The sequence below is a fragment of the Lates calcarifer genome, linkage group LG1, assembly GCF_001640805.2.
Source record: "Lates calcarifer isolate ASB-BC8 linkage group LG1, TLL_Latcal_v3, whole genome shotgun sequence".
Classification (NCBI taxonomy): domain Eukaryota; kingdom Metazoa; phylum Chordata; class Actinopteri; family Centropomidae; genus Lates; species Lates calcarifer.
In genome coordinates, this window is record NC_066833.1 from 20,747,799 (window position 1) to 20,804,180 (window position 56,382).

The 56,382-nt window shown below is 41.0% G+C and overlaps 1 protein-coding gene across 4 annotated transcripts; it reads left to right on the top strand.

The window, feature by feature from the left end:
- The first annotated feature begins 807 nt into the window (after positions 1-807).
- arhgef7a (Rho guanine nucleotide exchange factor (GEF) 7a) lies at positions 808-24,995 on the top strand. Of its 4 annotated transcripts, XM_051072143.1 has the most exons (23): positions 808-1,107; positions 1,214-1,461; positions 4,679-4,762; positions 9,855-9,939; positions 10,069-10,202; positions 11,644-11,845; positions 13,462-13,550; positions 14,124-14,218; positions 14,401-14,496; positions 14,761-14,883; positions 15,968-16,106; positions 16,189-16,248; positions 16,357-16,503; positions 16,942-17,028; positions 17,167-17,245; positions 17,326-17,465; positions 18,058-18,279; positions 18,369-18,462; positions 18,880-18,969; positions 19,431-19,610; positions 23,020-23,119; positions 23,811-23,865; positions 24,084-24,995. In XM_051072143.1, exons 2-23 carry the CDS (start codon positions 1,297-1,299, stop codon positions 24,204-24,206), a joined length of 2,589 nt encoding a protein of 862 aa, XP_050928100.1. In that variant the 5' UTR covers positions 808-1,107; positions 1,214-1,296; the 3' UTR covers positions 24,207-24,995. The 4 variants fall into 4 exon arrangements, with proteins under 4 accessions (XP_050928100.1, XP_018557809.1, XP_018557808.1 ...); XM_018702291.2 differs by lacking the exon at positions 19,431-19,610 and having other exon boundaries at positions 816-1,107; XM_018702292.2 differs by lacking the exon at positions 19,431-19,610 and having other exon boundaries at positions 815-1,461.
- Positions 24,996-56,382: the final 31,387 nt, after the last annotated feature.

Here is a 56,382-nt window from a genome sequence, read left to right on the forward strand (position 1 = left end):
ATGTGGGTTCCTATCAGGTGCTCCAATTTCCTCCCAGAGTCAACACACACACACACACACACACACACACACACACACACACACACACACACACACACAAACAAACATACAGGTCAGCTCAGGTTGAACTGAATAGTAACTCTAAACTGCTTTTCAGTGAGAATCTGTTCAGCTGTCCAGAGCATTTTCTCTGGCCTTCACCTTGGCAACAGTATATCTGCAGGTACAGGCAGAATAATAAAGAGTGGATGAAATGATACAGTACTTTAAAGGACAATGCTCCTCTTGGGCAGTGGTTTCCGACCTTTTTGTACTTGTGACCCCTTTAAACAAAGCAATGTGTTTGTGACTCAGCTTCAGTAAATGGCTGTGGACAAACTTTCCCTTCTCAGGTTGTTTCATTTTTCATGGATCTTGATGCCTGAGGATGTGGAAATATCAAGTATTTCACAACTGGAAAAAAGAAAGAAAAAAGCAGTCTAGAATAAACATAACAGAATCATATTTTCCTGTTTTTTTTCTTCTTTCATCCCTCAGATTTATCAGGTTGGGAACTTCTCCTGTTGGGTTGTAAATGGTAGCCATAGATGTTTGAGCATCACTGAGGTCAAATCCGGCCTGTCTCTGAGTCATCCATTTGTTCAACTATGTCTTTTAAAACGTAGACAAATTTGAATGTGTTCTAGAATCATTATTGAAGGCTGCAGCTCTGTCTGCTCAGCTGTTCCCCATTTGAATCGAGATCCGTCCAAAACACTGCAGCCCTCTGCAGATAACAACAGATAGCCTGTGGCGTGGTTATAATAAACGAATAAAAAAAAAGAAAAAGAGCAGGATATGCAAAACCGCGCGGAGAAAGCCTATTCATGTCATGCTGAAGTGTCCTAACAACTGGTTGGACTGGCTTGTCCCTCTGGTGTGATGTCATCCAATGGATGAGTGGCTGGCGGCTGCGATGCGCATGTATGCAGTCCGCTGCCTGAACGCATCACAGCGAACCGCACTTGACAGCTTGCCAGGTTAGAGGGAAAAAAAACACACCGTTCAAGGGAGGAAACCAGACCTGCTGAACATCCACCAGCCAGCCGTCATCCGCATCCACCCGAGGTAGAGGTTTTCCCGCAGCCTCTCTCTCTCTCTCTCTCTCACCGACATCTCATGCATCTTTTTTTGTTTTTTTGGATTGATCATGTCTCTGTTCTCTAACGCACAGATGACAGCGTAACCGGGGCAGTAAAGCTGTAAAGATACCCAAACACAGCCGCTTTGTGTGAATAGGATCTGTTGTGACTGGACATGAATTCGGCGGAACAGACGGTTACATGGTTGATCACGCTCGGGGTGCTGGAATCGCCGAAGAAGACCATCTCGGATCCTGAAGCATTTCTGCAGACCTCCCTGAAAGATGGGGTGGTCTTATGTAGACTGCTGGAGCGGCTCAGCCCGGGGTCCACGGAGAAAGTAAGAGCAATATACACCCCACCACCACCACCACCACCGCCACCGCCGCTCTCCTCTGCATAAACCAACCGCCCGCCCCCGTCAGCGTGTCTGTGTGCTGCCCAGATCCGTGAAACCGACGCGGTTTGTTGTCTGGCTTCTCTTTCTGCCCACTGGTCCATGAGGCGATTTCTTTTGTAGGTCACGGCAGCCCGGGTTATTGTCTGCGAAAACAACGCTATATGGCTGCACATACGTGTGTCAGCGTGTAAAGAAAGGGGGGGAAAATAATAATAACAGAAGGGCCGTTGTTTCCACTGCGTATTGATCTGCTCTACACTAGGCAGCATCACAGCAAAATGAAAATCGATTGATCAAATTTATCAGGAGCGATTAGATCCACTGTGGTATTATTAATGAAGGCCTCGTTTAATGTGTGTCAATGCAGCTCAACAGATCTGCCCTCTCGTTTGAAGCCTCTGTTTTAAATTCCTCTTTAATCCAGGGCGATGTGGCTTGTATGTCAATGTGTTCTGATACACACAGTGCGCACAGCAGGATTTGATCAGCGAGGGTGTGTGGTGTGTGTGTGTGTGTGGAGGGGGGGGTGACTGGCTATCAGTACACAGACCATAGAAGAGTGGGCCGCCATTGACTGCAAAGGCGCACAGACAGACAGAGATGGACCCTCTCCCCATTTAAAGAAACAGCGCAGTGTTTGTGTCTGTCATCCTATAGCCCCAGCCAGTTGATACACTTCAGGCCTGCGTAAAAGCGAGGCAGTGTTTTCCTTAAAAGAGAATGTTCTGCTCGGGGCTGCGGCTCCATATATGCGTGAGAAATTTGCCTGTTAAATGACAAACAGGTTCCTCCACACCCCCACCTCACGCTGTTAATTGCGATGATATAATAGAGCTGTGTTTCGCCCCATTTTGTACACATGAGTATTTCATGAGGGTTGTGCGTCTGCAATAATGCATCTTCAGGCATGTTTTTAAAAAGGGAAAACAGCTGGAGCATTGTTCACTCGTGCTGATGGATGAAATCCAAATCACCGTGTGGCACAGTCAGCCAGTGTATTGCTGATCTAGATTCTGTTAAACCTGCTGCTGCCATCTCATTTCAGGGAGGATTTAATATCTTTTATTTGTAAATAACTGCAGAGAAGATTTAAAAAAAAAAAAAAATAAAACTGTCATGAGCCCTCCAACACTGTTTTCATATGATCAAGCTGTTGCAGTGATAAAATAAACACTAATCTGATATAGCTGCATGAATGCAAACATATTTAGGAGATTATCATTCTAATCTTATTTTTGAAATTATAAAGCCAACATTTTAGGCTAATACAGACTGATATTTGAAGTTCAAAAAACAATATAATGGCTAAATATCAAAACTGAACACAAAACAATGTGACCAACGTATGAGCTGAGCAGGACATTTATATTTGAGAAACAAACTTGTCAGTGCTCTCTGATGGACAAACTCTGTAATGGAGACTAATGGAGTTTCTTTATTACCTCAGATTTTGTCTGAACTGAGCTCCTGCTCTGACATTTCCTGTTATTAATCAACCAACGTATTCACTGATACAGATACGTCTACTATAAGCTAACACCAACCAATATCGGCTTGGCCGGGCTGATTTATTATTCTATTACTTCCACTTTTTCTACCAGTACTACTAATTACAGTCTACTTTATCCCTGCGTCATGCTTTCCATTTTCTCCAGTATTTCCACTTTTCCCTGTTGTTTATATAATAATGAGTGAGGTGTAAATCCTGGACAGTATCTGATGCATCATCGGCCAGCCACATCCAGTCACTATCTGGCCCAGATGTGACCCATGCCATCTCCGAGATGTGGCCCTCGTGCAGCTCAGTTTTGGCTGAGTTCCCGTTGCCACATTCAGGCTGAGTAATTGCTGTCAGTGCAGGCAGCACTGGATGTGTGTATATGGGCCAGAAAACAGTGGGAAATGTGGGGCACAACTGGGCCAGACATCAGTTGCCATCAAGATAGCTGCCAGTGACATTACCTTATAGACTAAAGATAGAAACCGGAGGCAGTATCATGATTATTTCCAATTAACTATAAAAGTCCTCTTTGCTTCCTTCACATGCATCTCTTCTTTGCTCCTCAGTTGCCTCTACCATCCTCAGGCTTTGATGTGAAGATGATGGAGGCAACTTGTATAGCCTCTGTACTACCTGTGTTATTCAGTTTTATCCAGTCTAAAGAATATCTTCTTTTATTGATGACACACTCACGTATAATGTGAGTAAGATGAAAGAACAGAAAATGTGAGAAAAATACAGTATGAGAATAATGGAAAATATAAAGGAAACAGATTTTTGCAAACACAAGGCTAAAAAAGCGAGAGAAGGAAAAATAAAAACAGGCTTGCAGTTAAAGGTGGTATGTGTCAACTGATGAGTAACAAGAAATGTCAGTAAGGAAATGCCAAAGAGTAAAGTAACAGAGGCGCTCTTACACAGTTTGTCCACTAGAGAGCACTAATATGCTTGTTTTTCAACGTTAATTATCATAAGCTAATGGTTAAAAAATTCTTATTAAAAATGTTTATGTAAAGTTTTAATGTTAGAAATGAATATCAGCCAACAGATGATTATCAGATTTCAGACTAACATATCGTATGTATCTTTATACACTCAGTGACCACTTTATTAGGCACATGTGTACTGTCTAATGCAATCCAGTGCAACTGTTCTGCCATATAATCTGCTTTTATGATGCTATTAATGCTCAGTTTTTGTCAACGAATTAATTAAATATACGTGTATGTTTTAACACTGAGGTTTTGGTCAAAGATAGTGTTGTACAGGACGACATGCTGAGAGTAATTCCTGATATTTTGCTTCCCACCCAGTCTACCATCCCCATGATGGTAGATTGTGGTGTTTTCTTGCTATTTCTCTTCTTACCTAGGTTATTTTAAACCAGTGCATCCATAGGCTGCAACAGCATCAGTGGGGATCCCTATTTGACAACGTCATTTCCCTCGACCCAATACTCCAGCCTCTTCCACTTCCCCGCTGCGGGATTTGTGTTCAGCCTCCCCAGTGCAAACACACAGACTGTAGAATGCGTTTCGATGAAGTGGACAGATTTTTAGGGCTAATAAACTCACAGATAACCGTAGTGTGAAAGGCAAAAGACACCCGTAGCGGAACCAGGAGGTGTATTTCTAACGAGCCTTTTCGTCTTTCCAGATTTACCAAGAACCGAAAAACGACGGCGAGTGCCTGAGCAACATAAAGGAGTTTCTCAAGGGCTGCACATCGTTCCGCGTCGAGGTGAGTGCCTTTTCACTTCTGTGCTCATCTATCTGCTGTTTGTTTTACCCCCTCTTATTGCATTTAACACCATAGGGAGGTGCTGTGTGAAATGTGGAGTTGATATGTTTAAGAGGAGACTTTGGTTCAATAAACAATGGGTGGACGGACGGAGCCCCCTGACAGTGGGAGAAAGAGTGAACCATATCGGCCGAGAACAATCACCCATCGCCCGGCTGAGAGAGCTTTGCTTCTCCGTCCAGTGTGCGACACATTTGCAACGTTTTGGCAGCCTCAACTGACACTAACTGATAAAACTACTCCATTGTAGCCCGTTAACATTACCCAACTTAAATGTAGAGGCGCCATGACAGTGTTTATGCCTTCTAATTAATGCAAAGCTTTGTCCTCGGGTTCACGCGTGGCTCATTGTCACCGCCAGTTCACACTAGCTAATTCAGAAACATGTTTCCCTAAAAAAAAAAAAAGAAAAAAAAAAAAGACAAAGTGCCACTGCAGCTATAGACAGTATAGGGCCATAGTTATGTAACTAGTTCTTGTTCTGACGTGGTAGTTACAGCCTTACTTACATGTTAAGTCTAAACATGTCCACATATTAAGACCCATGCAGGTCTGTATAGAAATATTTGAGAACATTATTTTAGCTAATGAGAATACCTCCATAATCGTTTGCAAATTGAGGACAGTGTGCTGCTGTGTGTTGGCCAGTGCATAGAGGGGTCATTGAACCATCCTAGTCTGACAATGAAACTCAGTGTTCCTCAGCATTGCCTCTCTCTCCTCTGAGTCTCCAGCCTCTGAACAAGATGTGGAGATGGGGTGAGACAGAGCGCTGTCATACAGAGTGCATGAAACAGGCCATTTAGGAGTTTACAGACAGCTGAAATGCCAGTGAAGCAAAAGACACCCATCATGATTTTTTTTTTTTTTACTTTGCAAAAGACCTCTGTTTGTTTTGGCTCGCTGTAGGGACAGGTTCTGGCGATGATATTGAGCAATAATCTTCAGTTTCTTTTAGTAACAAAAAATCAAATTCCCCTTCGTAACCACTCCTTTATGTCTTGCTTGTTTGGATCTTTGCTGGAGGATGTGCTGTACTCAGTACTGCCACCAGTTTCCTGTGTTTTTAAAGACTATGTTTGGTCCTTGGGTGCGAGAGTCTGTTCAAATGTATGCTACTTTTTTTCTGAGTGAACTGCACAGCTCAGGATTATTGTAGTTTGGGACATGGCAGGCTTCCCACTCACCATCTGTAGAGCAAAGATGGATCTTCTCCAGAGCCCAGAGCACTGCTGGCTCTGACCCCAGGTAGCTGCGGCTGCAGATTAGAGCAGCGGCTGCTTACATGTGAAAGACAGACAGATAGGCGCTGTGCTTTTGCAGTCCTGACCTACCTCATTTTAGTGGAGTTAAGCCGGACATTTGGCTGACTGTCAACGTGCTGGTTCTGCTGTGTTTGCGTGTCTTGATGGTATATTTCAACTGGATTGATCCCATTTTACATCTAATTTGGATCCATCCTCCAGATTAGACACTCCAGACCGTGTCTGACACTCAGGCAGCTGCTGGTACTGACCCTTACCCTCTAATGCGTTTGACCACAGGAAGTGATCATTGGAGTTCCCATGACCCCACTGGTCCCTCTGGAACAGTAACCTTACTCTCTGTCTCCCCTGTCAATAATTACAGAACCATCTGTCTCCTGTAATGGGAGATTTGAACTGCATTACCATCAAAAACAAAAACAAGAAAAGGTTGTTGTATTGTACAGCTGCCGCAGTATACGTGTAAGGCTGTTTAAGGTATTTGTACAGAGACATATTTTTCGGTGTTGGCTTAAGGCTGCAACCAAGAGGAATTTTCTATCATCAATTGCTGCCATTATTTTTCTACTCCTCATTTAATTTATTGAATGTCCATTAAAATAGAGAAAAATGCCCATGAGAATTCATCTGAGCTCAAGGTGGGAGCTTCAGATGTCTTGTTTTGTTCAACCAACAGTCCAAAACTGTAAGATATTTTATTAGACATAATGTAAATCACAGAAAGTGAGCAAATTCTAATGTCTTAAAAACTGGAACCAGAGAATATGTGCTACTTTTGTTTTATTAAGCAAACGCAACAATTAATTGGTTATCAGAATCCACTCAATTTGCTGATTTCCCTTGGACGCCATTAGAGTGAATCGTTGAACTGTTAGTCGAGCAAGACATTTGATGACACCATTTTGGGCTCTAGGAAACTGTGATGGACACTTTTCACCATGTTTAGGTGCTTTATAGACCAAACAATTAACCGATTAGTCGAAACAATAATGGAAAGATAAAGCGATAATGAAAATAATGGTTAGGTGCAGCCCTGCTTACATCTGCGTAGATGAACCAGTGCCACAGACCTTTTGAAGACATTATCCCCAAATTTTAGGGCACTCAAAGTAAGTAAGATAACTAAATTAAAGGTATAGCTCATATTTTATTACAGCCAATGACTGGCTAAAGCCTGTGTCTCACAGACATCAGCAGCAGATCTGATCTGCAGCCATCTTCACCAGAGCTAGATGTATAAATTGGCCAGGCCAATACATCAAATCAAATTTAAAAACTCTCCTCGTCAGGTTAGTAACTTCTCCATTGCCTTGGGTGCTTTTTGTCTTCCATCTGGTCTTCAAGAACTGAGACACATTATCAGTTGGACTGAGGTCAGGTAACTGACTTGGCCTGTGAAGAATATCCCACTGTTAAAACATAAAGGAAACTGCTTGGCTGCCTTGTCTGTATGTTTAGGACCACACTGACCATGAGTCCAATATTCTCCACTTAATATGTATAAGAACGTCGCTAAACCTGAAAGCCTAACTATAACCCCATTGTATTTATTGTATTGCCGCCCAGTATCACAGTTAAAATACATACTATATGTATTCTGAACTCCCTCACAGTTGCACTACACTGGACACTCAACTGTCAGTGGATTCACAGAAGCATTAATATTTAAACATGATTTAGTTTATTTAAGTAATCTCTTACTGTTAACTATGAAATGTGACCATATTCCATTCACTGTAGTGCACATGTAGTAGTTGGTTTTAATACCCTGTGCAGGTAAACACTCATTTCCTAAATCATGTGAAGTGTAGGAGCAATTTGCTCTGCTGTTGTAGCTTGCTGAGTCACAGAGGGGTGTTGCACTATTGTCTCAGCCTGCTCTGAGGGATCATTACCTGACAGTGATGTTGAGGCCTAGCATACATGCCCAAGCTTGTCATGTTTGTCATTATCTCCCTGCATGAATGTTTTATGTGCACCGTTTACTGTGTTTTACTGTTAAGAGATGTGCAACTTTTTTAACTAATGGGGAACCTGTTAAAGAGACTTATTTTGCAGTCATGGGAAGGAGAAGTTAAGTACAAATACTGAATGTGGATTTGTAGTTTCAATCCCAATGAAAGTCGATAGGAGTGAGGTAGAGCTTTCACATGAATGCTCACCAAGGACAGCAAGTCTTTTAGCTTGTACACACACAAGCATGTACACACATATACTCTCTTTTGCAAACGCACACTCTTGCATTCACAGTCATTCACATAGTCCCTGAAGGCATATCTGCAATCAGAGCGGAAGATGAAAGAGACTCATATCTCACAGTCACTCGCCCTCACTATAACTGAAGCGGGAGTAGCTAATCATTTGAGGCCGTTGCACAGGAAGAGAGAGGATGACTACAGTCATCAACACAGATACAATCGCTGCCATTCATACTAACCAAGAGGCTAGTGAGAGTCACGCTGAAAGTGATACAAATAGCGCTTACGCTTCGACTGCAGCTTAAGGATAAGGCTGCTATTATTCTGTGTTTTTCTTATTTTCAGTCTTCCCTACCCTGTCTTGTGACACCCTATTCATGTCATCGTACTTCCAAGTTTCTGATTGGTCACATATATACAACATATATTAGTGGGGCTTTCCTTAAAGATTCGACATATCTAACTTGACACTTAATAATACAGAAGTGCCTGAAACCAAGCAAGCACGGTTACATAAGCCAAATTAAACCCAAATGTGATTGATATGGTGTTTTATTGTCAGTGCACAGTAAATTTTAACCCTCACTTAAGCAACTGCAATCACTCAACATTCGTTGTCTGATCGTCTACAATACTGTAAAAACTGGCGTTGCATATGTTTTGTGCAATATTTTTTGGAACGTAACACCAAATGCGAACATAACTTTTGTTGATTTGCAAGTAAAATACATAGGACACCTTTAAATGTGGCATTATCTGACCAAAGAATAGAAGAATTCAAGAACATACAAGCAAGATTAACAGCAGTGGGATGATGTACCTCATGCAACAGAGAGACTCACTGATGTGTTTTAATGATTTTTATGTACAAAAATGGATGCACTGTATATGGCAGAGCGAAAAAAGCTGTATCAATAGTGACCAACTGACTCAAGTCAAGTATCAGAGAATTAATTAATTTACGATTGTAAATTGAGTGTCTTTGGATGTTGTCTTTCACTCATTTTCTTAGTGTTAAAATAAAATCTGTGTCTGTTGTTGTTGTAGGGATCATGACATCTGATCATGGTCTTTTGCATTTACACCTGCACTTGCATGTTAGCCCTAAAACACAAGGTTTTGGCTATGCAGGCAGTAATTGCTAGTAAGATGAATTGTTGGTTTTTCTTGAGCTTTGATGACAACAAGTAGAACTGTGGATATTGGCAATCTCATCCCTTGAAGTAGGCAGAGGAGCTCAGTCTCTGTCAGTATCTTTTGTAATACCCATAATTCAACCTGTGTTCTAGAATGATATAAATAGTGCCTGCAGCTGCTGCAGATGTGTGTCGGCTGAGTTTGTGTGTTTCACCAGCTTCTTCTGTCAAAGATAACAAGAGTTATTGATTGGCTCCTCAGTGCTTGCAGTGTGGCCAAGTGATGACATGGTCCTGCTGCACTGGAATTAGTGATTAGCTTTGAAAGGGAAATGCACTTGCTGATGAGACTCTGGCACCCATGCTCACCCTCTCTTCCTCTCTCCCTTTCTCCCTTTCTCCCTCTCTCCCTCTCTCACTCTCTCACCCACAGCCATTCGAGGCCAGTGACCTGCTACTGGGACTTAACTTCTCAAAGGTGCTGAGCAGTCTGGTTGCTCTGAATAAAGTGACTGCAGGTGAGTCAAAATATTTCATGATGTGTGTGGGGGGTGTTTTTATGAAAGACGTGAAGGTAGTCACAGCTGTGTGGGCGTTGTTTGCAAATACCAGGTCTGATGTATTTATATTTTGCCCTTTCTGTCCAGATATCGGCGTGGGCAGTGATTCAGTGTGTGCCCGACACTCTTCAGCCCACCGCATCAAGTCGTTTGAGTCACTGTCTTCTCAGGCTTCACTGGGCCGATCCTCCAAGCTGCTGCAGAACCAGTTTCGCAGTCTGGTGAGGTCAACAATCATTGCCTCTCACTAACAGCACAGTTTAGGAACACAATAGATCTGAGTCACTAAAAACCTTTAATGTGTTTTTGCTATTTTGTCGCAACAATCAAGTATAAGTGAATAATCAGTAATAACACAAGTAATTAATTAAATGCTGCAAATCAGTGAGTGTGGTTGCTGTGGTTATGTTTCTAAGTTGATACAAGGCATCATTATATAATCATGGATAGAGAGTTAAAGTCCCTGAATACAAACAAATGTGGTGTTTTCAGTTCTTTCTACTGGTTAGACCTCTGCTCAGGTTCAAGGTAGTTAGAGCTACGCAGCGAAACATGTTTTTCACCAGACTTTGTGTAAAAGCTCGGTCACACCCAATCTTGCTCCTCATCAATATTTATAAGAGAGAAGACGTATTCACATCAGTTTGTTCTGGCTGAATATATGTATCAGTCAGACACAAAGTTAAACAAAACAATATAGAAACTCTATAGATTGTCATTCATTCGTTATCTATACCGCTTATCCGTTAAGGGTCATGGGAGGGCTGGAGCCTATCCCATCTGTCATTGGGTGAGAGGTGGGGTACACCGTGTATGGATCGCCAGTCCGTCGCAGGGCCAGATAATACTGTCATATTTAAGATATTTCTTCATCAGAACAGAGTGGTGCCTTGTTTGCTGTCCTGAGAAGAGGCATGAGATGTCCTTAGTTAAGGTCAACAGGAACAGTTTTTCTTTGTTTTTTAAATAAAATTTAAGCTTCTTAACCGCTATTATCAGAGTGCCTGCTTTAGGCTTGCCTTTTCATGGAAGCTTTGTACAGACACTGGTGCAGCAACCTAAGCAGCACTGTCTTACTGTTTATACCTTTAACAGATTAGTAATTTAACAAATGGAAATGAAACTGAAAATCTCCTGAGGGTTCCTTAAATGTAAATAATTAGGAACAATGTAAGTTTCAAGGTGACACAGCAGGTGGAGTCTCCTTGTTCCTCTAAAATTAAATCCATAGTTTGTAATTAGTTAGTCCCGTCTGCTCTGTCACAACTTAGCCAAGCCAACAATCAGTCACAATTGAGTCAAATCATAGCAGGACTCTTTTAGCCATACATGGGAAATTGTACTAGATAATAAAGCTAGGTTTTGATCAGTCATGGAAATGTTTGGAGGAAAACAGCAAAACCACTGACACAGTGGATTTATACCTTAAAAGTTTGGATTGCAACATAGTGAAAGTCTCGGAGCAAGGGAAATAATGAATATGTTGAAGTATAATGAGCAATAAATGTGTCACAATATCTGTTTTCACAAAGTGGGTGAAGCCTAATGTGTTTCATAACAAAACTCTGTTCTCATCAGTCTTTGATCTCCTGGTCTCACAGTATCTGTGTCTGCTCACTGCTTGCGTTTCTTTTTGGTAACGTCCTTCCCTCATTTTGTCAGGACATGTCAGAAAACAGTGGACAGCAGCTGCTGGTGAGGGCACGTTTCAACTTCCAGCAGACCAATGAGGATGAGCTCACCTTCTCTAAGGGTGATATCATCAGTGTGACTCGTCAGGAGGAGGGCGGCTGGTGGGAGGGGATGCTCAATGGCAAGACTGGGTGGTTTCCTAGCAACTATGTCCGCGAAGTCAAAGGCTCTGGTAGGTACCTGGAACCTTAAATATGATGGGTGATATGATGCTTCATCAAGAATTTCAGCAACTTAATGTGATTAGAACATCCTGTTATGATACCGGTAACTTACTTTGTAGACACACTCCCACACCAAGATATTAATACAGCAGTTTGATAATTGTTTACATTTACGTGCTACAATTGTTCCAACCTCCAAACTTGTCTGTTGCATCCTTCGAACCACATAATTCTGAAAAGGTCTCCTGCTCCTGCATTCATCTGCAAACGAACACAGAGCAGCTTGACGGATTATATAATATTCTAAACAGACGTTTTCACATCTCTCAGACAAAAACTGCCAAATTGTAGACAACATCATGGTTGCCATTGTCGTTGCCATTCCATCTGGCCTTCATACAGTAACGCCAGCCCCACATCTGTTGCCTCTCGAGGCCTGCTGTGGTTTGTTGTTTTTTTGCTTGTAAAACCGGTTGAGATGCCATGTGGCAAGAGGCAGCAACTCAAAATCTGATCCTCTATTTACTTTACCAGTTTAGTTCTAATTTAAGTGAGTGTGGGGACCAATGATCAAAATATTTGTAAAGAATTGTCATATAGATATGATTTCATTGGCATTTGTTCACCTCGGTTCTGATTGTTATCATCCTGCAAGACGATGTTGCAAGGCAGCGAAAAAAATCTTAACACAAAGACATGTTTTTGAGTTATTCTCCCTGAGTAATTAGTATTGTGAGTGCAGACCCTAATAAACAGGAAATATAAACATCATTTATATGACTAATGAGCACTTACTGTAGCTTTAGAGCAGTATAAAGCTGATTTGAGCTTTAGATGTGCAATAAAACAGCGACTAAAAACTACATTTGTTACAGGGAGTTTGTTGTTACTTAAGTACCATTTCTTTTCTGTCAATTCTATTTTTGATTTCTGTATTTGGAAGTAGAAGAATTAGTTTGAAAACACTGTAGTGTTTCAGTTGTGTGAATGACCTCTAAAACGCATGACACTGATACCATTTGTTCCTCTAAAATAAGATCCATAATGTGCAGGCGGCCCTGTCACAACTTAGCCAAGCCAACAATCAATCACAATTTAGTCAAATCATAACAAGAGGGAAATTGTACTAGAGAATGAGGCTGGATTTTGATCAGTTATGGAAATGTTTGGAGGAAAACCACACAAACCGCAGACACAGTGGAATTATACCTTAAGAGTTTGGATTGCAACATAGTGATGCCTCAGATGGATGGAAATAATGAATATGCTGAAGTGTAATGAGTAATTAATGTGTCACAATATTTGTTTTCACATAATGGATGAAGCCTAACGTGTTTCATAACAAAACTCTGTTCTAATCTGTTCCAATCTTTCATTTCATGATCTCCTGATCTTTATTGCTTAGATTTGTTCAACTGATTTAATACCAAATCAGCACCCACACACAGATAATTTGGGAATTGCAAGTCATGATACATTTGTAAGATTATTCGTTGCTGTGGGATCATTTACATATAAATATATGAGGCCAGGGCAGATGATGTTTAGTCTTTAAGGCATAAATTACTCAGTGTTCATTGAAATTGTTTGTTTTCTAATTCATTTGTTTCTTTTCTGGTCACAGACAAACAAGTGTCTCCCAAGTCTGGTACTCTTAAGAGCCCACCTAAAGGCTTTGACACCTCTGCAATCAGCAAGACATACTATAACCTGGTAAGAACGCAGCTCAGTCTTATTTCACCCTTTCTTTGCTTTCTCACTTCTCTGTATCTCTGTCTCTCCTATCTCCACTAATATCATGTGGAGAAGGTTTACATCTCTTTTTCTTTGAGGACTTTTATTAGTTCCTGTTCTTTATAATGTCTGTCTGTATCTATTCTCTTTTTCCATCCAGTATTTGTAAATTCTCTTGCCTGCCAGTAATTGCACAGAGCACTGGGATAAAATCTGTTTGGCCTCTTCAACCACAGCTCTCTCTGAGCAGCCCACTGACATACTTTCTCTGCTCTCTTGTCTAAAATGCTCTGTGACTATCCTCAAAAATGTTCCTGCAGCTGAGGGCAGGTGTCATTCACAAAGCTGTAATCACAGTTGTATGATAAGCACAGTGAAACTATTATTATTTTTTTTATTTCACATGCACTCTCATGGCGCAGGATGCATCTTGAAGTATTTCAATGTTCTTAGAGCAGACAGCTGTGTTTGTTTGGTACTTATATATTGTTTGGTGTATATATATATATATATATATATATGATATGCTGTTTTCCCGTCTTTCTGTTGCAGGTGTTGCAAAACATTTTAGAAACAGAGACAGAATATTCCAAGGACCTTCAGAGCCTCCTGACGAACTACCTGCGACCTCTTCAGAGCATTGACAAGTACGACTTATTTACATGTAACACTTGATGAAGCCAGATCCAGGTTATTTTAGCATGATTATCGCAAAACAGGAACCTGGATCAATCAGATTTTCTGCTTGGTTGAGTGCCTGACTTTCTCTTACATGTCTCTGAAAATGTAGTCACCATTTTTCTTTTCCCATAATCAATTTTCCCTCTAGGCTGAGCAGCTCGGATGTGGCTTTGATTCTGGGAAACCTCGAGGAGATCAGCACCTTCCAGCAGATGCTCGTCCAATCACTGGAGGAGTGCACCAAGTTAGTCTCTCCCTGCACACACAGCCCCACTGCAGCAGCATCTCACTGTTTCATAATAAGCAGGGAGACATCTAGTGTTGGGCTGACTGTACTACAGGGACAGTGGATTAAACCACAGTCTGGAATAATCATGATTATATATTTGTGATTTTGTAATGCGTTTAGTCCGTTGCACACATTCCACGTACCTCTGCTCCTGTCTATTTTCTTTTCAGTGTAGGATATATTTTTAGCAGTTTGTGATCTGTTTTGTTTTTCCTTTAGACTCCCAGAAAGCCAGCAAAGGGTGGGTGGCTTCTTCCTCAACCTCATGCCACAGATGAAAGCTCTTTATGTCGGTTACTGCTCCAACCACCCCTGTGCGGTTAATGTGCTCACCCAGTACGGGTACGTTTACACATCAGCTACATTCGGTGTGATTTTATTGTGCTTTAAACCTGTCTTCATGCAGCGCAACTGGTTGTGCTGTCAAATTTTGTTTAGTCTCTTTGTTGTACAGTTGTAGTGACCTGCTGTTTGCTGGTTATGGCAGCTGTCCTGGCTTGTCCCTGTGGACACAAGCTCTGTACTCTGCAGTTTACCTTCCATTATCACCGCAACTGTTGAGGCAGTGTTTTTTTTTCTATAGAATATAGATATATAGAATAATATGAATTCAAGTGATTTAAAGAGAATGAAAGTAAAAAAAATTCCTATGAATGTTTCTGAGAAAATTAGAAAGGCATATATCTCTGTGCATACAGAGACTCAGGCAGTTTAGAGGGGGAGAGCTTAACTCAGGTTATTTTCTGTAGCTACAATTTAAGAAAATATCTTTATAAGAGCTTTTCCTTCTATTTTCTTTATCTTTGTCTGAAGAGTACAGTATTTGCTGTCATAGCTTTTGAGAAATATTTGATATCATGATATTATAATGCTACTTAAGCTGCCTCTGCAATTGAAACAATTAGCTATTTAACTGAATTTGAGTCAATTAACAGAAAATTAACTGGAATGAATATCTTTAGATTTCAGACTGTCGGTTGAACAAAAGATGACATTTGACAGGTAATTTTCACTTGTGGGACATTTTATAATTCAATTAAGCATTTCATCAAAACAAATAATCTGCAGATTCATTGCGCAAAAAAAAAAAGTTGTTAGTTGCAGCCCAGGCCACATCTATGACCGTGTTTACTTACTTACTTATCAGTGATGTTGTCAACCCCAAGTATACTTTAATTCTAGCACGAGATCTAACGATCTGAATGGCAATTAGCGAATGTCTGATCTTCAGTGTTTTTGAAACTGATGTCAGATATCTAACAAAGGCAAAAGAGGCCAGTTAGTTGGTATGTTTGTATCAAACTCTGAAGATTTGCTTCGTGATGTAGGGAAAATATTAAAAATCATTGCAGGTCGTCAAAGGCGCATGATAAGCTTGATAAATAATTTAATTTGTCTCTGTCTCTCTCTTGCTTACATCTTGCAGTGAAGTATTGGGGGAGTTTATGGAGGGGAGGGGTGCAGTCAGCCCTGGGATCCTCACCCTGACCACAGGCCTCAGTAAACCCTTTATGAGAATCGACAAATACCCCACATTGCTTAAAGAGCTGGAGAGGCACATGGAGGTGAGTGTCTGTGCGCAAACATGTGTCTGGATGGGGTGTTGTTGTTGTGTTTTAATAACCAGCGCATTTTCTTTTCTTTCAGGAGAGTTATCCCGACAGGCCAGACATTCAGAAGTGCATGGTGTCTTTCAAAAATCTGTCTGTAAGCTGAACGTACCTCCTGTCTTTTCAGACGTAGCATGTAACCAGACTTTATATGCGATGAATTAATTACAGGTCTTTAAGCGTTCGTCTTTTCCCATTATGCCAGGCTCAGTGCCAGGAGGTGCGGAAGCGTAAGGAGCTGGAGCTGCAGATTCTCACTGAGTCCATCCGGCTGTGGGAGGGGGATGACATCAAGACCCTGGGCTCTGTGCTTTACATGAGCCAGGTCTTAGTCCAGAGTCCTGGCTCAGAGGTACCAGCACCACCTAAATCCTATACCTGCACTTCAATTCACACAGATGTAAACTGCCAAAGATAATCATTAGCTATGAATTTAATATCACAGTACATAACATTACAGTGTTTTTATCATCATCTAACTAAGTAATGTTGCAGTAGCACATTTTGTCCATCTTCATCAAGTAATTAATGTGTGAGGAGAGTTCATGTTTGTTAACCATTCAAAAAGACATCATGGATGTAAAGAACTGTTAGTTAATAAGTACACAGCCATCATTTTAAGTGAAGAAATGTCTTTAGATTTTCTCAAAGTAACTCACAGTGAATCTTAGTCACATGATGCCATGGTAGAGTTGTGGTATATAAACTGAATTACAGCTCACCATTTGAATTCACTCTCTCCCTCTCTCTGCATTTGCCTCTCTGTTTTGAACCTCTTCCTATTTGTCAGGAGAAGAGTGAACGTTACCTCATGCTCTTCCCCCACGTCCTCCTCATGTTGTCTGCCAGCCCCAGGATGAGTGGCTTCATATTCCAGGTTGGTCAGAGAAATCTGGTTTAAAGTTTCTTTTCCAGTCCCACCCACAGCGTTAAACCTCAGAGTTGATCATGATAGTGAATGAAGGGTCATTTCTATGTTATGTGTTGTGTCTGATCTGATGATTTCCCTCTGCAGGGGAAACTACCCCTGGCCACTATGACAGTGGCCAAACTAGAAGACTGCGAAGCCCATAAAAATGCTTTTGAGCTCAATGGTGAGACTGCATGAGATGAGATGCAGAGTTAAATTCATTTACTCGCATTGCCTTCAATAACATTGTCTCTGTCCCTGCAGGCACGATGTTTGACCGTCTGCATGTGGTGTGCACCAACCAGCAGGACCTGCAGGACTGGGTGGAACACCTGACCAGACAGATCAAACACACCACAGCCACAGCACCCAGCCACAAACCACTCACTGTTCCCTGCCACACGGTCAGCAGCTAATAATTACATACCCACACAAGGACGATTTTCTCTCTGTTCATTTGATATTCAATGTAGTGTAAACAACCGTGAATATAATATATATGTTGATTTTGCACCAATTTTACAGCGTAAACTCAGAAAAAATATCTGATGAGAAGCTGTTTCACATAAAGGCAAGCAATCATCTCAAAAGACTATACAGCCCTCTGTGAAGTGGTTTCTTTCTGTGACTTGGATGGCTGTAATACACAATTGCATTCAATTACATGATTACAGACATATAATGATGAAAATTCAGCCTTGTCCCTTGAATAAACAACCAACAATAACAATCTTTTTATTTACAATAGGCCACTTGTTGGTGGCTGCATCGTGGCAAGAGTCTGAAAAATAATTTTAAAGTCTAGAAATCAATTTGCAGGACCTCAGTTAAGGGGAATTATGTGAAATAGGGAGGTGTCACATGGAGGACACCCCTATGATTCCAAATCATGAGGTATTTTTACACCTTTTCAGGTATTGAAGAGCAGTTGTTAATCGGCAGAGGAGCAGAACTGCCCATTGTGTAATAACCAGACCTTGTTGCTTCATCCCTCAGCTCCCATCTCATCCCCTCACCCCATCCCGACATGCTGAGGGGAGGGCCATGACAGTGGCCCCCACCTACCACACCCTGCCTCACCCCTCCTCCCATGGAACATCTCACAGCACCATGATGTGGGGCCCGCTGGAGCCACCCAACACCCCCAAACCCTGGAGCCTGAGCTGCCTGAGGCCTGCACCTCCACTACGGCCCTCTGCTGCCCTCTGCTACAAGGAGGTGAGGGACATTCTAGGGCATCTTTCTGTGAGTGTTTTTGCGAATGTATGTATATTTCCAGATTTTTTATAACAATTTCTAATTTACAGGATCTTAGTAAAAGTCCTAAGAGTGTGAAGAAACTCCTACCCAAGCGCAAGCCTGAGAGAAAACAGTCTGAGGAGGAATTTGCCTTGAGAAAGAGTATGTTTAAAGTCTTTCCTTTTTATGTCCAGAGTTTGTGCTGAACTCGAGGACACCAAATGCGATATCCTTTACATGTTTGACCTAAACTATTCCACTAACCACATATTGCCATTTTTACATTTCTGTTTGTATATGGTTTAAACAAACAATATTCCAATATTTATACAAAGCTAGTTAATTGTCTGTGATCTCTAGCTTCACACTTAATGGACAGCTGTAAGAGTGGTATGGTTATTCTCATCTCACTCTCAGCAATAAAGCAAAGATGCTATTTTCCCAAAGTGTAAAACTGTTCTTTTATTGTTTACTGATGGTGTGATTTATGCATATACAAGAAGGGAAGCAGTTACCAGAGATCTGAGGGACACAAGCTTGCAACTTATGTTTTGCTCCCTTGTAACCTCTTACTCTTAGGTACAGCTGCTCTGGAGGAAGACGCCCAGATCCTGAAAGTCATTGAGGCATACTGCACCAGTGCCAAAACCAGGCAGACGCTGAACTCCAGTAAGAGAACACTAAATTTTACTCATGGGTGTGCATGCACAAAAGATGAGAGGTTCATGCCAGAGTCTGCTGTCTTTGTAATAACTACTGTATATCTGTATTCTGTGACTCAGTGCCTTTCTTTAACACTGGTATTCTGAACTGATCCTTCTAACAGTATCTTTTCTTCTTTCTGTCTCTCTTCCACTCCTCACTCTTTGGCATTGCTCTGGTTTACCTTCTTTCTCTTCTTCCATCAATTATTGTTCTCTCCATACTGCACTATAATTTCCTCCATGTATTCTAATTTGCGCCATCGTCCCATCCTCCATCTCTCATTGGTTTTATGATTTACCATTTGTTGCGTGTTGCGTACACTACCCCTCCCCTCCCTCCCCCTGCACGTCATTCCTCTCCCTTCGCCCACCATCGCTTCCCTATACGTTTGCGACGTCACCTTCACTTTGTCCCGCCGCTACCAGCCTGGCAGGGCACTGACCTGATGCACAACCACGTGCTGGCCGACGTGGACCGGTCCTGTGTGGACTCGTCGGGTCGCCGTAGCAGCGTGTCACGGCCAGAATTGACCTCTGACCTTTCAGAGGACTCTGACTATGACTCCATCTGGACCACCCACAGTTACAGGATGGGTTCAGTGCCCCGCAAGAGCTGCATCTCTCACCAGAACTAAAGAACGTACAGTACTGCCACGCTGTACTGTAATGTAACGTACAGCACGTTTACCTCTTTTACCTTCAATGTATTAAAGGAAACTAGATTTTTTTAATTTATCTATTTATTTTCTATTATATATTTGTTCATTTTTTTTGGTAACTTATTTGGTTTATTTATTTTTCAACAGTTTGTTTGACGATGTTTAAAGCATCTCCCTGTTGCCTTTGCCACTTTCCCTTTTATGTGCCTCCTCTCTTTCTGTAGTTGTCATGCAGTAAGTGTTAGGTAATTCTTGTTAATTTATCTTGAATGTGACCACTCCCCTTGTTTGACCATAAATGTGGTGGACTCTCTTGGCAGAGGGTAGAGGGATGTTGGAGTGGAATATGGGAGAGGGAGATCTAAGGGGGGAGGGAGAGATGGGGACTGAGCTTTTCCTGTCTGATATTCAGATGTAATTCAGGAACGAGTGTATTCTATTTACCATGTACTACTTCTCTCCAGTATGTGTTTTTAGAGTATGTATGCTCAAACATAGCACAGATATACGCACACACACACACACACACACACAGATTCAGGCACATATGCCCCTGCTGCCTGATAATAATATAGCAGCATGCAAATGTAATATCCAAATTCTTAATGTTTTATTTCATTGCTGTTTCCATAATTTGAAGTTTTATTCATGTTGCCAGCCCTAAGCAGAATAACATTTAACATAACCAGACCACTGCTGAATATTCAAAGTCCTTGCTAACTTTCATAGTTTGTGAAACTCAGTCTGTTCTTTGTTGTAGCTGCTACAGAAAGAGGAGATCATCACATACACTTCACTCTCTAGTCAAGCTTTCTTAATATAAGGGTTTGTTCACCTACATTACAAACAATATATTTTCATTCTTACCTCTAGTTGTACCTAACTATGCAGATAATTTTGGTTTTATTTGCCCAGGTTTTGAATTATCTTCCTAGACCTAATTCAGTTTATGTGAATGGGATTCAAATGTGTTTCAAAGCTTCAAAAAATGACATTTTAAAAAATGAACCACCTCAGTCTGTCTGCAGTTTTACTTTCTACTTAAGAATGTATGGTCTGAATGAAAAAAAAAAATGAAAGGGTGTTCAATAAGGACATATTGTGGAACTTTGAAATTCATCTTTTCAATCTTGTGAGCAAAGAAAAGGAGGTAGAGAGCCTGGGCAAACTGCATGACTAGATACCACCACTGGAGTGAAGTAGAATAATATGTTTTGTTTGTATTTTTTGGTGAATTGGCCCTTATAACATTTAATTTAATAATTTACTGTGTTGTGTAGTCTCCTAAGCATTATCCTTTAAAGTCTGATCTCAGATTCAGTAATGTCACTGTCTGTCAGTGGTTCCACAGGGTTGCATTTTACAGTGTATTACGTTTTAAATCTCAAGTTACTCCATTAACGAAATAAAAAGATTCATATAGAACCAGGCATAGCATGCCCGTCACACTAATAACCTAACCTAATACAGCTACAGTCCTGTAATAGAAATTGAATATATGTGTTTGATAGGGATATGGTTTCTGCTAGTTGAAGGAATAGTTTAACATTTTGGGAAATACACTTCTTCGCTTTCTTGCTAAGAAGTTGATGTGAAGATGTGAAGCTGACCTGTGCTAACCAGCCTGCATCTCGCTTCACATTTACCACACAGACATGGGAGTGGTATCAATTGTCTTATCTAACTTTTGGCGAGGAAGCTAAAGAGACAATTTTCCAAAGTTTTGAACTATTTCTTTAAGGCGTAGTTGTTGCCTGCTCTGACAATTTGACATGGTTAGTGTAATGTAAGAAACAAATATCCCTCTTATCACAACAAATTAGCACCTATGCTACAGCTTCACAAGTCAGACATGCCTTTGTGTTGTCTGGCTTCTGAGGTTTCCCATACTATCTTGCATTAATGACTATTTTTATGAAGAAGTATTTTTCCAGTATTGGTATTAAAAGTACAGTTTGGCATCCACTCAGAGTCTATCTCCTCTTACATTAAGCAATGTGAGTGACATATGGAATATACTATAGGTCCATTTTACAGTACTATTTAAAGTTTCTGAAATGATTTCTTTATTGTATTCATTATTTTGTATACAGGCATTTTTTATTTATATGTTATTCTGTATGTCAATGTTTACAAAATAATCCCTGGAAGAATCATTTGTTTTTTTTTTTTTTTTCTTTTTCTTTCTTTTTTTTTTTTTTTTTTTTACATTTTATTGGTCTGTATCAAAGTTTACACTGAAATTATAACATGAAGTGTTTGAATTATTTTGCACAATCATGTAACGGGCCTGTGGGTGGGAGGGGGGGTTAGAATCTGTTAAATTCTGTACTTTTTGTCGTCTACCTAGAGTGTGTATGATATAATCCTAAAGGTAGACTTAAGTATTCAGTGTTACTGTAAAGTAAATGCTCATTCGTAGTGTAAATGCTCACCCTCGATGTGATGATTTGAAAGCATTGGAGGGTTAAAAAAAAAGGCAAAAAAAGACAGAGCCCGTGATTATACGGGAACATTTCTATGTGAACTATTCATTCAACCTCAGAATACTGTCAGAGTGGACTTGAAATATGAAGAGCACATAGTCTCCCTTTCTGTAAATACTAGTTGTCATGGAATGAGAAAAAAAAAATCCATTCTACCTTCTATGAGTATTTGAGCTAAGAATATCACTGTCCTTATATCATGTGCTATACTTTGTGACAGGTGTATTCTGTGATTTAAGAAATTAAGCCAAACTGTGGGACAGGCAGGGTGAAGAGACTAACTGTCTTTGACCAACATTCTCTCTGTGTGCTCCAATGCTGTATTCAGTTCACACACGTGACCATGTCTTATCTGCAAACAGCGCCTTCAGTGTATTTGTTCTACACTGCTGAAGTGTTCAAGTCCCAAACGCTGTATTATGAGTTTTGAATAAATCTGTCATTTGGTAGACACTGGCATTCTGGTGATTTGTTAGAATGGCAGATTTGATTGTGTCTGGTGTGTGTTTTTCATTTGGGGAAGATGGTGACGTTCTCATTAATTTCAGATTTACAGAACTGAATGCAGGGATTTGTGTATATGTGTGTGTGTGTGTGTGTGTGGTGCCAGATATCTCCACAGCCTCTCATTTCCTTTCACTTCCCTTTGGCTCTTGTCTGATATCTTGTCTGTGCATGACTAACCCACTACTACTACCAATTGTGGTGTAAATTTCCTTCTCTTTGATGCCATCAGTCCTTCCAATAAAGAAAAACAGACTGTGGTCTGAGAAACTAATGTACTGAACATGACTAGGTCCTGACTCATCTTACTACAAGGTGAGACAAAGCAAAGTATCAAATGTTGAGTGCTCTTCTGTTTTGAAACAGGACCGCAGAGGGAAACGGGGCTACATGTAATCATTCCCGGTGAGGAGAAAGTCCTTGTGGAGGATCCGAGTCGCAACGGGCAAAGTGCAGTAGAAGAAAAGTAAGATGATATGCCTCTCCTTTGTCTTCAATTATTGTCTTTACATATTCTACATTTCATTTTAAAGACCAAAACCAAACTTCCATACTCTGTGGCAGAGTTACATTTTGAATAAGGGGGTCACAGGAGTGTTTCTTCATTTTTTAACAGTTCAGTAATTTTCTAACACTTTTCATATTCTTATAAGCATTACTCAGACAGGAGTAAATATTGCATTTTTTCAGGGACAGTGTTTTTTTTACTATTTATCGCTGCAAATGAATACATGCAGTGTTCTTGTTAATATCAGATTGACTCAAAAGAACTACAGAGCCCATGTTCATCATTATGAATCCGAACTGATTTTGGTTTTTTGCTGCTGCTCTGATAGGATAGGCTCACATCAAGTCTTTCTTAAAACAACACGCACGTACCCATATGCACAATTAAGTATATTCTGATTGATATAATTTTTTGTCCTGGCCACACTGAGTGTGAAGTGATCCATTCCTAATGTAAAACTAAAACTAAAAGATGGGGAACAAAAACCTCAGCCCTTGTTCTGTGCAAACATGCAGTTATTGCAAAAATCACTGTGAACTAAATTTTGAAATGTACGTACTGACATGTGAAGGCTGTTTTTTTTTTTTTTTTTTAAATTGTCTTATTGGCATTACTGATGTGCTGACTAGTAAATCTTACTGTCTTAAAGGAGCCTGGTGGATGTGGTGTACGCCCTGAGGGATGAAGTTCAGGAGCTAAAACAGGTAATTGTTAGGGATGTTTTATAATAGATCACAATGGTGTGATTTATCTAATATATGACTTAAAGTTAAAACTGGCTTGTTTGATGCAATGATATATATTATTTTAAAAGTTAGCTGAAACAGAGGTAGGTGTTGTATTGAATTACTGTAATTACCTCTTCTGTAATTTGTGTGGCACATAGAGGTAACATGAGTTACTTGATTGTTTTCTACAACAGGATACTAAGAAGATGAAGAGGTCATTGGAGGAGGAGCAGAGAGCACGGAAAGATCTAGAAAAGGTTGTAAGGAGAGTTTTAAAGAGCATGAATGACCCAACATGGGATGAGACCAACCTCTGAGGCTCTTGTGCACCATCTCCATCTGAAACTTTGAAAAGAGAAAGAGCATGTATATGTGTGGACTTGATTGCATTGTGTGTGAAATACACACACTTGCATACATAATTTAAGGCTGGTTGTGTGAGTGAGAGCAAGAGTGCATCTGTAAGTAGGTAGTTGTTTACTTGTTTGAGATTGATTCCTGTGTGTGCAATAATAGGAATGTCATTCCTGCCCCTTTTTGTAAGACAGGAATCACTAGGATGTAATGCTGAACAGCCTTGACCATCTATTCCATAATAACATTCCTTGAACACCAAGAAAGAGGATGAGGAAATCACACACTTTCATCACTTCATCCATCACCATTGTTTTTGGCCATGCTCAGCATGGCTGGAAGACAACTGGGGAGAGATCCTCTTGCTCTGTTTACAGTAATTTATCAGGACACTGTCCAGTGGTACATAAATGGTACGTTAATGGTCCCAAAGGCCGTGGCCAAGTCTGAACTTGAACCATGCCATTTCACAACCTCTCTTATGTTATTTAATGTTTTTATGAATCAGTTTCTGTTGGGCCTCTTTCCCTGACACAGGCTTAAGCTTGGTGTTTTTAGCCTGAGGTGAAGCTTGTGCCTGGAAACCTGTCTTTTCTATCCACTTTATTGTTTGACCACTTTACGGTTGGACTTTATTTCTGGGTGTCCTGAGGGAATTGTACAGATATTGAACTGGTACTGTAAAATGTAAATACTGCTAAAATATGAGCCTTCATCTTTTGGGAGAAATAAATGTGTTTTTAGAAGAATGAGTTGAGTTGCTGCTAAAAATCTGTCCAAGACCATAAAGGAGCAAGGAAACTACTCTGTCTGTTGAACACATACAAAAGCACCAAAGCACAAAGGTTGGATTACCACCTAGGTAAAGCAGGCAACAGCAGAGTTTAGTTGAATGAAGTTGTCTCAAACAGACACAAAGAAGCACGATGATGCTGTAAACACATTTTTACGTCGCAGGTTGCGAACTAGTTGAGACCGAACAACTCAATTTGTGCAACTCCGCTCGCACGTGATATACATGCGGAGGATCTTTTACAAACTGCGGTTTAATTTACCTGTTTCCGTCGGCCATGTTGCTGCGCCGCTACTCTGTTTATTTACTAACTCGCGCTCAAACATTTCTGATGCTGTTTGGACAAACTTCATGTTAACAAGCGTGTTTATTCCACGGTTGTTGCTAGTATTTCTGAAGTTCATGCTATGTCATTGCACTAGAAGTTTTCCCCTCTGGACCCTCAGCACCTTTTCTGAAAAGGAACAACACTGGGACGCTGGGAATAACTGCTTCACCAAGCTAAGTATGTGTTACTTGTGCCAGCATGTACAGTATTGTATTTATATTTGTTACACAGAAGTTTGTTAAATTTGTTACACCTGTGCTTTTCCTGTCAGTGAAAAGATTTTTTGTGGCCACTTCAGGGAAGTTGAACAAGCTGTTAACAAACAAATATTCACAAATCACATTATAATGTTGACATGATTAACATATATTACCTTGTGCTTAGATTTGTGTTTGTTGGAACCCAAAAAATTGCAATATTCTCTCATTTAGCTCTGTTTTTGTCTACTATTTACTGGTTCTTAGCTGCTCAGTCCTCCACTGTTTTCAACATCTTGTTGGTAGGTTTGTCTTTCTGATGCTTGGTGTAGCAGACGGTGGTTTTATTAGGGCCTTTTCGCTGACACTGAGAGTTAAAGGTGTTAATTACCTGTTGGTTTGCAACACCATTACAAAAAAAAAAGTAATTTTGTCTCTCAATGATACAGGAGCAGGAAACATTTATGTTTAAAGTAGTATCATATTTAATATCACTTTTATGTAAGTGCCTATGTTATTTATTTTTTGCTGGTTAACCAAAAACATTTCTTAAAAACCTGAATTTGTGAGCATAGATATACCATTATGATGAGAACTCAGCAGCTGCACATAGCTTATAATCTTAATGTCCTTGGCTTTATGGGCACTGAGGTTGTTCAAATTCCCTGTCTGGTAGGCAATCAAGAAAAAAAGATGATAGATTTCTCACCTTCCTGGTTTTTTTTTTTTTTTTGCTATGAATTATGTTCAGTGAAATTGGTTTTGTTGTTGCAAGCTCCTTTTCTGAATGAGAGTTGATTAGAGTATGACTCTTCAAACTGGCTACATTGTTACGTTTATTATGTTACACAGCTCACCTGTGCTCAATTGTGACATTGTTGCCTGTTTTCAGGGCAGTTTGCGCTGTGGAATAATCAATTAAAGGGGAGTACTCTCCTAATGGACTGAGGTGCCCAACAGAGGCTACTTTTGACTGACATGCTGCTTTGCTGTTGCTACAATGAAGCCTTTGCAATATGTAGTCTATTTAAGAGTTATTTCTGTGCTTGGTCTGCTGTGCTGCCTCTGCTCCTCTGCTTGTTTACAAGCTCCTGTAACAGTTCTGAAAACACTTACTGTAACTGCTGCTATTGCCCATATTGTATTTTATAAGTATTTGTATAAGTCCTACTTGTGGTGTTCACCCGTGGGACGAGTTTCTCACTTAATTTTATTTAATATTTTATGTATGAAGGGAGTGATGTGACTGTGTTCTGTGTTCACATCTTAAATCAGTTCCACATAAGTTGGCTGACTTATGCTCAAAAATAAAAATGACCCATAGTGGCATTTGGAATTAAATGACAGCCATCGAAAGGTGCAGTAAATATATTTAAATGGCTATGATATTGATTGCATCTTGTCTTTGACCTGAACAAAAATCATTCATGCTCATTGGTGCGTATAAGATTATGTGTGTTTGTGTGCATGCCACCTCTTTTTGAATTGACCAGCCTATTGAAATCTATTGTGTGTCCTGATAATCGAGACATGCTTTGTGGGGGAGATGATCCCATTTTGCTGCTGTTGGATGAATAAGCCCAGATGTCAGCCTTTTCAGTGAGACTCTCACCTTGTCCACTCATTAGTAATGAAAACAGTTGCCTTTTGTTTTTCACGTTGAATATTCCCTCACAGGAACAAAGGCACAATTCACATTCATCCTGTGAAGCAGATCCCAGCAGATAAAGCCAGGCCAGCGTTGTCGTGCTCTGACCTTGCTGGCCTGACTCTCACAGTGTCTGGCTGGCCGACTGCCACTCAGTCCACAATAATGAACCAGAGCATGAAGAGAGCCATTGCCTTAATACTGGGAAGTCTCCATGTATGTCTTGGCTGATATTACCCGCTTTCCACGTGGAAGTACATAAGTATACACGGGTGAAACACTTTGGCTCTAACTTTCCTTTATTTCTTCACCCACTTTAATGGGACAAACTTAAGAGCCTTCCTCTTCATGTCAAGTGTCTGGTGGGAAAGAAACTTGTGAACTGAAGAGGCAGACGTGTATTATCAAAGTTCTGACCTGCCTCTGCCCCTCTCCACTCTCTTTGCCTCTTTCTTCCTGTGAGGATGGAGTGACAGCTTGTCACTGTGGGTGCGCCACAATGCAGCTCAGACCCTCCGACTATTGTGGAGCTCAGAAAACGCATCAAGGTCTTTCTCTCTCTTTCGTTCACTCTTTTCTCTCTCTTTTCAAAGCAGAGAATCAATCAGATGTACACACACAGACACACATACATACACACGACTCACTTCTTCTCCCTTCCCTCTGTCTATTCAGCAGCCAGTGATCATTTAGACTTGACATGTATTGTGAAAAACTGAGCTGCTCTGCCTCTTTCTTCTTCTCTTTCTTTCACTCCCTTTCTCTTTCAACTGTCTGTCATTAATGTCCAGGTCTTACAATATACGAACAGAGGAGAAGAAGAAAGCGAAGAGTGAGGGATGAATTGATGGATGGGAGGATAAGCACTCAGTGTCCTTTCTTTAAAGATTTGTTATTGTACAGTACTGTCTCCCAGTCATTTTTGGTTGGTGTTTCAGTCTGAAAGCCCGTCCACGTGCTCTTTTGTATGGGAAAGCAATAAGGCCCCATTGAATGAAGCTGAATGGACCTGCCATCCTTAGGGGCTGAGGCCTGAGGACTCCTATTCTTTAGCCCCCAATCTAATTGGAGCTGAAATGAAATGGAGGTTTCTTATGAAAATAGGCTTTGTTTGGCCGCAAGGCTGGTAATTCATAAACAATAAGCAGGGCCCCATTGTGTAGATAATAATATATTCATGCCGCTGGAGATGGGGAGAAGGCAAAGCGAAGGCTGAGGATATATAAGGAGGATAGGCAGAGACAGGGATGGAGAGTGGAGGGATAAGAGGAAGGGGAGGAGGAAGACGAGGGGCTAATAACAAATAGTGGGTCAGAGAAAATTGGTAATGGTTGGGTAGAGGCAGAGGACTTATTAGAGGAAGCGAAAGGACCAAAAGTGGGTAGGAGTGAAAAGTGAGTGGGAGTGAGGGAGGTGAAAATGACAGGAATAGGAGAGATAGACAAGATAAGAATGAGGCGAGGAGGGTGGGAGATTGGGAAATGGTTTTGAGTACCTCTAAGCCTACAGGTGACTGGTCTGGCAGCATTGGGGGGAGAAGGCAAGTGAGTGAAAGTATCATAAAAATGGATAGGTTGCACAGTGCAAATCTGTGTGGAGCTGAGAGTGGTGGAGCTGATAGAGTGGATTGGTCAAGTGCCGAGATAGAGCAGAGCAAAAGCAGTCAATGTCTAACAGGCGAGGAGAGAGGAGAGGGGAGCAGTGTGTCTGCGGTGGTGTAAAATTGACAGAGGGGCTTTCACTGCCTGGAGACATGATGAAAGAAACACAGGTGAGCTTTCTTGCCACTTCGATGCATCAGTTTGTGTAGATTATCTCTCACTGTCATCATCTGTAATCGCATAGGTCAAAGCTGCTTCCTTGTGATCTTCACCTGAGTCTGCACATTAAAGTAAGTTTCTCTGTTTGACCTTCTCAAACAACAGGACCAAAAAAGTACTGGACTTAAGTGCTCTGTGGAGTGACGGGCTGACTGAGGGGAACCTGCTTCCTGTATCTGCTCTGAGCAGCTGTTTCAGTTCATGTTACAGGCTTTTTACCATTTAATTGGGGAGTGATTCTTTGAACTGTTGGACTAAAGACACCCGTTTCTCTGGATGCTTTGGGAAAACACTTATTCTATGCTGCAATCTTGACTTCTACTTTTTGTCCTTTTTAAAACATTTTTGACTAACAATGTATCCTGAACACAGTTTTGTGACAGTGGAGGCGGAAGATGTTGAGGACATGAAAGCAAAACTCAAACTGATTGATTTTACTGCATATAAGATAGAGCTCTTAATTAATGGTGAGTAAACCTGAAATGGCACTTTTTGGTTGGACTTGAACGGAGTTTGTGTGTGTGTGTGTGTGTGTGTGTGTGTGTGTGTGTGTGTGTGTGTGTGAGAGAGAGAGAGAGAGAGAGAGAGAGTGAGTGTGTGTGAGTGAGTGTGTGTCTATCTATGTATTTGAGTGTTTCAGGGGTGCAGGGACTTTATTTAAATATGCAAACAATATCAAGGAAAATACTAAATTCAAGCGCGACGTCAAGTGTGAAAAGTAATCCACATAGCTGTGGTCCACAGTCCCCACCAATCTCTTTTTTTATGGAACCAAACATCAAAGTTATTCTGTTAACATGGTGCAACTTCTTAGCATTGAGGGAGTCACCAAGGTATGCAGAATATCAAATAGAACAAGAGTGAGAACTGAAAATGGCAAGATTTACATGATAACAGCAAACATTTCCTTTACCCACCTGTGCTAACACACTTAAGCTGCACACAGCTGCTTGTGTGTGTAAGGGTGCGTGAGCCTTCAGCCTCACTGTGAATGCACTGCTGAAAGTGGAACATTAAGTTCAGTGGAAAACAACTTGTCATATAATTAGCCATAGTGCTAGAGGAGAGTTAACATTATCACTTTGCATCCACTTAAGAATGTAAAACACATTCTTTCTTTTCAAGCTTATGGTTAATATGTTCTTAGAAAAAAGAAATCATGCAGTAATGTAAGAAAAAACAGGAAATGGGTATTAATGGTTATATTGAGATTATGGATATATTAAGATCCCTGTTACGTGAGTGTATTGGCCAAGAGGTGGTGGTATCTACTTGCATCCAAATCTATGATCCTCAGACCTGGCACTGTAAGCTTTTGGCTTGAGCCACTAGATGTCAGTATTTATCAACATATGGACAAGATTAGCAGCACATCTTGCATTTCTATCATTAGACCAAATACAGCTTAAAGCTTTATGTATGTCCTGATATTTTCTCATTTTGTTTGCTTGTGTGTATGCGTGGTGTTTCCTGCAAATTACTATAGACCTGAACAATGTGAAAATATAAACTTAACATCAAGATAGCATGCAGCAGTAAATTAGAGATAATTATAGCTCTATTGTTAATGTTCTATATTTCAATTAATACTACTTTCACTATCCTAATGTCAGCCAGCAGAACTCCCTGCAAGAGAAACAGAAATTGCCTAAGCTAAGAATAGATTAGTGTAAAATTGAATATTCGATTTCATGTCACAGGAAAGATCATGTATTTATTCTCAATGACATGGTCATTCTTACCACGAGATGGCAATCACACATAATAGAAATCCTCTGTTTTCTGTGTGTGTGTGCGTGTGTGTGTCAGTCAGGCTTGGGTGTGTATGCTCACCATGTGCGTGCTTTTGCATATCAGTGTCTTTATATTCATGTGTTTTGGATTTGTTTGTCTCCTTTTGGGTGTATGTGTGTGTCTTTTACCTCTTTAACCTGCAGTATGTAGTGAATATCTGTGCAAGCAGAGCTGGCTGTTTCCCTTGTTTGTTTTGTTTATTTGCATGCAGCAAAGTGGTTGCTGGCGGTGCTGGTCACTACAAGTGGCTGGCATTCGGAGCCTGGTAATCAGGCTGCGGGCAAACTGGGTGGCAGCGCTCCGAATGGTTTGCTGGAGATTATCCCAAAATTATCCACGAATTATCCCCCAGAATTACGCCATACCAGTCAGGCCTTGTCCATTGATGGGAATGGGAAGAGGGAGAGTGTTGGACGAAGAAGTGTGTGTATGCGCATGTTGTCGGGGAGATTTGGATGGAGCAGTGTTGGTGTCTGTGTCATGGAGCGCGTATTTCTGTCTGTGTGTGTGTGTGTGTGTTCTGTAATGATTCTGGCAGTGTTGGTACATTGGGGTAATGGAGCATGTTAATCCACATCAAACAGCTATTAGCGGCAGATTTTACTCATAAAAGTTGGTAGTTACAGGAAGAGGAAGGACACAAAATTAACATACATCCAGCAACCTGTGTACTTTTTTTCCTCTCTGTCAACCGGTGTTTTGTTTTCCAAAAGGCATTTTTTGTTGTGCCAAGAAGAAACTCAATTGTGCTCAAATCTTAATGCAACAGAAGTTTGGCGATTAGCCCTCTAACTAAACTATCATTGTATCCTTGAAATCTGCAACAAACTACTGTGTAAACGTTGTGTATGTCAGCATTGTCATGAAAGGTGTTTATTCCCAGAGCTACAGGTTTTCAAGCCATTTGGAGCATTGTATTGAATTCATTTCTGTGTGGCTGCTGTCACTGCACACTGTGCCGTCATTAAAGTTTGGGTAGATAGGAGGGACTAGTTGTGTGCTTGTGTGTGGCTGCTGGAGCCCCAGGAGGATAAATAGTGCTGGTGAACCTCTCTGCGATAAGTGTTCGGTAAACGGGTCAGTGGATTGTCCTCCGAGGCTCAATCTGAGCTATTTTCCCTGACTGAGAACACAAATTATCCTCCGTATTCATCCCATAAACAGACCACCACCGGTGCAGACTCCACATAGTTTGTTTGTGGCTGTGTTTTTCTGCTCAGTCACCCTGTTTTCTTGTTCTTTGGCTGAATGCAGGACTGGCTGTACATGTGAATCACAATAGTCTAAATGCAGCATTGAGAAAACAATTAGATGTAGAGCAGGTGAAAGTGGAGGATCATAGTGAAACACACACTGGCAAGGAAGAGGTAAATGAGAGGGAGAGGGGCAAAGAGGGGGAGAGGCTGAGGTGGTGAAAGGTTAAGTACTCTTTTTTTTTTTTGGATGCTGTACTTCCTGCAGGGCCTTGTTCCTTGACCTGCTGGTTTGAGAAAGGAGGTTTTAAAAAAATGGAAAAGAGGGAAGGAGGGAGAAAAGACTAAAGCTGCATGTGAGGTTGCAAGGTGAGAGGTGGAAGTGCTAAAATGGGAGGAGTATTTACCTCTGGCTGATGGAGAACAATTGGACGCACACACACACACACACACACACACACACACACACACACACACACACTTTCTCTCTCTCTCTCTCTTTCACACCAGAAATAAAAATGGACATTCTCACACAGACACACACACACACACACAAAACATGCACACACTTACAACTACAGTCCCAGCAGGCATATGAACTTCAGTGCCATTGTTGCCATGGCGATACACTGAGTTGCTGACCCCCCGACTCCATTTTTCCTGCCGCTTGGCTATTGAAAGAGATGATTGACAAGTGTCCAAATGTCAGCCGACCCAGCCGGCCACACAGATGGGGGGGGGGGGGGCAGCCATTTTATGCTACTTTCACTCACAGGGAGGAAGGTGTATGCGCGTGTGTGTGTGTGTGTGTGTGTGTGTGTGTGTGTGGATACATACAGAATATACATGGAGTGTCTGCTGAGGCTGAACAAGTACTTAAATAGCAATCAGAATAAACTATCTACCCCTGCTAAGAACACATTGAACAACAAATCACCAGAGATACACACACACATACAAACATATGCTGTAGGTGTTGTATTCACATGTAAACACACATATCCTGACCTGCACAAAGAAAGCTTCTAAATAAAGCCCTTTTATATGCGAAACAGGGTCATATATTTGGTCTTTGCTGCACCGATAACCCATTCAGTGAGAGGCTTGACTAGTTGGTGGTGACTATTGAGTTTCAGTGTTTAGTGCTCTGCTGTGCTGTGTACAACGCTGATGGACTGAATCTGCACGAATCCACTTATTCATACATCAACTATGATTAACGGCAGTTTACACACGGCAGTTGGTCTCACACAAAGACTTCCATGTTGTCTCACATCAAGAATGCGTTTGCTCATTTCTGTATATTTTTTTAAAACTCTGGTTTTGTATCCTCTCTCCCTTTCTCACTGTCTCATTGTCTGCAAGCTTGAAGGGATCAGTCTTATCTTGATCACCCACAGCAACACATTAACCTCTCCTCTCTTATCTCTACACTGGTCATTAGTGCCAAAACCCTTAACGTCCTATTGACAAGGGGCACAGAATTCTGCATCTGTGTGTGTGTGGATGCGTTGACTTATCGTAGGTGACATGCGGTTGAGATCTGCTGAGCTGGTGATCTGAGCAGATAACATTATTAGCCTGTGTGTGTGTGTGTGTGGTGTGTGTGTATGTGTATGTGTGTATGCAAAATAAAGCATGAGAAAGTGAGAGAAGGAAAAATGCTACAATATTTGATATCATGATGAACGGTTGGTAAAATATTATGTATTTTCATGTTGATCCTTTAGTGATCTGTACATTTTAAAAGATCTAATTAACAAATATTCTATTTTATCTTTTGATATTTATTTACTCAATACAATGTAATTTGTGCTAAATGTAATGAGTATTACACTCTCCTCCCACTTGAAATCTTTGCAGCTGTAATAATTCAAATGTAGTCATCAGGTTTGCTACGAGGCCATTTAAAAAGTATTGAGGGAAAATGAAATGTACTTCCTGTCTCTAATGCTGCATTATAGGTGTTGAATGGGTTACTCCATTTGCTGCTGATGGAGCATTACACTCCAGCTCAGTGAAACAGCTGTAAACAGCAAGTGTATTGCAAATTAAATCAAGTCAATGTTATCATGTCTTGACACACAGTGATCAAATCACTTATAGCAGTCATTTTAGCACCTGCCTTAAATTCTCCTTGTTCTGTTCTCCTTTTCACTTGAATCTTTTCAGGGTCACAGATGCTACATTTACTGTAATTTTTAAAAGAAGGGAAAAAAAATATATAGAATCGCATATATCAGTGTCTTTCATTTAACCATTACAACTGACTGAAAAATAAAGTCACATTTCTGATAACAAGTCATAGAAACATTTAGGCATTTATTTTTGACTTAAATGTGTGTCACTGTTTGTAAATGCAGTACTTATCTGTCTGTCTGTCTGTCTGTTTTTTTTGCCCCCCCCCAAAGCCCTGTGTGTTAGTGGGGCAGACATTCTAACAGGTTAAAAGAATAATTGGAACACTATTTACCCCAAACAGCCTCTCCTCTGCACATAATTACATCCACTCACACACACACGTGCACAGACACACTATCACATGCTGAAGCACACTGAAAGAGAGAGAGAGAGAGAGAGAGAGAGGGAGGGGAGAGGGAGGGAGAGTCCCTGCACTAATATTTAGGTAGTAACAGTCATGTGTTTGAGTGAACTCTCCTCTTGTCCTCCTCTTCAAGGCAAAGCACTGTTAACCACCAGCACTCACTGAGAGAGGAATACACGCATTGACCGGAACCAACGTGCTTTAGGTGTGGGTATGCTGTATTGGTGCGTGTCTGTGTACTGTATGAGAAAGACAGAGAGATATTTCTGTGAAATTATTATGAAAATAACATACTCTAAGGTGAGGGGTTCTACTGTATAGTGAGTGAATATCTGTAATTTATGAAAATGCTGTATGTAATAGGGCTGCAACTAACTATTATTTTCACTGATTACACTATTGATTTTAAAAAAAATAAATAAACTGTTCTATTCCCCAAAGCCCACGGTAACCTCTTTATTTTGCTTGTTTTGTCTGACAAAGTGCTCAAATCTCAAATGTATTCAATTTACAAATACATAAAACAGAACAAAAGCGCATTAAAAATATTACATGTGCATGTTTTTGAGGGACCAAAATGAGGTTATGATATTTTTGGCAGGTAATTAATAACATACTGCAGATGTAATTTCTGAATATTAAACTCAAATGAAGTTTGTAATATAGAACAGCATATCAGTTTATTAAGCTCCTTTGCTCTGTAATCAGAATCAGCTTTAGTGGCAAAGTATGTTTATAAGGAATTTGACTCTGGATTTGTACTTGCACACAGTAACAAGAGTTGTGTTCAGGAAGATACATGCAGCCAAAACAAGAGCAACAAAGCTGAGAAAAGATAAAAAGTAAAACCATTATGTACTGACAAATATGTGAAAAATAGGTAGACACACACACACACACACACACACACACTTCTGTAGGAGCAACAAATGGTCACAAAACTACAGTCTAAATACAGGTTGAATTGTTACTATAAACTGTAAAACTGGGTGTGCAAATAGTGTAAATAGGGTAAGTGTGCAAAGGTGGCTGGAATAAATATTGTATGGGTAATGTAATAATTAGCTTATATACATAGTGGTGGTGAGTACTGTATATGCATGCACATAGAGTTGTAAATAATCGATTAGTCTGTAAACAGAAAAATAATTGGCATCTATTTTGTCAAGTGATTTTTTTTTTTTTTTAAAGCAAAAATACAGTTCAGACACTCCCTATAGTTCCAGCTTCTCATTTGTCAGGATTTGCTGTTTTTATGTGATGGTATGTGAATATCTTTGGATTTTGGAGAATTTGCTGAACAAAATAATAATTTGGCTACATAATCGTAACCTTGCAGAAAATATGTTAAGCTTTTTTCACTATTTTCTTACTTTTTATAGACCAAGATGATTAACCACTTAATTGAGAAAATAATCATTAGTTGCAGCCCTACATGTATTCATATACAGTATATACAATGGATACTAATTACAGTTATGATTAATATGTACAGGTACATGTTGTTGCACAATTATAGGTTCAGTACATGTGATTATCATTTTGGCCATTTTCCTAGAAAAACATAAAGCTAATATTATGACACCTTCATGTTCAGTGTAGCTGCAGGTGTAGTCCCAGTATCAAGTCATCAGGTGTATCATTTCAGACTGCAGCTCAGTGATGCAGTGCCTCTGCTTAAACATTGGTGGTGCTGCTGCTGCATTGGGATTAATGGCTGCTGCAGCTGTAGTGTGGATCCACTCACAACCAACATTACATTAGGAGACATTATCTAAATACTCAACAAAGTGAAATTGAATTTAGGGCTCCCTCTCCAGCCGGCCCCCCACGCCCCCACTTCCCTTCTGCTGGTTCAACTGGCCCGCTCCAGGATCCCATTCTCTCCTTATTGTTAGAGTAAGTTAAGCTAGATCCTCTGCTCTTCATCCACTATCAAATTGAATTAGTCTCAATTTGACCTTTTTATGTACCAGAATCTGCTGCAGATGTACAGTATGTGCATGCAAGTAACATTTGACACACGTGTGTTTGTATGTGCCCATATGTGCCCCTGTGTCAGCTCGTATCACTTACAGTGAAGTGGGAAACAGCATCTCCCTATTTGCTGCAGAATAGACCAATTAGTGTTTAGCAACAGAGCAGGAACCCATGTGAATGTGTCATTGATTAGCAGGATTTGGCTAATCATCACATCTCAAACTCACCCGCTAATGTCAGCTGGATCTCCTACAGTACGCCTCCTTCTCCTCACTCAATCTATCCCTCTAACTCCTCTTCTTCTCCTTTTCAGCTCCCTCTTCCCGTCTCTTTCCGCACTTGTCTTTTTGCCCATCTGTCTCCGTCTGTCTTCTCTCCCTTCCTTCCTCTGTTTTTCTTCCCGCTTCTCAGTTTCTTCCTTCCTCTCTTCTTCTTTCTTCTCCTTTTTTTTTTTCAAGACTGGAGGGTTTACAGTAGAAGGAGCTGAGCGGATACTGACTTTCCTGCAGCATCAGGAAAATCAGGAAAGGAGAGGAAAAGTCTGCTGATCTTGCTGATCTATTACATCTAATATGTACTTCTTTTATTTTAATTCTCTACTCTGCAATAATTTTTTTCCACAGTTAGCTTTTCCCTTTACTCTTCAGCTTAGCTGGAAAAAGCAGCTTTTTATGACACAGTTTTTGATATCTGTTAGAAGTCATCTACAACAAAGGAAAGAAATGCAAAGAAAAGAACTCATACTTTTACTTTTGGCCATCCAAAACTGTGTTTATTTTTTTAATAAACTTGCTTACTTAAAATCTCCCTTTCCATTTTGTCATTTTAGGTCAAAACTGTGAGAAAAAAATATCAAGGGAGGTTGTTACAAAAAATAACAGCAGAAGTCTGTGAAGTGCTTTATCCCAAATGTAAGTACATGCTTGCCTTCTTGAAACTGGGCAACATCAAATTTGTTTTAGAAACTGCACTGAGGTGACTGAGCAGTAAGATGAGTGGAAAAAGTCTATTTTCATTTTTGCATATAATTAACAAAATGCAATTTTCAGATTTCAGAAAATATTAATTATTAGTATATTACAGCACTAGAAATAATGATTATTTGGATTATTGGTTCATCCTTTGATCATCTCCTTAATTGATCATTTTGTCTATAAATATAAAGATTACATTGCTTGTTTTGGTAAACACTCCAAAACCTAATATTCATTTTACTATCACAAAAAAGAAGGAAAAAATTCCCACAATTTGGAATCTTAAACAATTAATCCATTATCAAAATAACTGCAGATTATTTTTCTGTTGATCAACTAATAATTATCAATTAATCATTTCATGAGCTTGTGACTGTGCTACTCTCTATAAGTCTTTTGCATTGAATTGAACTGAATTTGGTTAGTGTATTACCTCAGTTTTATTATTATAATTGCACAAGTATTGTTGTGAGAGAAAAAACTCTTAGTATTATAGGAAATTAAAGTTTGAAAATGGCGACTGTAGTGGATTATCACTTAGTAACCACTTACTCAGATATTTATTGGATGAGCTATACAGGATGAACAGGAAGAAGAGTTATTCTCAATTCATTTCATCTCTTTGCTTTTGAATAAGAAGAAATTAAATTAGTGGTTTTGGAGGTTTGTATGTTGTGTAATAGGTATTAGTTATCATATTAATTAGCATCTGTTTGACACAGTATGGTGGCCAGCTGGGAGCATGAAGGAGGACATGTGGTGTCTGTGTGTGTGCGTGTGTGTGTGCATGTATGTGAGAGGTTGCAAGGGGGGAAACTCGCAGCGTTTGATTTGTTGTGTTGCTAATGTGACACTGATTATACAGGTCAGAGTAAAACAAAGCGGTGAGACGCTGCAATGCTAATACAGACGCTGTGATAACAGGGTTGTCATCACACACACACACACACACACACGCACAAACACACGCACAAACTCTCAAACACAGACAGATATACCTTCATATAAATGTATACACATAAATGCACATTTCTTGTGTCCTTATGAAATACATTCAAAGAGACACACTCTTGACACACACATTCACAGTTCATGGAAAAAATATCTCACACTGACTTCAACAAACCACCCTGAGCCTTTTTTTTGTTAGAGGTAGACTGTTGCCATGGAGAAAGGAGGTTAGTGAATTTGACCTATGCTATCATGCTAGCTTTGGTCCTGCAGCTGTAATTTCAAATGAGAGAAAAAAATTGTGTTTCTCACTGAATTGATTTATCCCTATGCTTATGAGTAGATAAGTGCAGTGATGCTTAGATGGAGGGTTATTTTCATGGGGTGACTCTTTTGTGTGTATTGTGTTTATCTAGGCCACTGTTGATGTAGGGAGTACTGTAGCTCTTTTTCTCACAGCGGGAACCATCTTTTTGTGTTTGTGTGCATGTGTTTTCCGTATGTGCGCCTGCAACTAGTTTGCTTGTGTGCCAATCTCCGCCGGAGGTATGGCATAAGCATGGGAGACATTGTGGTTTATGAAGAGCAGTGCGTGATCGGACTGCCCTGAAGCTGTAACAAATTCAATCACAATAGGATGGAAAAACTAAGAGTGACTAAATAACATACAGTGTATTTGTTGTGATTTAGTCACCACATAACCTGTTCTTTCTTCCATTTACATTGAGCCTGTCTTGTAGCTTTGGTTCAGTTTGCACTACCTTTGACGCACTCAGAAAATAAAACTCATCTCTTGTTACCTGCAGCTCCAGCCATTTTTGCATTATTTGACACAATTAATCCATACCAGTAGAGTGTGGTGTGGTGTGTAACATATATAAGATGACAGGAGAGCAAATAGCAAACCAAGATAGGGCGATCTGTCTGGGTTTTGCCGGGGTGGGAGTGAATGTTGGTCGAGATGGGCGGGAATATGTCAATCATGTGTTTGACAGGGCCTTGTCTAGGTTGTCATGTTGCCCGGCAGCCGAGGCAGAAGAGCCACGGACCCGGGGGCCAAGCAGGGGTCACCGTCTGCCCTAAATGGTCCCCTCAACAGCATGGGGTGCAGATAGGCAAGGCGTTGCTCCAAGGAGGTCAGCTCAGGGGTGATCCAATTCTCTGTGTTTGGGTGTCGGGAGATTGTGTGCTCACCTCTGTCAACCCCACCACATACAGGTCAGCAAAAATAAGATGGAGAACCACAACAGCAGTGAGAGGGGTTGATGTTAGAGATAGACAGAGAGTAACCTCTGTGTCTGTGTGTGTATGTGTGAATGTATGTATAATTCACCAAACAAGGTTGTCTCTCCCATCCCTTTTCCAGTCTGTGCAGACAATGCACTGGACACTAATGTGCCTCTTAGTCCTCAGTTGACCCTTTCAGGCCCCAGTGGGTATACCAAGGGGGTGACTTTGCTCCTGCATCCTGTGAGACTTCACATTCATTGTTTCCTTTTTCTTCTCTCCACATACATTACCCGATATCTCTGTTTTATTGTCTCCCTGTACTTCACTCTTTTACTATGTATTCTCAGTCTTTTTTTCAACTTCCCCCCCTCAGGGAAACTTCTCACCTTGCTCCTGTATGCCAGAAATGTTTATGCAGGTCGCTGTTGGATATCCCATCTGTGACCCATCTTTGTTGTGGTATAATACAAATCAATCAAGCTAATTCTTTCAGGTTTTGCTTTACCTTCAGTAATGTCAACAAAGTGTGGACTGTGAAGGTCAGGTTGTGTGTAGAACAGCTTGTTAAATATAATATTGTAGCTGCTGAAGGACACAGAGGTAGAAAGTGTGTCAACCCATGATATCGTAGTCTAGAGCCCAACCTATGTAGGCATGGGCAGCGCCTGAATCAACTTGTGCAACTTTTATTCATAGTGTTTTTCCGCTGATCTAATAATCTCTGTAAAATCTCTGTTTTGAAATGTGACAGTCAGACATGAGCTGAGAGGTTTAGCAATATTCTGAAAAGGCAGTGTCTCAGCTTTAAACTTTTGAACCAAATTACTGGTATAATATCTTAAGTGAAAAGCAGATACATGTTTCCAATGAATTCACTGTAACTGTAGTGATAGTCAAGTCACAGACATATTTACTATTATATGGGCAAGGCAGAATGAGCCATTAGCCATGGCATTAGCTAGCTTCATGGCTAACCAGTTTAGCAACAGTTATAGTGGCTGTCAGTGCCTAATGAGAGAGGAAATGTTAGAGCTGTCAAACATAAAAAGAAGTTTGTCAGCAGGATATAACCTACACGCCTGATAGGACTACTGGCTTATTAAGGTGATACAAAAGGAGAAATTATTACATGTGCCATATCATGGTTTCATGTAGAAATGTGGGATTTAAATGTGTTAGAGGAACCTTTTCTCTCTCTCTCTCTCTCTCTCTCTCTCTCTCTCTCTCTCTCTCTCTCTCTCTCTCTCCTCTCTCTCTCTCTCTCTCTCTCTCTCTCTCTCTATGTGTGTGTGTGTGTGTGTTTATGTGTATGTATGAGTGAGAAGAGCCAGTGGGAACTACCATCTGGTAGTGAAGGCCAGTAGACCGTTGGAACTGTGTTGCCCTACCCTTGTCAATGGCAGCTGTGTGTGTTTGTGTCTGTTGCACATGTATGTGAATGTGTATGCTCAGAGCTAGGTCTCTGTGTGTGTGAGTGCACGTGCATGCGTGTGGGTGCACTAATTATGACTGCCACAACACGATCAGACCTGCAACTGTCATCATGTGTTGACACATCTAGTTTCTAATCAACTAATCTGTTCCTGCCTCCCATGGCTCTGTAGCAGTCAACCTCTGACTGCTAAATGTAACTTGATGTTTCGCTTTTGTGTAATACACAGCTGTCTTTGTGAAGTTATAAGTAACACTCAGCTAAGTTGTTTTTCTTTTTGTTTTGTTTTTTGATCTCAGATAAAATGTTATTTAACCTGGTGCTACAACCATTGATTGCATTTGGTGCCATGAGCATGAGCTCAGTCAAAGACTGAATCATGTTGAAGCATTTACCATTTAGGAAATTGTGATGTGATTTTGTAGACCTAACGGTGAATCACTCAAAAAGAATTAGTCTGTTGCTGTCCAAGTGCAGACTGACCTTTTCTATGAGGTACTAGAGTATGCAGTTGATGAGTGCAAATGGGCTGTGTCATAGCCACGTTTTTTTTTTTTAACTTAAAAAAGTTACTCAATGGTTAAATTGAAACAAGAAGAAAATTAGGTTGGGAAGAGTGGACAGTCCCACATCTACATTATGGTTTTCTTTAATTTCAATTTTAAAAAAATCTTGCAGAGCTTTTAAAGTTATTTGTGATTGGTATTCTACCACAGAGAACATTAAGTCCAGTTTATTTTAAATGTTGTCACGAGCAGGGACACATTCCGTTTTGCTGCATTTAAGGATGCCTTAAAACATTCAATAGGCTTAAGCAAAGAAAGGGTCATCTTTCACCTGAAGAAGAAAATTGGATTCCAAAGCAAAAAAAGAAATTAAGAACGTCAAGGCTGAGCTTAAAACCTCAGTGTGATCCTTGTCAGGCTGTGGGCCTAAAATGTTTGGAAATGTATATTATATGTTAATGCAGTAATAACATGAGTTAATAATAATTAGGTTCTTTCCAGAATCCTATTTCTAGCATTTGTCAACTTTTCAAATTTATCTCAATCTGCTAAGTATCTCTTCTGCTCTTCTTTCCCTTCATCCCTACCCCCTCCTCTGCAACCCCCATCACTCCAATCCCAAGGGCAAGCCAAAGGCTGACAGCTTTGTTTGTGTTCTCTACTAAGTGATTTTTAATCAACTGGTCTGCATGAGTCCTCCCAAGGGCCAAAGCAGCAGAGGCTGTGAGAGATTGAGTTGAGGGCTGGTGGTTGGCTGGCTGGTGATAGTGAAGTGAGAAGAGCTACAGACTGCATCCACAGTGAGCCGGCTAATTTTGAAAATGTTGTTTATGTGTGAAAACAGTGTGTGTCCACAAGAGTTTTCATGTCAGTTTTGTCAAGACATCCTTCCATGTTAAAATGCCTCTTGCTGTCTGTGATTTTGATACAGACAAAATCAATATTTCATTGTTCTCAGCTACATATTTTTCAGTTTCTCCTCTGCCCACACTGCATGTAGGTACACAGCTATGCATTGTGCAGACACACCTTAAATAAAGGTTGAGCAGGACTTGGCCTTTGAAGTTGAGTGTTGAGTTAGTATAGTAACATGGAAATTGAATTCTCTAACAGCACGTACGGACTAGCTGTTAGATATGTTACATTGCTAGTGAAAAAAGAGAGCAAGAGAGAGAAGTTATATTCTTGGCTCCTTTCTCACCTCCACACAGGTAGCCAGTTATGGTGTGAAGTGGGGGTGAACATCAGATCTGTCTGTATTGAAAAGTTACAGAAATAGTTGGATAAAGACCTCCCCCTGTCTGAAATCAGAGGTATGGGGTAAAGGGGTGTATGAAGCAATCTGATCATCCATAGTAGTAGTATAAAGCCTGTTTTACTGCATGTCATCCCTTCCAAAAAGTTCAGTTTTCCCTGTTCATAAGCAACTGCCATTTTAAGCTTTATCCACTCTGTGGACTGTTTTCAAAAATCTTTGATGTTGAGGAGGAAAAACTGTGGTTTAGTGTGAATGTGACGCCAAAACGGAGAGAAAAAGATGGCTTATTGTGGATAAAAATCAAGCAGGTGACAGTGTAAACTGGTGCCAATCTGGAACAATCAGGTTTTATTTTAGAGTTCAGGAGTAGAAGTGCTATGTTTAGTGACCCCTTAATGCTACTTCATTCATTCAGAAAATCAGTGAGCTTGAATTGAAGTCATTTGTTTTCTGTTTTTTCTCTGTATTTCAGTCTTTTTTATGGAGGGTGATGAGGAGCGACAGTGTGGGGTTAGAGAGAACAACAGATCAGGTACCTGCCCCTGTCATCACTAAGAAATCAAATCTATTCTATTAATTCTACTAGTAGCCATTGTTAGGACTGGGCTTTGCCATTATATAGACTTGTCGACTGTTTTTTGATGTACTGTATATTCACAGGATTTGTCACCTTGATTTGTCAGGTATTAGTTGAAAATTTACATTTACATCTGTTTAAATTTTCAGATTATTGACAATAAAGTGATAAGTATGACTATCAGTGGTAGATTGCATTTACCATGATAGATGATTTTATCCAGATTACTGTCCCCTTTCACAATCACGAAAATGTCAGGTTTTATACAGAGATTTCCCTGCCACTCAGCTGACATTTTAAGCCATGCGGAACGGTATAATGTTCAGGGGAATGAGTATCAGTGGACTGATGGATTGTCGTCTGGCGGCTGTCAAACTGGAGGCGTTGAATCTATGATGCCACTTATTAGGAGATGGGATTAGTCTACAGATTATCTGTGTTATTATTTATGTGGTAATCCACAGACAGAGCAGCGACAGAGATTCTCACCTTATCAAAACAAACAACCATCAAATGCATCCTCTCTCCATATAGAACAGATGATACATGCCACATAATGTGTACAGCCTGCTCTCACACAACTCTGTATCCTCAATGTCTTAAAGAGCCTGATGTGGACAAAATGGAGAAGACACATATAGCAGGGATTGAAGACTGGATCTGTTTGTATTGTGCTGTATGGCTAGAGTGCATCATATAGAAGACTTAAAGTTCAGCAGTATGAATATCATGTTACAAGCTCAGGAGCAGGATAGAGAGTACATGAAACAGGGATGGAATGACAGCACTTATCATCTCCTAGTAAATGAATCAGTTAGCCCACACACTGCTTAAGAGAAAGAGGCCACAGACTGAAGACTTTATTCTGTGTTTTAACTCTTCTTCTTTCATTCAGTCTGCCCTGAACAAGTCAAGGTCTTGAGCCTACAGAGAAATGGAGAGAGTGGGTCGAGTGTTACACTATTGGAGCACGGGGGAGTTGGATTGTGGGGGTGTACTCATAAGGGCTGTACTTGTGTGTTCCCAGTGTTAAACAACCTTCAGGGACAAAGGCAGCTATTACCAATATTACCAATGAGGCCTTCAGTTTAAAGATAGAAATGAGAATTGATGGGAAGGCTGCATCTGTATCTCAGATTTGTTCAGTAATTGCATCAAAGAGTTGCTCACATTTGGACAGGCCTCAGGTAGAAATGAGATTAGTCTTCCTCTGTGGCTCAACTTTACCACCAGCAGACCATGGCGTACAGTAGGATGTCGTGAATGCATCCAGCATCCTATATACACACACTCACTCAGCTGTTTGCTATCGTGAGTGTCTGGTCTCGTTCCCTCTTTCTGCTCTGCAGAAGCAGCTGCAGAGGAGCAGAGATAACTCTTAACTTTGTTTTGACACTTTTGATTAAGGACCATTGAAGGAACACCTGTATGGCGGTAGGGAACAATGCACCGAGCCCGTAGAGAGATTGATTTTGTGCATTAGAGAAGCAGCCTTTGTCTAAAGCCACGAGGCCCTTTGTTATGCTAACCAGCCGTGGAAGATTTCCAATTCAATTTCACCTGAACGTTGGTCAGCCGCACGCTCCATTGTATGGCGTCCCTCGGGCCCGGCAGCCCCCACCACCACCACTGCCACCATTGCCTCTCCCCTGTCGTCTCTCAAACTGCAATTTAGCCACTGAGGAGGGTGTGTTTGTGTGTGTGTGAGTTGGATAGTGCGTGTGTGTTTTGTTGGAGGGGGGGGACTGCAGCCTAGATTGACAGCCGACTGTATACTCTCGCTACAGTATTCACTGCATCCTGTCCTTGTGTGTGCAGTGGGCTGCGGAGAGGATCACAGTGAAATGAGATGATATTAATTATCCTAATCCTGATAGCTCTCTCTGGAACTCTGCTTCCACTCATCTGTCTCAGGAGAGGACTTGGATGGTCAGACAGAGAGAATGTCAAAGAAATTAAATGAAAGCCGACAAATTCAGTAGAGAATACTCCCAACAAAAAACACAAACACTGCTCACTGAATAAGGTAGATTTGCTGTTCTGTCTGTCTTTTGCTTTTCTTTTCATGATTTCATGGTCGCTTGTCCTTCTATTTCCAGTATTCCCCTCTCATCTTGTAATTGTTGTTTTTTTTATTAATTGAATATCCTAATTATGAAAATCAGTTGTGGTAAATGTAGTATTGAAAATGCAAAATATCCAAATTATCCTTTTACTGATCATTTTATTTGCGTTTTTAACCAAAATGGATAATTTCTCAACTTTTTTCCTACTCTTACTAAGTAAACATCCATACTCTTATGCACACGCCTACCAGCACATAGCATTTTGAAATTATTATTTATATATTGCCAAATTTATTTTCTGATAAAACTAAAGGAGGAGCCTTTTTTAATTGAATATCTCTCCAAAAGAGCACATGATAATTGAACCAGAGGGGAAAGGCAGGCTGCATGAATAGGCCTGTATTACATAGAGATTTGTATTAAGATCAAGTCTCTACAGTGATGAAATAACACAATGCTCAGCTGCAACCATTTACTCTGATACATGCATTAAGAGAACTTCTTAACTCGCTCATTATGCTTGATGATTGTATTATTTTAGTGGTGTCACACTCCAGTAGGCTGGATTTGATAACATGGCTCTCAGAGCACACAGTTATTAATTAGTTTTTTCTTTTTCTATCATGAAAGAAGTTGCTTGGTTTTGCTGAGTGAAATGCAACTTAAAATTTTCTTTCAAGTCCTTTAAAGTTGTGTACATGTACACACAGAACCTCCTGGTATGTAAGTATGTTGTACACAGTGGGGAATCTTGCTCTCCTGTGTAAAATTATTTCATAATAACCATTCGTATTTTAGCAATCAAATACAGTGCTGTTTGTACAGTTTATTTCACCATGTTTAAAATTAATTGATTTGTCGTTCATCTGTGTTTGCATGGTTGTTTTCGAATCTGATAGTGCTTTGTTCAGTAATGCAGCACATCACCACAGATGTGTGCACAGAAAGGCCTAATCCTGGCCTGAAGTGGAGGTACAGTATATTTAGAGCGCTTTTGATTGTGAAGGTTGTTATTATTGAATTTGAGTGACGATCACGGTCGTTTGATCATGAATCAATGCCTCGCTGTTTTCGTTGTGATGTGCTTGAGGGGATGCAGAAGTGTAGAAATTGTTTCATTGGGCATTTTGCGTTCCTTGGTCTCTGAGGGGCTCTTGTTTTCTCTCTTGAGCTTGCCCTGTAGCCTGATGAGACCCCTGCAGGCACCCCACCCCACCCCCACCCTTATCCCCCCCCACTTACTCACTCACACCCTGAAACCACAGCACCAGACAAAGTGAAGTGAGGAGAATAGCTGTTTACCCCTTGTGCCTGAGGTATCAGTGCCAGCATAGAGTGGCACATCTCCCCCCACCCCTCCATCCCCACTGTTCAATAGGCTTGTGAAGTGTGAAGTATATTTTTGTTCTTGTGTTTTTATACCAATTTTAATTCCACAGCTGCATATCTGAGAAGCAGGATTTCCTTGGTTAGCTTCCCAGATTTTCTTTCTCTCCATCTTGCTATTTCCCTCCCTTATATCCTTCCTCACCCACCCCGTCTCCTTCTCCTACCCCTACAATCCCTAACCTCTCTGTGTGTCTCTTCCCTCCAACCCCTCCACAACAACCCCCCACCCCCTTCCGTTGCCTGGGGGCTGATTATTTTAGTGGAAATACCGCCATCGTGTATCGCTGCCAGATTCTGCCAGCCCAAGCCTCTGCCACCCCGCCCCTCCCTCCCCGCCCCCATACCCACATCCCTCCACTTAGAATAACCAATCTGATGATGTGACAGTTTCTTTCTCCCTGTAGAAAATCTGCCTCTAACCCTTTTTCTCTTCCTCTTGCGTTTTGGATTCCAGCGTTGTTTGACATGTTATGGAAGGGTTTGAGCTTCCCACCTCCGCAATCCTTATTCTATCCCAGGGAAGCGGTTGGCATGGGAATCTAATACTTGGCAAAGAGGGCAAGGAAGGAGGTGGTGATGGGGGGGGGATTTAAAAAAAATCTTTTTAAACACACTCCATCTCTATTTCTTACTGAAATATCCTCTTCATTTCCAGCAATGCATCGTCCTTTTCTTGTGCTTGGATTTGTTGCTGTGTGACTTTACACAAAGTTTAAAAGTAACGATTGTGTCCATGTTGTGTGTGTGTGTATATGTATGTGTTTCTATGTCTCAGAGTGCATGTCTACATCAGTTTGTTTGTGTGTCATGTAACTATGCCAGTGGTCTTTGGTCCTTAAATCGATGGTCATCGGTTGCCATGGCGCTGGTCATAGGAGAAATCAGGTCCAGTTACAAAGCTTTGATGAGAGAGACATAAAAGCCTCTTTCTTCATAACACCTAGGCAAACCGTAAGAGTTGCAACTCCACTGCACCCGTCAGAGCTGGTTGTAAAGAAGGCCTCAGTTCGCAGACATGTAGCTCAGGCTGAAGCATGTCTGAAGTCTCACTTTGATGCCAATCATGCACTTAACCCAAGAAAATGCACCTTTAAAATTTCACTTCGGCAACTGGTGTGATAGTGGTCATTAACTAATTTTTTTATCATCTGTCATCAGTTTCATTGTCATGCAATCATATAGTTAGAATTTGCCAATTATGAATCACTTATGCTGGTTTAAGATATTTTAGGCACAAGGTAAGCCTAACAGAGGTTAATCAATGCTCTCTTGTTATATTGTCTCAGTTAATGTATTGTGCAAAAGTGCTCTCTCTCTCTCTCTCTCCTCTCTCTCTCTCTCTCCTCTCTCTTCTCTCTCTCTCTCTCTCTGTCTGTCTGTCTGTTTTTCACAATGGCTCAGCCTTGGTGGGATCTGGCCGCCTACAGATAACTGCAGTCTTTGTGCAACCCATTCTAAGCAGATACATACCGTACCATTCAGACAGGGTTCGGTTATTTGTTTGTCCATTTTGATCATTTACATGCATTTCCATCATATGTCCATGAACTGATATGTTTATTTACACATAGATCCATGTGGTTTTATCTTGCATATAATGCTTATAAAAGTGATCAGACGGTGGCTACAAATGTAAAATAGTGGAAATTTAATCTCTGTTAATGCAAATGGGCCACATATGCGTTGCACCGCAGTCCATATTAACATGTACGGGAGAGGAGATGGGTGTTGATAACCCCGTCTACACTGACTTGTTTATCAATGTGCAGTTCCTCTCGGCATGCAGAGCAGCCTGGCGGCCCCCAGTGTGAGGCTGAGCAGGCAGAGCTGTCATTGTTTAACGCCTCCCCTGATTAGTTTACTCTCGCCTGATTAGAAATTAATTAAAATGATGACACAGATCCCAGCAGAGGAGAAGGAGGAGGAGGAGGAGGAGGGGGGTGGAAGAAAATGAGGGCTATGTGTGTGTAGGGCGGGGTGAAAAGAGGGCTAGTGGTTTGTTGGTGACATCCATTGGGAAGGGGTGATGTTAAGTCAGGGAGCTTTTAGCAGGAGAGTGTGCAGTAGGGAGGGATTTGGTGTGGAGTGTATGGCAGGCATGAGGGGTAAGTGTTTTGGGGCAGAGGGGGGTAGCGTGCAGGGAGTGGTGCTTTGGCGGGGGACAAACATGGCTTAATGAGTGACTCTTGTCGCAATCAGAACATCGTTTCCTCATGCATTCTAATGAGCTGGATGTTGCAGAGGAGATCAGTTCACGCTCTAATTTATTCAATATATTTTGTGTATTCACCCTGTTTATTTAATAACAGGGACCGTGCACATTAATCAACATCTCAGCCATCATCACATCAGCACAAATATTCCAGAGTGAGTTTTCTCTCTGTTCTTCCCAGGTCATGTCACAGCTTCTCAGGACAACACTGCTGGCAAACATTGTGCTGCTGCTATCTGCTTCTTGGTTATTGCATCTGTAGACATGATGAGTGTTGCCGTGCAAGTCAGAACAAAAGCTCTGAGTATTACATCGAAGCCTGATAACATCGTGGTTGAGCAAATATCAGTGCTGTAAACATTTGAGTGTGTAGCTGAGGCTTACATGTCACCCATGGATGAGCCTGTAATTCTCCCCACTAATAATTCTCCCTGGAGTCCCAGCCCCTGTTATCCCAGCACAGCCTGTTTGCTGCTTTTCCGTTTTGCTCTCTCTCCTTGCTTTCTTGTTTTCTCTTCCTCCATCATTGTCTCAGTGAAGGTTTGGCTGACCAGAAGACACACTTTTAATTCATAGGGAGATTGTAAAAGTTTATCCCTCTCGGCATCCAACTTTTGATCTACAGTATAAACTGCTGCTCTTCCTTTTGCCTCAGCTTTTTCCTCTTTTGGCTCACCACAGTCATTTTGTCCATCGCACTGTAGAGTCATCTCTTCTTTTTACTTTTTAAAAATTTTTTTTGGTGTCCCCTTATTCACGTCATAATGTAATCAAAGGATGAAAAAGCTAGCGGATGAGGCTGTGTGTGTGTGTGTGTGTGTGTGTGTGGTGTGTGTGTGTGGTGTGTGTGTAAGGGTGTGTTTGTGTGTGTGAGGGTGCGTTTGGTGTGGAAACTAGTGGGTTTCCCATAGCAATGAGGGCCCATGGTTCTCCTGGTAACGTAATTGGCATGTGTTTCCTGGCAGGTCTTATTGTGGCCTCTCCTAATCACTGTCCCTAGCCCTAACAAGAGCGACCTACAGTATTGCTGCTGCACTGAAGGAGCATGTCTTTTGTTGTTTTATTTCTTTCTCTTTCTTCCTCTCGTCTGTCCTCATCCCCCTCGTCCTAAGAGAGGGACTCGTTGAGACGGCCTGATTACCACAGTCAGATCCAGAAATGTGTGTGTGTGCGTTTGTGTGCGCACACATGCATGTGTATATGAATGAGCTTGCCGTTTTCCCCCACTATAAAACCAGTTGGTTTATCACGGCAGACTCCTGCCCAACTGAGCATGTAAACCCTAATTGGGAAATGCTTTAAATAATTTCTAATTAGTACAAGTGTGGTAATAATTGGCTGGGTAATCTGAGGATTAATTAGTGGTGTTGTGTATGCGTGTGAGTGAGTGACTGTGAATGAGTGCATGCATGTGTACTCGGCGAGCACGTGTGTGGGTCATTGTGTATGTGTGCATGTGTGTGTGCATGTGTGTGTGTGTCTGTGTGCTTGTGAACACACTCAGTCGGGCCTGGACGGGCGGATGAATAGACCCCAGGTTCTGCAGCTTGCTAATGGAATCCTGCCCACTCAAGGAGGTCTGTGGAGGAGGGAGGCCAAGACAGAAGCACCTTTGTTGGCCACGTTGTACTGTGGGTGGCCCCCCTGCTTGCAGACCCTCATTTGTATCACGGTGGGCATCCACCCCCTCTCTTATGACCCCCACCTTATTTAACAGCTAACCTCGCCTCCACCTCCCCTTCACCTCGCCCAGTCATCCCAGCTCCAGCCCGCCTACCCCCCTACATCGTGCACGTTGCTCTCATCTTCTTTCTTTGGCTAAATGACACGTTTTATTTTCTTTGACCCAATATGCTCCCAAGCCCGGCTGCTGCTCCCCCCTCTCCCCGTTTTTACCTAGATGTATTCTTCTGTCACTTTCTCCTCTCCAGTCATGGCCACCCTCTTCTACCCTCCTCCACATTTTCCCCCTCCCATCTTCCTGTGGAGAAGAGGGTGAGCTAGTGCCAGGCTCTTGAGTTGTGTGCTTCCACCTGGTCTACCCTCTAATTGCTGTATCCTTTCTTCTGAAAAAAGAAATGGAGAAGAAAGAGGAAGAACAAGGAGAGTGCAACCACTTGTTACTCCAAGTATTAGTTTTATAACAGTCCTCACCGAATTGACATTATTGACCAACAATGACATAAGCTTTTATGGATTCATTGGATTAGGAATTTGTATTTCCAAAAAAAGCTTTACTTTGAAGAACATCTCAAGCTCTGTAACACGAAGGATCTCTCTTCCATCCTTATTTCCCCCTGTATTATATTACTCTATCACAACCTATTGAAAGTTTTTTCCATTCACCTCAGAACTCACACTGTAAATCACTTTCCCTCCCTCTCTGTCACCTCCTGCCTCCCTTCTCTCACTGTCTCTCTGTGTGACAGATGGCTGTCAAGGCTGTACAAATGGGAAGCAGTAAGCAAGTAAACAAACAAGCTGGGATCAATATCCCAGGAGACTAATTGAACAATGACACAAACCATTTCACTGAAACCCTCTCTCAGTCATTTGTTGTTCTATACAGCTCTTGCCAAGCTTGACAAAAGTGTGGCTGGCAGGCAAGACCTATGTGTTAGTAGCTGTAAGCTAGCCTTACTAACAAATTATGTTGTTCCAATTCATAATGCCAAATCATACTTAATTAATAGTCCATAAACAACCACTAAACAAGGACTATATTCATCTAAGTAAGAAGGTTTAATTTTGTTTTTGATTTGTTTTTGAGAAGTACTGTTTTTTACCATTATTTCCATCTTTTCTAAACTAACCATCTACCAACATGGATATATACCGCACCTAACCGTGCTTTATGGTGTTTCTGTGACAGATGACACACACAGATTTAGCTAATGGTGCTTAAAGGTGCTTATCATATCCGTGCTAATCTGGTTGGTGAGATACATTTACAAAGGTTGTGGATTTACAGCAGAACCTCCCTCATTGATAACATGGCTAACACACATCTGGTGAGGATGTTGGTTTTACAGTGGGTTTAAAACTGTCCCCATTTTCTCAGTGACATATACTCAATCCATGAGGCTAGTTCGGGTGCCTGGCCCCTTTTCTGACATTTACTGGGCTGGTACAAGGACGTACCCTTTCCCTTCCCCTCCTCTTCCTCCCATTCCTCCCAGTTAATCAGACTGGTGTGAAAAGGAGGCTGATAAGCCCATTGTCTGGCTGACAATGTCTTGGTGATAGGCCCACAGTGGCCAACTGGATGGTGCTCTGTCCCCTTTCCTCCTGCATCAACTCATCCCATATTTCCTTGCCTTGAACCACTGTGTCCTCACCCCTCCCTTTTCCTCACCCCTTTGTCAACCCTTCTTCACCCTTTTTCTCAAACTCTCTTAGCCCGTCTTCGCCTTTGCCATGTCTGCCCCTCTGCACCCCCTCGCAGCCCGATGCTATCCCTCCCTGACCCCTCTCTGCTTTTCCTTTCAGCTAACCCTGCTCTTCCTTCTTCTCCATTGAGCAGTGCAGAGCCACCAGAGGGAACTCATTAGTGCACTGCACCCAGGTTAATTGGCTAGCTCAAAGAAAAGGGCTGAGAAAGAAGAAATGAATTAGAAGAACACCCACTCTGTCCAGGGAGAAAAGGGAATCGACCTGTGTGTTTCTCACGCTGGCAGCTCCTCTAAACAGTGATGCAGCTGCTGTCAGGCCAGATGTGATCCTCTACCACTGATTAGTGCTGCAGTCCTTCTAATTCTGAATGCAGAGTGAGCAAGGCCTTGGCCCTTTTGTTGGATTTATCTACCATGGAACTATGTAACAAATCTGTAAGGCGCCCCATGTGACAGGTTCATATTTCTCTAAGAAAAGGAAAGCGATAACATCAAGCTGAATTGAAAGTGTTATCCGCTGGCTATCTGGATGAGTCTATGCAGAGATGGTGGCTGTGGACTTGTGCACGTCCATGCTTCCGCATGTCCATAAGAGACTCACCAAAGTGTGCTTCAGTGCCCTGGAGGGCAGGGCACGGCCCTCCATGTCCTAAGAAACAGAGGGAAATGACTCTTGAGGGAGTGTGTTGTAGGAGTGGTGCTTATGACAATACCAGGAGTGTGTGAGTGTAGGCTGGAGAGCTGTCCACTCTTTAATTAACCACACTACTTCCTGTCACCTTGGGCAACCAGCTCATAGTGGCCAGAAAATGACTGGCCTCACAATGTCAAAACAATAATAAATAAATCAAGATTACAGTATGTTAATTCCAGCACATGCTAGGGCAGGGCAAAATGATTGAAATCATTATCATCAGATTAATAATATGTTACAAATTCCTCCTAAATACCTCAGTAACAAATTTTGTTAGTTTTTAATTACAGCTGACTGCAGAAATTTGTTAATGATATTCTGCTGAGAGTAAATGAACTATATGAGAAAACTGAATTATCACCCAGTTCTAGCAGACACTGTAGCCTAAAAGGAAATTTTATACCCATACATTCATAATGGCAACAATTTGTGGTTCAGTTCAATTCAGAGCTTTACTATTCCATGTAAGTGAACTTTTTTGCAACAAGGCAACATAAACACATAAATATGAACTAATTAAAATGCAAAATTAAACTGCTGTTTACCAGTGATTTCACTCGTTCCTTGACAATGTTGCCCACACAATTCCTGTTTGGCAAATTCAAAATCCCCCAGAAATCAGTAAGAAGATCAGATTGTTCTATTATGGAGGTATAAAATCAATGTTCTACAACATTTAAGTCAACATTAAACATTTAAGAAATACAGTCCCTTGAGCCATTTCGTGTGGTATTTGTTCAGTGTTCACATATTCAGTGTCTTACTCATGTAAAGAAGAAGCGAGGGCACCGAAACACCAACCTTACAGTTAATGGGCAATGCCTCTATCACCTGAGCTACACCCTCTGATATAAGTGACATACTTGGTAGAGGTTCCTTGAGGTTCAAAGTTATAGAGGAATTAGGCATGGAGGGTAGGGTTGTGGGTAGTCAAAGCACTTGCAGATGACACAGGAGGCTTGAGTAAACAGTAAATAACACACCTCATTTATTCCCTTTCTTTCTCCCTCTCCTCATTTTCCTCTCTTTCTCTCCAGTGAGATGATAACAGGATCAGTGGTTCACTGGGCTACAGCCAGCACAGGGATCATATTCATATGAGAGGGGTTGAGACTCTCTCCAGATTGGTTGCTGCACCTAACAGAGCGGAGGGGATTAGGAGTAGGGATAGCAACAGCGTTAGTCACAAGCTCATCTTTTGCCGTCTTCACTACTCGTCTGGCTCCGCCTTGGTTTGTTGGACATCACTCCTTGCAAACCCACCACCACCACCACCACCAACACACACACACATGCTCGCACACACAAACCTCCCCCCATGTCTTTTCAGCTTGGAGAGAGAAAGCAAAAAGCAAGACAGGGGGGCACTGCATAGATTCACTGCCATTGTGTGTCAATCATTCCGTGTGTGTGTGTGAGAGAGAGAGAGAGAGAGAGAGGACTTGCCTCTTCAGTGATTAGCTCTGTCAATGCTGAACTCTTGCTGCTTATAGAATAATACAGTAAGGCCTTGAGGAGCAGGAGGGAGAGGAGAGGAAGGTGGTCTGCCTGTGGGCCTGCCGGCTCAGCGGTCAATGATTTGTGTTATTGTGTGTAAGCCTGTGTGTGTGCATGTGTGTGAGAGAGAAAGAGAGAGTGAGACAGGGAGATTGTGTGTTTACTCATCTGTCTTGTGGACTATCTGTTTGTGTGGGAGTGTGTATTTTTGGAAGTGAATTCAAGTTGAGTTACTTGGTTTTGTTAGATGACATATGAAATAAGAGGTGGATGTCTGAGACTCAAAGTACAAGGTCTGAACACACAAAAGGGAAACATAACAGTTAATACAACCAGATCTCACACACACACACACACACACACACACACACACACTGGGTATTCCTTCATCTGCCGGTCAGTGAGCTGCATGCACCCCTCTCTCCCTCTCTTTCTAATGTAGTCTCTCTCTCTCTCTCTCTCTCTCTCTCTCTCTCTCTCTCACACACACACACACACACACACACATCTTTTTGCTCATGTCATAAGTGGGTGTGCAGAGTATTGCCTTGAGCTGCAGATGAACATGAAATAAACACAAACTAGGGTAGTGACAGTTTTAAATCGGCTTTAGATCACTATGAAAGGTAAAGGATTAGGATGCTTTTTTCAGTCCTGAGGAGATAGGACACAGTCTTGGAGGAGAGCCCACTCCTCTCAGCCCACTGTGGGCCGGGTGTCTATCTTCTAATCTTCTAAAGCACTCTTACACCATTTGCATGTAGTATGGCCTACATAGTTAGCGTATGCCCGTCTATATAGGCTATAATAAAAGTGGATATTTTACACAGTGATGGAAGAATAATTTTCTTGTGTAATATAGTCATCAATTTCACTGTTTTTGTTTTATTTGTACCTCACTATCTAGAATACAAATTGTCCACAGGGGGCTGATGTAAATTTCATAATGCAACTGCTGTTCCTAACACAGTTCAACAATTAAGATTCTTTTCCCCTTTTAGGTGGGTTTAAACCTTTACATTTAATCTGTTATAGACAGTTCATTGTGGCCTTCAGATCACTGAAATCCTTTACATTTGGATTTGTGCATGGTTTATTTTTCATTTCAGAAATAACTTCACCTCCATTAATTTTTTTGACTCTTCTGACCATTTTTTTTTAAATATTTCAAACCAATTGTCTTATAAAATTAGGAGAAATTATATGAAAACTTTAAGCTCCTGCTTTTATATAAAGACAGGTTGTTTGATGTAATCCATGTTTACTCAATGTTTTGCTATCTAATCGCTCTCTAATTGTGAGTATATATAAAATAGTGCAGGCCGTACACTTCTTGATTACCGTGGGTTTTGTCAGCTTTTCTCTACCAAATAAGGCATGCAACCGTCCCATGAAGACGTTTTTTCTTTTCTTTCTTTTTTCCTCTTTTTTTTTTTTTTTTTTTTTTTTTGTTTTGTCGTTATAATGCTTTCTCTCACTTTCCCTTTCGAGTGCACGGAGGGAACTCGCATCAAAATCAAATTAAATTTTCTATTGAAAATGTTGCTCTTGTTATTCAGATGCTGGTTTAGGGTCTTTTGTGTAAATCTAATTATTCTCCACTATCAGGACGGTCCACAGGGTAATTAGTCACTTCTCACCAAAGTCCTCCCTGCATCCTCAG

Bases quoted from the DNA above. Each gene is read 5' to 3' on its own strand.
- arhgef7a (XM_051072143.1), top strand. From the start codon at position 1,297: ATGAATTCGGCGGAACAGACGGTTACATGGTTGATCACGCTCGGGGTG. The intron at 4,763-9,854 runs GTGAGTGCCTTT...TCTCACCCACAG, and splicing joins GCACATCGTTCCGCGTCGAG to CCATTCGAGGCCAGTGACCT. The intron at 19,611-23,019 runs GCAAGAGCTGCA...GTTTTGAAACAG, and splicing joins CAGGATGGGTTCAGTGCCCC to GACCGCAGAGGGAAACGGGG.